Consider the following 72,089-nt stretch of genomic DNA (forward strand, 5'->3'; position numbering starts at 1 on the left):
ATCCTGTGAATGCCTAATGTACCTTCAGCCACAGAATTCTACGTTCTTAGCTATCAGGTAAACCCACGTGGGCTAATTTTTGGGGCCTGGAATGGCCGACACTTCTTTATCCTGTGAATGCCTAATTTTTGAGACTGGATTTGAAAATCAATGGGTCTGTAAAGGTTCCGCCAAATTGTGGAATGGATACGGACCCATTTTACAAATGTGTGAATGGACCCTATATGTATTACATATGTATTTACCGGCTGCTGTCAGTTCTAGGCTGATTTATGAAAAAAAAATATATATATTTTTTGCTGTAAAAAAAAAAAAAATTTAGGGCAACTTTTCCAATTGCAATACTTCTGTTATGACATTGTCCATGTACTGGGATTATTTGTGCACAGCTAGTATGTCTTTTGTGGCTGCAAATATGACCTAAAGGTTTTTAAAGTTCGCCTCCCATTAAAGTCAATGGGGCCCGCCGCGAACTCGCGGTTTGCAGACTTTTGAGAAAATTTGCGGCTGAGATTCGTGAACCATCCGGGCCGATGTTCATCCATCTCTATTCAGCACTTGATTACTTACTTTGGGCTATTTAAGAGCCTACATCATTAGTGCTAACAGGTTATGATTAGGCGATGAAAAACATGTCAACCAAGCTCCTTTGATATGTGTCATGAAGTCTCCTTGATCTTCTTTGTTGGATGTTTTTATAATATTAAAGATCTCCTAGCAATTGGAAGTGCGGTTGCTTTTTTCTTATTTCATATATTGACAGGAATCTCTGATTGTCTCCATGTTTTTTTCTAGGAAGTGTGACAGGCTTTCAAAGGATGAGGCAATGTGCACCTCTGAAAGTATTTGTAGTAACTCTTGCCCCTAATTGGTTTGCTGAGACCCCACCATCTTGGGAAAGCGTGATTACTGTGAAGGTGTCTTTCCTCTCTCCTTTTGCTCTTTTGTGCTTGGCATCTCAACTTGCCAGCTGCTAAACAAGTCTGCTAGGGGTTTAAGAACCAAAACAAGAGAGCTAGAGGTGCTTTTGATTTCTGAGGATTTTTAATGAGCACCTCGAGGTCTCAGAACTTCTTTAGATAACAGCTATCTTACTTGGTTGCCTGTGAGTGTCCCCTTGCAGTTTTCTCTTTTTTTCATGTACATAGTTTTTAGGGGATGTGGTTAAATAGGCCTCTGTATTTTATCATTACATTAGGAAAGCATAGTCAAAATTGGAATCCTCTGTCCTTTTTCTATATTAATTAATTTTGTTCCTTTCCATCTCAGTTATCTTTATGATTTCATTATCTAACTGTCTAGGATGGTATCCCTTTTCTATAAAACTATTGTTCAAAGAAGTCTACTCTGGATTGACAATTTCTACAAATCCTTGAAAATGATCCCTTAGGGACATTCTTAATTCACAGTGAGTGATGAATACTATTACCGGAATATAGTTGTTCCTGTCAGTAATCTTAAAATAGGTTTTAGTACATATCTTAACATCCTGCACAAAAATATTAAGATAAGAAATTTAAGAGTTGTAATACTTATACTGAAAGAAGGATCGATCAAGTAATTAAACATTGGAGGAAGGTGTAATCTCACTTGAGAAATCTCCCATAATGGGATAAAGTTTAGTTTCCAGTTAGATAATTTAACCCCTTTGCATCTAAATGTTGATATTTCTTACAAACATCGTCCTTAATATTATAATGCTATCTTATTGTGGAAATGTAACACTAGAAAGAAATCTAGCATATGATGTGCAACATTGTATTTGCCTTATAGTGTTGGCTATTGTTCGAAATTCTGTATACAGCCCTATAGAACAGTACACAGTCCACATGGGCGTTGCTGCCTAATTGCAGGCAGGAAACAGGAACTTTATTACAGAGAACAGACACAGAGCATACTATAGATGCAGCTACAAACTTATAAACACTGCCATCTACTAGTTGAAAAATATCTCTCTCCTGAATATTGATGTACAGTAGTTGTTGCACAAAATACAATTCTGTATCCCAACACCCTCATTCTATAACTACTCCTTATTAGGGTTGAGCGGACACCTAGATGTCCGTGTTCGACGGGTTCGGCCGAACTTTAAAAAAAAGTCCGGGTCCGTGTCCCGGACTTTTACCGAACTTTTCCCGGACACCGAACCCCATTGAAGTCAATGGGGACCCGAACTTTAAGGCACTAAAATGGCTCTAAAACACCAAAGGAAAGGGCTAGAGTGCTGCAAATGGCAGCAAAACGTAATTAAGAGCATGGCAAGTGCTCTGCAAACAAATGTGGATAGGGAAATAACTTAAAACAACAAAAAAAAACAGAAAAATAAAACAATGTTCTTCTTCATCTCTGAAGGACGAGGCCCATATGGAGTAGGAGGGAGGTTGAGGTGGTGGTGGATGTGGCGGTGACATAGGCGTGCGCACAGGGTGTGCTGGGTGTGCCTGGGCACACCCTAATCACCTAGGGCACATAGCATTGCCAGTGAGGAGATGGGAAAGATCTCCCTGGGACCTGCTCTGCTCTATTTCTCCTTGCCTACAGGTACATGGCCCCGATACATTACTCTCCCTGCTGGCAAACACATGCATGTGTATTTCAACTTTGGGGTGCACACCTTAATGCAATAGGCTGCGCACACCTATGGGCGGTGTAGGTGGAAGCGGCGGTGGAGGAGGACCAGGGCCGGATTAACAGCATCATGGGCTTGGTGCTGAGGATTTTGAAGGGCCTTAGGGCCGTGCCTTGCCATGCACCCAGAGGAGGAAGGGTGCAGCCATGCATGCCTAATTCAACATGGGATGCTGTCTCTGAAGCCCATAAACACATCCATGCATCGCCAACTGTCCCTCCTTGTCCGGCCTTCACGCTGTGTGGGGAGGTTCTGAGGGTGCTGCCTGGGGAAGCGAGCATAGAAGCCAGACTTCTGTGTTTACAAGTGACAGAAGAGCGGTAACAGTGAATATGGCCAACCCGGGGCCTATATAAAAGGTAGGGGCCTGGAGCTGCAGCTCCAATAGCCCCTACATTAATCTGGCCCTGAGGAGGAGGACGAGGTAGCCAACACTGCTTCTTTTCACAAATTTTAAATGAGGGTACACCCCAAAAGAGTGAGAAAGAGCAAAAATGGAACAATGGGTGGGTAAGGTCGGTATCCATTGCTATTCTGCATAAGGTACGGAAAAGTCCCGTGGGATCCATGCCTGGTTCATTTTAATGAACGTGAGCTTGTCCACATTGTCTCTGGACAGGCGGCTGCGCTTGTCTGTTATAACGCCCCCAGCCGTGCTAAATACCCGTTCAGATAATACACTGGCTGCAGGGCACGCCAGCACCTCCAAGGCGTAAAGGGCAAGCTCAGGCCATGTGCCCAATTTGGAGACCCAGAAGTTGAAGGGGGCAGACCCGTCATTCACTACATGTAGGCGTGTGCACACATACTGCTCCACCATGTTGGTAAAATGCTGCCTCCTGCTAAGACGTTCCATCTGAGCTGCTGGTGCTGCTGTTTGTTGTGGCGTGCTGACAAAGCTTTTCCACATTTCGGCCATGCTAACCCTGCCTTCTGAGGTGCTGGCGGTGCCCTGGTTGCGTTGGCGACCTCCTCCTCCTCCTCCTCTGCCTTGTGCTTCCACTGTGGCCCCGCTGTCAGATGGGAATGCCAGCAGCATGGCGTCTACCAGCGTGCGCTTGTACTCGCGCATCTTGCGATCGCGCTCCAGTGAGTGAATTAAGGACGGTACGTTGTCCTTGTAACGGGGATCCAGCAGCGTGGCCACCCAGTAATCAGCACAAGTTAGAATGTGGGCAACTCGGCGGTCGTTGTGGAGACACTGCAGCATGTAATCGCTCATGTGTGCCAGGCTGCCCAGAGGCAACGAAAGGCTGTCCTCTGTGGGAGGTGTATGGTCCGTGTCCTCTGTATCCCCCCAGCCACGCACCAGTGATGGCCATGAGCTGGCCTGGGTGCCACCCTGCTGTGAACATGGTTCCATCTCCTCCTCCAGCTCCTCCTCCTCCTCATCCTCCTCATCCTCCAGAACTGTGCCCCTGCTGGACAATTGCGTCCCTGGCGTTTGCGTGTGCAGGAACCCACCCTCGGAGCCCCTTGCGAATGACTGCCCTGAAAGCCTTGGAAATGTTACCTCTTCATCCTCCTCCTCCTCCTCATCCTGTGCCACATCCTCTTCCATCATCGCCCGAATTGTTTTTTCAAGGAGGCATAGAAGTGGGATAGTTAAGCTGAGAACGGCGTCATTGCCACTGGCCATGTTGGTGGAGTACTCAAAACAGCGCAACAAGGCACACAGGTCTCGCATGGAGGCCCAGTTATTGGTGGTGAAGTGGTGCTGTTCCGCAGAGCGACTCACGCGTGCGTGCTGCAGCTGAAACTCCACTATGGCCTGCTGCTGCTCGCACAGTCTTTCCAGCATGTGCAAGGTGGAGTTCCACCTTGTGGGCACGTCACATATGAGGCGGTGAGCGGGAAGGCCGAAGTTACGCTGCAGCGCTGCCAGGCGAGCAGCAGCAGGGTGAGAACGCCGAAAGTGCGCACAAACGGCCCGCACTTTCTGCAGCAGCTCTGACATATCGGGGTAGTTTTTAAGGAACCTCTGCACCACCAAATTCAGCACATGCGCCAGGCAAGGGATGTGCGTCAAACCGGCTAGGCCCAGAGCTGCTATGAGATTTCGCCCGTTATCGCACACCACCAGGCCGGGCTTGAGGCTCGCTGGCAGCAACCACTCATTTGTCTGCTGTTCCATGCTCCTCCACAACTCCTGCGCGGTGTGTGGTTTGTCCCCCAAACAGGCAAGTTGTAAAACTGCCTGCTGTCGTTTACCCCTGGCCGTGCTGAAGTTGGTGGTGAAGGTGTTACGCTGTCCGGATGAGGAGGCGGTAGAGGATGAGGAAGCGGAGTAGGAGGAGTTAGGAACAGGAGGCAAACTGAAGCGCCCTGCAATCCTCGGTGGTGGAAGGACATGCGCCAAATTGCTATCCGCCTCAGGCCCATCCGCCACTGCATTTACCCAGTGTGCCGTTAGGGAGATATAACGCCCCTGACCGTGCTTACTGGTCCACGTATCCGTAGTTAGGTGGACCTTGGCACAGATGGCGTTGCGCAGTGCACACCTGATTTTTTCCCCCACTTGGTTGTGCAGGGAAGGGATGGCTTGCCTGGAAAAGTAGTGGCGGCTGGGCACGATGTACTGTGGGACAGCCACCGACATAAGGTTTTTAAAACTGTGCGTCTCCACCAGACGGAATGACAGCATTTCAAAGGCCAATAATTTTGAAATGCTGGCATTCAGGGCCAGGGATCGCGGGTGGGTAGGGGGGTACTTCCTCTTCCTCTCAAGTGTTTGGGAGATGGAAAGCTGAACGCTTCCACGGGACATTGTGGAGATGGTTGTTGGTGACCCAGGTGGTGGTGTTGCTGACAGATCGTCTGTTTGCGGGGTGGCAGGTGCCGGTATCACTACAGATGTGGCTGGAGCGGCCGAGACTGCAGCAGAAGAGGAAGCAGGATGAGCCAGAGACGTTTCTTGGTTTTGAAGGTGTGTACTCCACTGCAGCTCGTGCTTTGCACTTAGATGCCTGATCATGCAGGTTGTGCTCAGGTTGAGAAGGTTCATGCCTCGCTTCAAGCTCTGATTGCACAGGGTGCAAACCACTCGTGTCCTGTCATCAGCACATTTTCTAAAGAACTTCCACGCTAGAGAACTCCTTTGAGCTGACTTTGGTGCGCTCGTTCCCTTGCTGCGTTGGGCAGTAGCGGGCGTAGTGTCTAGGGCACGGCCGCTCCGCTTCTGCACCCTGCTCCCTCTTCTGCTGTGCTGGTGGCTCTGTGCGACCACCGCCTCTTCCTCCAAACTACTCAGTTCACCTGCATGACGTTCATTCCATGTGGGGTCGAGGACCTCATCGTCCTCCACATCATCTTCCACCCAGTCTTCACCCCTGCCCTCCTTGTCGGTCTCCACAATGCTGAACGCCGCAGCAGTTGGCACCTGCGTTTCGTCATCATCGGAGACGTGCTGCGATGATCCTTGCATGTACTCATCTTGAGAAATAAGTGGTTGGGCATCGCTGCACTCAATCTCTTCCACTTCTGGGGCAGGGCTAGGTGGATGGCCCTGGGAAACCCTGCTGACAGAGTCCTCAAAAAGAATAAGAGACTGCTGTATGGCTTGGGGCTCAGACTGCTGGCCTGATTTGCAAGGGGGTGAGGTGAAAGACGGTTGGACATTGGCTGCAGGTGCCAACTCTGACCTTTCTGCAGTAGACTGGGTGGGAGACAATGTGAAGGAACTGGAGGCACTGTCAGCAGCAAACCAATCTACTATCGCCTCAACTTGTTCTGGCCTCATCACTTCTAGGGGCGTTTGATGCCCTACCAAATACTGATGCAGGTTCTGTCGCCTACTCACACTTGAGGAAGGTGTTTCACTTGTGCGTGTAGCTGGCACAGATCGACCATGTCCTCTCCTTGCAACAGGAGCTCTACCAGCAGCACCACGACCCAGGCCACGGCCCTTATTTGACGGTCTCCTCATATTTCTGTAATTTAAGATCTTGCCCTAGAAAGGTTTTTATTGAATAGCGGAATAGAAAATATGATCCAAAAAAAGTGTATGTATATCACACGTACACAACCACACTAGGCCCCAATTACTATTGTTTGTACCCCTAAAAGGCTAGATGAGGAGTAGGGGGAGTATGGAACAGGCAGCACCCTCAAACCTTCAGAAGTATGAGATGAACCCCAACAACTTGGAAAGGTGGATCTCTCTCACACGTACCGACACAGACTATCCCGCAATTCAATTGATCCTCAAAGGTTTTTATTGAATAGCGGAATAGGAAATATGATCAAAAAAAGTGTATGTATCTCGCACGTACACAACCACACTAGGCCCCAATTACTATTGTTTGTACCCCTAAAAGGCTAGATGAGGAGTAGGGGGGGTATGGAACAGGCAGCACCCTCAAACCTTCAGAAGTATGAGATGAACCCCAACAACTTGGAAAGGTGGATCTCTCTCACACGTACCGACACAGACTATCCCGCAATTCAATTGATCCTCAAAGGTTTTTATTGAATAGCGGAATAGGAAATATGATCAAAAAAAGTGTATGTATCTCGCACGTACACAACCACACTAGGCCCCAATTACTATTGTTTGTACCCCTAAAAGGCTAGATGAGGAGTAGGGGGGGTATGGAACAGGCAGCACCCTCAAACCTTCAGAAGTATGAGATGAACCCCAACAACTTGGAAAGGTGGATCTCTCTCACACGTACCGACACAGACTATCCCGCAATTCAATTGATCCTCAAAGGTTTTTATTGAATAGCGGAATAGGAAATATGATCAAAAAAAGTGTATGTATCTCGCACGTACACAACCACACTAGGCCCCAATTACTATTGTTTGTACCCCTAAAAGGCTAGATGAGGAGTAGGGGGGGTATGGAACAGGCAGCACCCTCAAACCTTCAGAAGTATGAGATGAACCCCAACAACTTGGAAAGGTGGATCTCTCTCACACGTACCGACACAGACTATCCCGCAATTCAATTGATCCTCAAAGGTTTTTATTGAATAGCGGAATAGGAAATATGATCAAAAAAAGTGTATGTATCTCGCACGTACACAACCGCACTAGGCCCCAATTACTATTGTTTGTACCCCTAAAAGGCTAGATGAGGAGTAGGGGGGGTATGGAACAGGCAGCACCCTCAAACCTTCAGAAGTATGAGATGAACCCCAACAACTTGGAAAGGTGGATCTCTCTCACACGTACCGACACAGACTATCCCGCAATTCAATTGATCCTCAAAGGTTTTTATTGAATAGCGGAATAGGAAATATGATCAAAAAAAGTGTATGTATCTCGCACGTACACAACCACACTAGGCCCCAATTACTATTGTTTGTACCCCTAAAAGGCTAGATGAGGAGTAGGGGGGGTATGGAACAGGCAGCACCCTCAAACCTTCAGAAGTATGAGATGAACCCCAACAACTTGGAAAGGTGGATCTCTCTCACACGTACCGACACAGACTATCCCGCAATTTAATTGATCCTCAAAGGTTTTTATTGAATAGCGGAATAGGAAATATGATCAAAAAAAGTGTATGTATCTCGCACGTACACAACCACACTAGGCCCCAATTACTATTGTTTGTACCCCTAAAAGGCTAGATGAGGAGTAGGGGGGGTATGGAACAGGCAGCACCCTCAAACCTTCAGAAGTATGAGATGAACCCCAACAACTTGGAAAGGTGGATCTCTCTCACACGTACCGACACAGACTATCCCGCAATTCAATTGATCCTCAAAGGTTTTTATTGAATAGCGGAATAGGAAATATGATCAAAAAAAGTGTATGTATCTCGCACGTACACAACCACACTAGGCCCCAATTACTATTGTTTGTACCCCTAAAAGGCTAGATGAGGAGTAGGGGGGGTATGGAACAGGCAGCACCCTCAAACCTTCAGAAGTATGAGATGAACCCCAACAACTTGGAAAGGTGGATCTCTCTCACACGTACCGACACAGACTATCCCGCAATTCAATTGATCCTCAAAGGTTTTTATTGAATAGCGGAATAGGAAATATGATCAAAAAAAGTGTATGTATCTCGCACGTACACAACCACACTAGGCCCCAATTACTATTGTTTGTACCCCTAAAAGGCTAGATGAGGAGTAGGGGGGGTATGGAACAGGCAGCACCCTCAAACCTTCAGAAGTATGAGATGAACCCCAACAACTTGGAAAGGTGGATCTCTCTCACACGTACCGACACAGACTATCCCGCAATTCAATTGATCCTCAAAGGTTTTTATTGAATAGCGGAATAGGAAATATGATCAAAAAAAGTGTATGTATCTCGCACGTACACAACCACACTAGGCCCCAATTACTATTGTTTGTACCCCTAAAAGGCTAGATGAGGAGTAGGGGGGGTATGGAACAGGCAGCACCCTCAAACCTTCAGAAGTATGAGATGAACCCCAACAACTTGGAAAGGTGGATCTCTCTCACACGTACCGACACAGACTATCCCGCAATTCAATTGATCCTCAAAGGTTTTTATTGAATAGCGGAATAGGAAATATGATCAAAAAAAGTGTATGTATCTCGCACGTACACAACCACACTAGGCCCCAATTACTATTGTTTGTACCCCTAAAAGGCTAGGAGTAGGGGGAGTATGGAACAGGCAGCACCCTCAAACCTTCAGAAGTATGAGATGAACCCCAACAACTTGGAAAGGTGGATCTCTCTCACACGTACCAACACAGACTATCCCCCAATTTAACTGATCCCCAGAGGTTTTTGATTAAATAGCGGAATAGAAAATATGATCCCAAAAAAGTGTATGTATATCACACGTACACAACCACACTAGGCCCCAATTACTATTGTTTGTACCCCTAAAAGGCTAGGAGTAGGGGGAGTATGGAACAGGCAGCACCCTCAAACCTTCAGAAGTATGAGATGAACCCCAACAACTTGGAAAGGTGGATCTCTCTCACACGTACCAACACAGACTATCCCCCAATTTAACTGATCCCCAGAGGTTTTTGATTAAATAGCGGAATAGAAAATATGATCCCAAAAAAGTGTATGTATATCACACGTACACAACCACACTAGGCCCCAATTACTATTGTTTGTACCCCTAAAAGGCTAGGAGTAGGGGGAGTATGGAACAGGCAGCACCCTCAAACCTTCAGAAGTATGAGATGAACCCCAACAACTTGGAAAGGTGGATCTCTCTCACACGTACCAACACAGACTATCCCCCAATTTAACTGATCCCCAAAGGTTTTTGATTAAATAGCGGAATAGAAAATATGATCCCAAAAAAGTGTATGTATATCACACGTACACAACCACACTAGGCCCCAATTACTATTGTTTGTACCCCTAAAAGGCTAGGAGTAGGGGGAGTATGGAACAGGCAGCACCCTCAAACCTTCAGAAGTATGAGATGAACCCCAACAACTTGGAAAGGTGGATCTCTCTCACACGTACCAACACAGACTATCCCCCAATTTAACTGATCCCCAAAGGTTTTTGATTAAATAGCGGAATAGAAAATATGATCCCAAAAAAGTGTATGTATATCACACGTACACAACCACACTAGGCCCCAATTACTATTGTTTGTACCCCTAAAAGGCTAGGAGTAGGGGGAGTATGGAACAGGCAGCACCCTCAAACCTTCAGAAGTATGAGATGAACCCCAACAACTTGGAAAGGTGGATCTCTCTCACACGTACCAACACAGACTATCCCCCAATTTAACTGATCCCCAAAGGTTTTTGATTAAATAGCGGAATAGAAAATATGATCCCAAAAAAGTGTATGTATATCACACGTACACAACCACACTAGGCCCCAATTACTATTGTTTGTACCCCTAAAAGGCTAGGAGTAGGGGGAGTATGGAACAGGCAGCACCCTCAAACCTTCAGAAGTATGAGATGAACCCCAACAACTTGGAAAGGTGGATCTCTCTCACACGTACCAACACAGACTATCCCCCAATTTAACTGATCCCCAAAGGTTTTTGATTAAATAGCGGAATAGAAAATATGATCCCAAAAAAGTGTATGTATATCACACGTACACAACCACACTAGGCCCCAATTACTATTGTTTGTACCCCTAAAAGGCTAGGAGTAGGGGGAGTATGGAACAGGCAGCACCCTCAAACCTTCAGAAGTATGAGATGAACCCCAACAACTTGGAAAGGTGGATCTCTCTCACACGTACCAACACAGACTATCCCCCAATTTAACTGATCCCCAGAGGTTTTTGATTAAATAGCGGAATAGAAAATATGATCCCAAAAAAGTGTATGTATATCACACGTACACAACCACACTAGGCCCCAATTACTATTGTTTGTACCCCTAAAAGGCTAGGAGTAGGGGGAGTATGGAACAGGCAGCACCCTCAAACCTTCAGAAGTATGAGATGAACCCCAACAACTTGGAAAGGTGGATCTCTCTCACACGTACCAACACAGACTATCCCCCAATTTAACTGATCCCCAAAGGTTTTTGATTAAATAGCGGAATAGAAAATATGATCCCAAAAAAGTGTATGTATATCACACGTACACAACCACACTAGGCCCCAATTACTATTGTTTGTACCCCTAAAAGGCTAGGAGTAGGGGGAGTATGGAACAGGCAGCACCCTCAAACCTTCAGAAGTATGAGATGAACCCCAACAACTTGGAAAGGTGGATCTCTCTCACACGTACCAACACAGACTATCCCCCAATTTAACTGATCCCCAAAGGTTTTTGATTAAATAGCGGAATAGAAAATATGATCCCAAAAAAGTGTATGTATATCACACGTACACAACCACACTAGGCCCCAATTACTATTGTTTGTACCCCTAAAAGGCTAGGAGTAGGGGGAGTATGGAACAGGCAGCACCCTCAAACCTTCAGAAGTATGAGATGAACCCCAACAACTTGGAAAGGTGGATCTCTCTCACACGTACCAACACAGACTATCCCCCAATTTAACTGATCCCCAAAGGTTTTTGATTAAATAGCGGAATAGAAAATATGATCCCAAAAAAGTGTATGTATATCACACGTACACAACCACACTAGGCCCCAATTACTATTGTTTGTACCCCTAAAAGGCTAGGAGTAGGGGGAGTATGGAACAGGCAGCACCCTCAAACCTTCAGAAGTATGAGATGAACCCCAACAACTTGGAAAGGTGGATCTCTCTCACACGTACCAACACAGACTATCCCCCAATTTAACTGATCCCCAAAGGTTTTTGATTAAATAGCGGAATAGAAAATATGATCCCAAAAAAGTGTATGTATATCACACGTACACAACCACACTAGGCCCCAATTACTATTGTTTGTACCCCTAAAAGGCTAGGAGTAGGGGGAGTATGGAACAGGCAGCACCCTCAAACCTTCAGAAGTATGAGATGAACCCCAACAACTTGGAAAGGTGGATCTCTCTCACACGTACCAACACAGACTATCCCCCAATTTAACTGATCCCCAAAGGTTTTTGATTAAATAGCGGAATAGAAAATATGATCCCAAAAAAGTGTATGTATATCACACGTTCACAACCACACTAGGCCCCAATTACTATTGTTTGTACCCCTAAAAGGCTAGGAGTAGGGGGAGTATGGAACAGGCAGCACCCTCAAACCTTCAGAAGTATGAGATGAACCCCAACAACTTGGAAAGGTGGATCTCTCTCACACGTACCAACACAGACTATCCCCCAATTTAACTGATCCCCAAAGGTTTTTGATTAAATAGCGGAATAGAAAATATGATCCCAAAAAAGTGTATGTATATCACACGTACACAACCACACTAGGCCCCAATTACTATTGTTTGTACCCCTAAAAGGCTAGGAGTAGGGGGAGTATGGAACAGGCAGCACCCTCAAACCTTCAGAAGTATGAGATGAACCCCAACAACTTGGAAAGGTGGATCTCTCTCACACGTACCAACACAGACTATCCCCCAATTTAACTGATCCCCAAAGGTTTTTGATTAAATAGCGGAATAGAAAATATGATCCCAAAAAAGTGTATGTATATCACACGTACACAACCACACTAGGCCCCAATTACTATTGTTTGTACCCCTAAAAGGCTAGGAGTAGGGGGAGTATGGAACAGGCAGCACCCTCAAACCTTCAGAAGTATGAGATGAACCCCAACAACTTGGAAAGGTGGATCTCTCTCACACGTACCAACACAGACTATCCCCCAATTTAACTAATCCCCAGAGGTTTTTGATTAAATAGCGGAATAGAAAATATGATCCCAAAAAAGTGTATGTATATCACACGTACACAACCACACTAGGCCCCAATTACTATTGTTTGTACCCCTAAAAGGCTAGGAGTAGGGGGAGTATGGAACAGGCAGCACCCTCAAACCTTCAGAAGTATGAGATGAACCCCAACAACTTGGAAAGGTGGATCTCTCTCACACGTACCAACACAGACTATCCCCCAATTTAACTGATCCCCAAAGGTTTTTGATTAAATAGCGGAATAGAAAATATGATCCCAAAAAAGTGTATGTATATCACACGTACACAACCACACTAGGCCCCAATTACTATTGTTTGTACCCCTAAAAGGCTAGGAGTAGGGGGAGTATGGAACAGGCAGCACCCTCAAACCTTCAGAAGTATGAGATGAACCCCAACAACTTGGAAAGGTGGATCTCTCTCACACGTACCAACACAGACTATCCCCCAATTTAACTGATCCCCAAAGGTTTTTGATTAAATAGCGGAATAGAAAATATGATCCCAAAAAAGTGTATGTATATCACACGTACACAACCACACTAGGCCCCAATTACTATTGTTTGTACCCCTAAAAGGCTAGGAGTAGGGGGAGTATGGAACAGGCAGCACCCTCAAACCTTCAGAAGTATGAGATGAACCCCAACAACTTGGAAAGGTGGATCTCTCTCACACGTACCAACACAGACTATCCCCCAATTTAACTGATCCCCAAAGGTTTTTGATTAAATAGCGGAATAGAAAATATGATCCCAAAAAAGTGTATGTATATCACACGTACACAACCACACTAGGCCCCAATTACTATTGTTTGTACCCCTAAAAGGCTAGGAGTAGGGGGAGTATGGAACAGGCAGCACCCTCAAACCTTCAGAAGTATGAGATGAACCCCAACAACTTGGAAAGGTGGATCTCTCTCACACGTACCAACACAGACTATCCCCCAATTTAACTGATCCCCAGAGGTTTTTGATTAAATAGCGGAATAGAAAATATGATCCCAAAAAAGTGTATGTATATCACACGTACACAACCACACTAGGCCCCAATTACTATTGTTTGTACCCCTAAAAGGCTAGGAGTAGGGGGAGTATGGAACAGGCAGCACCCTCAAACCTTCAGAAGTATGAGATGAACCCCAACAACTTGGAAAGGTGGATCTCTCTCACACGTACCAACACAGACTATCCCCCAATTTAACTGATCCCCAAAGGTTTTTGATTAAATAGCGGAATAGAAAATATGATCCCAAAAAAGTGTATGTATATCACACGTACACAACCACACTAGGCCCCAATTACTATTGTTTGTACCCCTAAAAGGCTAGGAGTAGGGGGAGTATGGAACAGGCAGCACCCTCAAACCTTCAGAAGTATGAGATGAACCCCAACAACTTGGAAAGGTGGATCTCTCTCACACGTACCAACACAGACTATCCCCCAATTTAACTGATCCCCAAAGGTTTTTGATTAAATAGCGGAATAGAAAATATGATCCCAAAAAAGTGTATGTATATCACACGTACACAACCACACTAGGCCCCAATTACTATTGTTTGTACCCCTAAAAGGCTAGGAGTAGGGGGAGTATGGAACAGGCAGCACCCTCAAACCTTCAGAAGTATGAGATGAACCCCAACAACTTGGAAAGGTGGATCTCTCTCACACGTACCAACACAGACTATCCCCCAATTTAACTGATCCCCAGAGGTTTTTGATTAAATAGCGGAATAGAAAATATGATCCCAAAAAAGTGTATGTATATCACACGTACACAACCACACTAGGCCCCAATTACTATTGTTTGTACCCCTAAAAGGCTAGGAGTAGGGGGAGTATGGAACAGGCAGCACCCTCAAACCTTCAGAAGTATGAGATGAACCCCAACAACTTGGAAAGGTGGATCTCTCTCACACGTACCAACACAGACTATCCCCCAATTTAACTGATCCCCAAAGGTTTTTGATTAAATAGCGGAATAGAAAATATGATCCCAAAAAAGTGTATGTATATCACACGTACACAACCACACTAGGCCCCAATTACTATTGTTTGTACCCCTAAAAGGCTAGGAGTAGGGGGAGTATGGAACAGGCAGCACCCTCAAACCTTCAGAAGTATGAGATGAACCCCAACAACTTGGAAAGGTGGATCTCTCTCACACGTACCAACACAGACTATCCCCCAATTTAACTGATCCCCAAAGGTTTTTGATTAAATAGCGGAATAGAAAATATGATCCCAAAAAAGTGTATGTATATCACACGTACACAACCACACTAGGCCCCAATTACTATTGTTTGTACCCCTAAAAGGCTAGATGAGGAGTAGGGGGAGTATGGAACAGGCAGCACCCTCAAACCTTCAGTATGAGATTGTGTTCACTGTACCCCACAAAGATTGAGTTCACTGCACCCCACAATGATTGTGTTCACTGCACCCCACAAAGATTGTGTTCACTGCACCTCACAAAGATTGTGTTCACTGTACCCCCCAAAGATTGTGTTCACTGCACCCCACAAAGATTCTGTTCACTGTACCCCACAAAGATTGTGTTCACTGCACCCCAAAAAGATTGTGTTCACTGCACCCCAAAAAGGATGTTGTTCACTGCACCCCAAAAAGGATGTTGTTCACTCCACCCCAAAAAGATTGTGTTCACTGCACCCCACAAAGATTGTGTTCACTGCACCCCAAAAAGATTGTGTTCACTGCACCCCAAAAATGATTTTGTTCACTGCACCCCAAAAAGGATTTTGTTCACTGCACCCCAAAAAGGATGTTGTTCACTCCACCCCAAAAAGATTGTGTTCACTGCACCCCAAAAAGATTGTGTTCACTGCACCCCACAAAGGATTTTGTTCACTGCACCCCAAAAAGATTGTGTTCACTGCACCCCAAAAAGGATGTTGTTCACTGCACCCCAAAAAGGATTTTGTTCACTGCACCCCAAAAAGATTGTGTTCACTGCACCCCACAAAGGATTTTGTTCACTGCACCCCACAAAGATTGTGTTCACTGCACACCAAAAAGGATTGTGTTCACTGCACCCCAAAAAGATTTTGTTCACTGCACCCCAAAAAGATTGTGTTCACTGCAGCCCAAAAAGATTGTGTTCACTGCAGCCCAAAAAGATTGTGTTCACTGCAGCCCAAAAAGATTGTGTTCACTGCAGCCCAAAAAGATTGTGTTCACTGCAGCTCACACACAGAAAAATGGATGTGGATCACTGACACCTGCCTATCTCCAATCCCACACCACACAGCAATATCGATTGTAGTTTGTAGAACACAGTTTCCCTAAAATTCAGCAGACTCTGTCCCTAACAGGATTGAGAAGAGATCGTAGATCAGGATTGAGTGCAGACCCCACCCCCCACACAGCAATATCGATTGTAGTTTGTAGAAGACACTGACCCTATATAATTCAGCAGACTCTATCCCTAAAATGCCTACAACTCGCCCTGCCTAAACACTCCGACCTGTCCCTCAATTCTATCCGGACACAAATGGTTTTTTCCTGCCTATCTTTCCCTAATCAGCAGCCAGCACGTTGATGTGTGCTCTGTCCCTGAATCTAAGCAGCATAATGACGCCGCTGCGGCTGCCTCGAACTTATAAAGACTTGGTCACATGCTTCAGACGGCCAATCACAGCTACAGAGACATTTGCAGGCATGGCTGGGATGGCTTAAGGCACACCAGTTAAACGATTGTTGATTGGCTGTTGAAAGCCCGCCATGAAAAGAGCGCCAAAGCATGCAAAACCCGGAAATAAAACGACCGAACACGGATTTTTACCCGAACATACAGTAAAGTGTCCGTGTCCGTGTTCGGGTACAAAAAATCCAATTATTCGGTACGAACACGAATAATACAGTCCGTGTTCGCTCAACACTACTCCTTATATTAGAGTCATTTTGGATCTCAGTTCTATAAATCTGTTTCTTGTAAGTGGTTTTGTCAAATGCTATGATCCACTTTTGTTTCTCATGAGTTGGAAGTCTTTGCGTCTCATCTCATTAATCTGCCTCTGGTTTTAATGCTATGCAAGCAACATAGGACAGACCTTTGGCTGGGATGCCTTTATTGTTTCTGGTGCATTTCCTGAATTAAGTCTCTTGTGGCCTGATTTCTTATTTTACAGCATCTGAATTGTCTTAATTTCTATTTCTGTGTCAATTTGTTGCTTATCTTCATGTACCACTGATGTGGAATATCCCTCAGTTTGAAACATTTGTGTAAGCTCATGACATTTTGAACACATTAACAATTACACTTATACGGATGGTTACCTTGTTTGTGTCTTGGTGTAGAAATCTGTATCCCTATTACTTTGATACAATAAAACTTTTTGGGGAAGAAAAAATAAATCTGTATCCCTTTTGAGATTCACTGTACCCCACAAGTACACCTTTCTTTGTACAAGCATCCTGGTAGTCGATTTTGGAAATAGCATGCCGTCATAATTGCCTCCCTCCAGTATGTGGTTGGCATATCTGCATCATACAGCATGGTTCTTCCTCTCTCACATAGTATCACGTACCTGGTAAGTGAGCCTGATGTGTAGAGGAATGCCTCTCGTACAAATCCGGTTTGAGAGTGAGATGGTAACCGCAAGAGCACGGCAAGGTATGAGCACCTATTATCAGTCCAGTAGTCTGCACTGGTAGTAGCTGATACTTAACTGGAAGGGTGCCAGTAGATGGAGTAGCTGACAGCTGGCAGATAAGACAACAGGACTACTGGAGGCAGGCAGGCCGGTGCAGGGCTTGTCAGATGACAGACTGTGAATGCACAGAAGGAAGCAGGAGCCCAAAGATAATGAGCTGGACTGAAGGAGCTGTAGAAGGCTGAAAAGGCTGGATGCAGGGTCAAACGAACTAGGTCAATAAGGGGTGGGCAGATCAGGCATAGACGGCAGACAGCAGGAGCAGGATAGTTAAGCCACAAGCAGAGTCAGCAAAGGAGACTGGATCAAACAACAGCAGAAGGCAGAATCCAGGGACAAACCAAGGTCAGGGCAGGTAGAAAACAAGGGAGCAAGCCGGGTCAAGATCAGAGGGCAAACACAGATATCATGAACACACTCACAGAATGCTGTAGACCAAACAGCAATTAGCCAGTGCAGAAGCTCTGTTTAAATTATTTTTTTTTTTTTTAAACAAAAACTACCAATGTCCCCTAATTTACTGTAGATCCCTCATCAATCACGATGCCCACGGGGTCATCCAATGACATCGCTGCCCACCCCTTAGTTATTTATCGCTTCTTCAGGAGCTCCTCAGACCATTCCCAAACTGTCCAAAAATTGAATAGCAAGAAGGAAGGCAAGTCTCAGAGGTGAAAATGAGCCAATGCCAGCTCATAAGCCAATCATCTTATGATTTACCAATCCCTGGTGGGTTCCACCATTAGGAGGATATATGGGAAAAGAAGAAAACTGTCACCTATACCACAGGGTGACAGATGTAAGAACGTATGGGTAACCCTGCAATATTATACCGGTAATGGTAGAATAGTGGCCAAAACGTAGGGGCTTGTAGGCTGATATATAAGGCCAATATGTCCTTCAAGATAAAGGTCTAGTTAGCTGCAGGTATCACAAAGCATCCAGTGGTTCTCCAGGACAGACGTAGATTGTGTACTTGTGAAAGCAGTCCCACTGCTTTACCATACTGCCACTTGTATGGAAAGAGTTATTTCTTCTTGCTCTCTCTCCAGCAGCAGACTTGGTGAACTACATTATCTTTAGGACACTCACTTGCATCCCCTTTACTGATACCTGTCCACTGACTCTTCTAGCTGAAGGGATGCCCCCCCCCCCTCAGAACAGGCCCCTTGACACAGATCTGTAGTCACTGTATGCAGAATCAGATCCTTTCCGGTGTCTCCCTTCCAGTCAGCTCTTCAGGACCTCCGGGTTCAGTTCCTCTTTAACTCCCAGGCCCTCAGACCACCTGAGGCCGCATGGCAACTTCTATGGAGGAGGAGGCAGCCGTCCCCTCCCTCCGGGAGCTGAAAGACCCCCAGCACATGTGCCCTTGGCATTTATACAGTATCCTAGCATGCACCTGGTCACTTTCCTCAGCCAATCACCAGGACTGTACTAAATGTCTGCGCAATAATTTGTCAGGTTTCCTCCCACTGACCAATATGCCTCCCTATTGGACCAGTGTGAAACACTTCAGACAAACTGAGCTGCATCTGAGCACCATGAGCAGACCCTACTAGCAGATACTGCTGTCTGGTAGGTAGAGAACAATATAGATTTACCTGGCAATCTTTCTGGTAAACAGAAATCACTTTTTACACTTTTTTGATGAATGGGTAGGCCCATACTCACATGGGGGGCCAGGATCTGGGGGCCTCCTTGTTAAAGGGGGTTTCCAGGTTCCGATAAGCCCCCTGCCTGAAGACCCCCACAACCAACAGCCAGGGTTGTGGGAAAGAGGCCCTTGTCCCCATCAACATGGGGACAAGGTGCTTTGGGGTAGGGAGGGGTAGAGCCCCTCCTGCTCCAAAACAGCCCCTCATGCTAGGGGCATGTAGCTTGGTATAATTTGGGGGGGGGCTTGCTAATCCCCTCCCTTTCCTGACCTGATCAACCACAGCCACATAGATGTAAACCTAGGGTCAATGAATGAGGAGGGAGGTTTGGGACTTTAAATGAAGCACACAGCTATAAGATGATGAAAAATATGTAAGTTTGTACATATACACATATTGAGTAGTTTCAAAATACAGTATATATACACTTTAAGACATATCGCCACACCACCGTGGTGTGGGTGGTGTTATAAGTTGACCTAGGCTTCTCTATTAAAATGCATTAATGGATAATGATTGTATAAAAAAGTAAAAAATCAGATGGTGGTAATTGCATAGCATCACAAAAGGCTCTACGCGTTTCGTGGGTTCTTGCTTTCAATGGCTGTTTCTTCCAAGTGGGACTGATTGCTGGAGACTTTGGGGTTTTTGCACATTTCCAGGAGCTGCAAAGCCCCCCTGGGGCCTTCCTTTTCCCCCCTCCGCTCTACTTTTGCATGGGGGGAATTGGTGGGCTCTCGATGTGCATCGACGCCACGCCTTCGCCCTGTGCGCATAGCATCACTTGTGGAGCCAGCGCTGTTTGCCTTCTGCGTGCTGTGTTGTTTAGTGTGTGTGGGGGGGCTCATTGGTGCCGAGCAAATATGGCTGCTTGGGCACTGACGCCGCCCCCCTTGCCGAGCACACCAATAGCGTGGCATTTGGGAGTGGTTTAGTGGCATGACCTCACTACAAATATCACTTCCAGGTTAAGCACTTACTTCCTGTTTCTCGCTGTCTGTTATAATACACACCTGTTTGGATCATGCTCTCTCACCTAGGATTCAAGTATCACTTGATTATATTGTTCACTCTGGCTGTTTTGTTTTCACTGGTCTCTCTTGGTGTTTTTCTCATATCATTCCCTCCTTTGGTTAGAGCTACATGTTTCTATTTTGTCATTATCTACTTCTTTTTCTTACCTGGGTCCACTCTTACTGACACCTTGCTTTTGGGCTTCGGTCCTCACTATATCATCAGATGTGCACTATTTACATTGATATATATTTTATTACTCTCCACAGAATGTCCTTTAAGGCACACTTAGCACCATTTTGGATTTTTAATAGGGACCCCACTCCCATGGTAGTCCATCCACCATTGTCTGTGTTGTTTTCATGCCGCTGGCCACTGCCACAGCTCCCCGGAGATGAGTCCCCCTCCATGTCTTTGGCTTCCGGCACCTCATTTGGAACCTTTAGCTGACCTGTGAGTAATCAGGGGAGGTTCCTCTCCCCCTTTTCACTTCTTCATCCCTTTTTTGTATTTAATACTAGACTACAAATATACTTTATTGCTGATACAAACATATTCACCCTGCATCGGCTCCTGATGAGTGGAAAGAACCCACGAAACACGTAGAGCCTTTTTTGATGCTATGCAATTACCACTATCTGATTTTTTACTTTTTCATACAATCATTATCCATCAATGCATTTTAATAGAGAAGCCTAGGTCAACTGATAACACCACCCACACCACGGTGGTGTGGCGATATGTCTTTTTTTTTTAAACAGAAACGTTTTATTGATATTAAGCAAACAATAACGTTAACAGTGCCAACAAGGTATGGATACAGAAGGAGTAAAAACAAAGTATGTAACATTCAAAGAGAGCATGTGCATATCTGTGACAGGTATTGTAATGAAGCAACAAAGATACAAGCCTTCATCCAAGAATACAGTAATAACAAACAGGGCTGCAATGAGCCACAGCCCCCCAAGACCCAGAGTTGTATAAAGTACTCAAAACCCATACTTGAGTAAAAGTACAAGTGCTCGATCAAAAAGTGACTTGAGTAGAAGTGGAAGTGCTCGATCAAAAAGTGACTTGAGTAGAAGTGGAAGTGTTTGTGTCTTGGTGTAGAAATCTGTATCCCTATTACTTTGATACAATAAAACTTTTTGGGGAAGAAAAAATAATTCTGTATCCCTTTTGAGATTCACTGTACCCCACAAGTACACCTTTCTTTGTACAAGCATCCGATTTTTTTATGTTGTTCTTTTGGAATGTGCACATAGGCTTTGCTTCCAAAAATTTGTTGATGGTTCATTCCATAGTTCATATGAAGCTTTCTCTTTTCCTGGTAGTCGATTTTGGAAATAGCATGCCGTCATAATTGCCTCCCTCCAGTATGTGGTTGGCATATCTGCATCATACAGCATGGTTCTTCTCTCGTACAAATCCGGTTTGAGAGTGAGATGGTAACCGCAAGAGCACGGCAAGGTATGAGCGCATATTATCAGTCCAGTAGTCTGCACTGGTAGTAGCTGATACTTAACTGGAAGGGTGCCAGTAGATGGAGTAGCTGACAGCTGGCAGATAAGACAACAGGACTACTTGAGGCAGGCAGGCCGGTGCAGGGCTTGTCAGATGACAAGATACAAGCCTTCATCCAAGAATACAGTAATAACAAACAGGGCCGCAATGAGCCACAGCCCCCCAAGACCCAGAGTTGTATAAAGTACTCGAAACCCATACTTGAGTAAAAGTACAAGTGCTCGATCAAAAAGTGACTTGAGTAGAAGTGGAAGTGCTCGATCAAAAAGTGACTTGAGTAGAAGTGGAAGTGCTCGATCAAAAAGTGACTTGAGTAGAAGTACTAAAGTATTCAACATTTTTTGTACTTAAGTATTGCAAGTAGTTTTTTAAAAATTTTGCTACTCAAGTACTGAAAGTAAAAGTACCAGTAGTTTTGAAAAAAAAATTGCTACTCAAGTACTGAAAGTAAAAGTACAAGTACTGTGTTATGTAGTTATTAAAGAAAGAAGCCAAAAGTTTGAACATCATATTGTTTTTTATTATTTCAAATGCAGCTTTTATTTATACATACAGTAGCATTTATTTTCGTATGCGCTGATAATACACACGTTTTGAGCTTCATGAAACCTGCCATCTACTGTTCTGGCAGTGGAAATTTTTATAATTGTAACCAGTAACTATGCAGCACAAAAAAAAAATATCGGAGTAGAAGTATTGACATCCTTGAAAAAATGTAGTGAAGTAAAAGCGGAAGTAGGAGAAAAAAATTCTACTCTATGAAAGTACAGATACCGCCTTTCGGTACTTAAGTACAGTAGTGAAGTAGTTCTACTTAGTTACTATACATCTCTGCCAAGACCCCAGGTCCCCCTGGGAGGGGGAGGCGTCAGGGGGAGTCCCAGAAAACCAAGTCGGGGGGGGGGAGCCGAGAGACAATAGCGCCCCCCCAGCACCCCCCGACCCGCCGCCATACTGCAGTAGCCCTACCACCAGGGCCCCCGGAAACAGCAGTCAACATAACTTGATTAGATCTGCAGGGGTCTAGCAGCAATCCAAACATCCCATATCTTCCCAAATTTTTGAGGGCATTGACGCCCCATATATGTCAGCTTGTAAAGGGGCAGAGCCACATCTACCAACGCCCTCCACTGTGCAACTGTGGGGGGGGGTCAGCACCTCGCCATTTTTGCAGCAGCGCCTTCCGGGCATAAAAACAGAGAAAAAATAACAGAAGCTTAGAATATTTCACCTGTGTCACCAGCTCCCCCATACCCAAAAGGAGTATCCTAGGATCCAAGGGCACCGGCAGCTGCAGTATCGCACTGAGCTCCCGGACGAGTAGGGATATGTCTTAGTGTGTGTGTATATATATATATATATATATATATATATGTACTATGTGCTATGTGCTATTAATGAGCAATACTATTTATTCATTGTATTTTGAAATGACTCAATATGTGTATATGTACAAATAAACATGTTTTACATTGATTTTTCATCATCTTATAGCTGTGTGCTTCATTTAAAGTCCCAAACCTCCCTCCTCATTTATCTGTACCAGGGATGGAGGCATGTGACCCTACCCAGTCATTGCCTCATCTAAAGTCCCACATATCCCCCTTTTTTTTAAACGTAGGGTCAATGATAGTAGAGATCCATAAATCTTATTTCATTGTTCAGTTCTATATTTGCTTGGTCTTAAAATGTACTTTTCCACATTTTACATATCTTAAAATCATCAATTTAAACAATGGCAAATATGTTAAAGCTTTTGTCTGCTAATAGCAAAGATTACTATGATGTTTTCACTCTAATTTATTGTACATTCATTTTTTTTATAGCAAGTATGGACAGAGGTGTGTGTTTTATAAAAAGATAATTGACATCTGTTTAGGCAGATTGTTGTCTAAAGGAATCTCTGTTAGAGCTATTACTTTCGCTTCTAGTACAACCTTTTTGCTGGTTTCAGAATTACATCATACTGTGCTATGTGAGTAGCAAATATCCGCAGTTATTGCACTCATTAATACACATCCTAAATAGCCATTTGTTTTCAGTCAGTGTATATTGTGCTGTAGATTTTAAAGTTGCTTATATAAAAAAAGTGTTTTCACAATAATATTGATCTGATTTTATTCTTTGATACTGTGCTATTATGTCTGCATGAGAATGAATTAAAAATACCCTTTATGCGCTAGCATTGAAACACATTTATTGAAAGTCACAGTCTTCACCTAACAGACAAAAACACTCACAGAACTTCTACAGAAAAAAAAGTCCACAAAATGCTGTAATACATTTGCTAGGTAACTGGTAATTTACACAGTAGCTATTTTTCTTATGCATGACATTAAAGAGGAACTGAACTTTGGAAATTATGCCTGATGGTTTTATTTATTGTGTTTCTGTGTTGAGGCGGCCATCTTGGTAAAGGCAGGGCTTTCCTTCCTCATGTCAAAATTTTTAGCAAGCCAAACAATGATCGTCAACGTAGTAACATCACCAAATCTAACCCCAGGGATGAGTAGGGATGAGGTTCAGGTTCACTGCTACAATGGTTTTTACAGTCCTCAGTTTTTGAGGTTCACTGACCTATCAGACTAATGCAGTGAGTGACACTGATCCCCCCCACCACCACCACCGCTGCCACTAATCCCATTCCCCCCTGTCACCACAACCAACACCGCTGCCACTGATCCCTTCCCCCACCGTCACCACCCCTGATACTCATCCCATCTCCCTCCCCCACCACTGTTGCCACTGATCCCCCCCCCACCACTGTCACTCACCCCATCCTATCCCACCAAACCGCTGTCACTCATCCCATCCCAACCCCCCACAACTGCTATCTCATCCCATTTTACCTCCCCACCACCACCACCATCGCTGCCACTTATCCCATCCCATCCCCCCACCACCTCCACTACCACTGATCCCACCCCCCACCACTACTGCCACTCATCCCATCCCCCCACCACCACCGTTGCCACTAATCCCATCCATCCTATCCCCTCACCACCACCAATGCCACTGATTACATCCCCCCCCCCCACCACCACTGCCACTGATCCCACCACCACCGCTGCTGCCACTGATCCCATCCCTTACCATTGCCACTGCCATTTATCCCAGGGGCATAACTACATGGGTTGCAATTGCAATGGGCCAATGCGTTGCCCCTGTACACCAGGATAGAAGGGGTGGAGGGGCAGGGTATATGCTTCTCCTCCGCTCCCTCCCACAGGCATTCAGCGCCTGCAGGAGGAAAATGGAGGGCATTTGTTTCTCTATATGCCACCTCCACCACCCCTCCTACCCAGGTCCTGCTGCCCACAGGCCTCAGACTCAGTGGAAGGGTCCCCAGCGAGGGTCAGGGGGGCCCTTCATGGTTTCTTCCAGTGGGGCCCTGAAGTTTCTAGCTACACCTCTGATCGTTAGGTGTGTTTTTTTTTTTATTATGTTTCATTATTACTTGTATATGTTCTAGTGTTGTATGGTTTTGTCAATGTGTTCTTAATAAATCTTAGCATATTTTCACTTTGTTTGAGTCCAGTCTCCTCTGTGTAGCTACACACTTCTGGTCCTATTTCCGTTTGCAGAATACCAGTGTAGGAGAAACCCTAAAATGTATGGGTTGCAGTAACATTCTGACTGTTGCAGCCAGACTGAAAAGTAGATGTATTTATTATACAAGAATGTAGTTAGATCTACATGCAGGGAGAGCAGCACAATACATAGCGTTGGTTTCAAAAAGTATTGCTCTAACTGGCTGGGAGATTTAATACAATTTATATGGCCTAAGATAGGTGGGACCTAGCTATTTGACTTACTTTGAAGTTCTATATGGGTCTCTGGTGGAACTTATTGAGATGTGGAAAAGTTGTTCACATAGGCTTGTCACTTCCAATGGCTCTCTCGGGCACCATGTCTTCAAAGGCCTGAGATAGCCATCTTCCCAGCTGGAAATGTAAATAGCATTTTAACACAAACAATACAGCTGTTACACAATACAACTTCTGACAAAATATCCTCTTCTTCCACCCAAATTCACACACATACCTTGCCTGGCACATGTCCTAAACCTGGTGATGCAGCAGTTCACCATTAAGTAACCTGGCTTTCAGGAGGTCCTTTGTAAGGCCATTTGGGTTTGTGATCACTTTGGGCTGTCACACCTGGTGTCATGTGCCTGGATGCAGAGTCTGAGATAACAAGGGTGGCCTCTTGCACAGCTCCTGTCTGAGCACCCCTGGATATTCAGATAGAGACTGCAAGGGCGAAGAAAAGGCACATGTGCCAAGGTTTAAGCACTGTGAGAAGGAACTTGGAAACACTGGTAGCTGAAATGAACATGTGGGCCATGATGTATGTACAGTCTTTCTTTTACGCTTATAGAAATGTGCATGCCTATGCCTATGCACACGCACATTCGTCAAACAGCGAGTTTTAGCCTTTACCAGCAGCAATGTGAGATAAATGAGTACCTGTATGATCATGGTATGAGTGCAGTGTACTGCACTTTTTTTTAGAAAGAATTTAAAACAAAAGGTACATTTTTAGGGTACTGCTTAGGCCCAATTATCATTTCCAGATTTTTCTTATGACATAGCAAATCGCCACCCTTTGAGTTTAAATCCACTTTAAAACAACATATATGTGTTGCCAACCAAACTTTATGTTTTTTACTGACAAATGCCTGAACATTTTCGAACACTTTAACATTTTTACGAGCATGCTTCTAAAACAAAATTAGAATTTGTTCTAATTAAAAGGAGCATCAGAAGGTGATAAAAGAATATAAAAAAAATAAAATGTATAGCCTTTACCACTGCAACTAATTATAAGTGTCCAGTAAAATTAGTTTAAAAAGGTACTAAAACATGCACACTGCCTTTGAGAAGATGTTTTCCTAAAAAAAACTCCAAACATTTCCTATGTTTCCTTACAATTCTTCATAAAAATTTCTGAACAGCAAGCTCAGTAATAATAAAAATGTGTGTTCACTGAAAGTACACTAAGCTTTCTCTTTAAATCTGAAGAGCCTCTGAGAAACCATGCTGAAGGGCACATTCCTGACCCATAGCCAAAAGGGCTTGTTCAATTCAGGTTATAGTAGAACAGGCTAAAAGGGGAAATTTACAAGAAAAAAGACACTTGAAATTGCGTGGCAACATGTTTTACTGTGCACACTATGTCCTAGCAAACAAGAGGGGAATCAGTTAATAACCCAGCGCATTCTTTTATCAGAGTATCAGCTGTCACATAAACGAGCACCACATAAAACTCATGGTGTAGGTACAGGGAAGAAAAGGGGGGGGGGGGGTCTCAAACCTTCAGTATTGTGTCTGTGGTGCAACAACTAGGTGCTAGCACTAACTTCATTGGTGTTTCTAGTGCCGGGCACCCATACCCACATCTCTTGTGCAGTGCTCTGGGTCCTAAAGTCATGACCACCTGACATTTTTTTTTTTGCAGCACTGCACAGTTAAAGTGATATTAAAGTCTCATTTATTTTTTTGTTTAAAAATAACAAACATGTCATACCCCCTCTGCGCAGTGATTTTGCATAGAGCAGCTCAGATCCTTCTCTTATAGGGTCCCCCGTCAGAACTCCTTGACCCTCCCTTGGCACCCGAGCCACTGCTCTGGGTGTCCATTCAGACACAGAGCCGTGGCTCAGCCCCGCCCCCTCTATCCTCATTGGCTCAGTGGCCTTGATTGACAGCTAAGGGAGCCAATGGCGCACCACTGCTGTCTCAGCCACTGAGGAAGGAGTGACAGCCAAGGCTCTCTGGCAACATCGCTGGATCTAGATGGGGCTCAGGTAAGTATTAGGGGGGCTGGGGGGTTTCTGCTCACAGAAAGTTTTTTTTTTTTTTCTTAATGCAACCTTCTGACTTTAGAACCAAGAGCTGGGGGGCTCTTCTTAGCTATACTTGGGAAAGATTTAGACAGGTGGAAGGGAGATCTATACAGGGGGAGTTATATATGTACTAGAGGGACAGGGTAAGTAAAAATTCTACTCAGTCCACTGACCTCTGTATTATGCTCTCTTGACATTATGTACCTTTGATTTCCTGCACTTTGTGTTTTACACAGTGCTGACAATACACTCGCCTGTCCCCTGTGCTCTGTGCAATGTGCAATGTGCAATCCTTACTCTTTCACTCTGTGCGTTATGCACTCCTGACGCCTGCACTATGTGCAGTATGCACTCCTGAGTCCTGTGCTCTGTGCTCGGTGTGATATCCACTGCTGAGCTCTGCCCTGTGCACTCTGCATTATACACACCTGAGCCCTGCACTATGCACACACTATGTTGTACAGGTAATACTCCTTACTGTATATGACATAACTCCTGACCATGGTACTCCAAGTACATGATATACTTCTGACCCCTGCACAATTATTAGCCAAGTGAATATTTTGACCAGATCATAATTTTTATGCATATTTTCCAACTCCAAGCTGTAAAAACTTGAATGATCTTTGAATTGAAGCATATCAGGTGATGTGTATTTGTGTAATGAAGGAGGGTGTGGCCTAAGGAGATCAACACCCTATTTGAAGGTGTGCATGATTATTAGGCAGCTTCTTTTCCTCAGGCAAAATGGGCAAAAAATAGATTTATCTGACTCTGAAAAGTCAAAAATTGTAAAAAGTCTTTTAGGGGGATGCAACACACTTGAAATTGCTAAGATATTGGGGTGTGATCATAGAAACATCAAACGTTTTGTTGCAAATAGTCAACAGGGTCACAAGAAACATGTTGAGAAAGAAAGATGCAAATTGACTGCCAAAGATTTGAGAAGAATCAAACGTAAAGCTATCAAGAATCCATTATCCTCCAGTGCTGTCAAATTCCAAAACTACAACCTACCTGGTGTGCCCAGAAGTAGATGGTGCTCAGTACTCAGAGACATGACCAAGGTAATGAAGGCTGAAACCCGACCACCACTGAACAAGACAGATAGGTTGAAACATCAAGACTGGGCCAAGAAATATCTGAAGACAGATTTTTCAAAGGTTTTATAGACTGAAGAAATGAGAGTGACTCTTGACAGACCAGATAGATGGACCTGTGGCTGGATGAGTACCGGGCACAGAGCACCACTTTTACTCAGATGCCGGCAGGGTGGAGGTGAGGTACTGGTACCGCTTCTCTTCTAATTTTAGTGAATGGCCGCGTGTCTTTTTAAATTCCCTTTCGCTGAAAATGTATGTTCCCTATGCTAGGGTCGCCAGTATGGTATTCCTACATTGATATCATATCCCCTCTCAAGTGTCTCCTTCCCAGAGAGAAAAAGTTTAATGATTGAAATCTTTCCTCATAGATAAAGTCCAGCAATCCTTTTATTAGCTTTGTTGCCCTTCTTTAGACTCTCTCCAATTCCAGAACATCCTTCCTGAGGATCAGTGTCCAAAACGGGACGGCATACTTGAGATGCGGCCGGATCAGAGTCTTTTAGAGTGGGAGAATTATCGTTTTATCTTTGGAGACAATCCCCTTTTTTATACATGCCAGTATTCTATTGGCTTTGCTTTTAGCAGCTTGGCATTGCATGCCATTGTTGAGCTTTTCATCTACTAGGACCCCCAGGTCCTTTTCCAACTTGGATTCCCCCAGAGGTCCTCTCTCTTGCGAGTAACTTGCGTTCGTATTTCTGGCACCCAAATGCATTACCTTACATTTTTCAACATCAAACCTCATTTGCCGTGTAGTTGCCCACACCATTATTTTGTCCAGGTCTTCTTATAAGGTTTCCATTTCCTGTTTAGAAGTTATTGCTCTGCTTAGCTTAGTATACAAATAGGCAAAATTCAGCCTGGGACTTAAAAAGAGGTGTAACACACATAGCCACTGACTACAAAGGTAGACATAGTATTACATTTATTGAAGGTAAGTACAGTAAACATGCAAGTACATCAAATGAGTATACAGATACGGGAAAGGTAAAACCGATTGGTGATGGGCACAATATGCAATATATGCTAAAATTGGCAGATGTCGGTACATAATTATAATAGAGCATTTTAAAAACTTGACGCATTTCGTGAGCTTGTCTGCTCACTTCTTCAAGAGTGGATGCACATGGGCAAATCTACAAAATAAAACATTAATTGTAAAATATGGTAATAGGTAGTAAATGTTACTATAAATCATGGGGAATACCATAAAGTAGCCCCATGCGTACAAATCGGTGTAGCTGGGTTGGCCATGTTGGGACTCCCACCCAGTGGTGGTCCGGTATGTCTAGCCCGGGAGCTGGAGGGGTGGAACCAGGTAAGCCCACACGGGGATAAAGAGGAGGGTGAATGCAGCACAAAAATGTGTCCATACCGTAAGTGTCATCCCAATTAGTAGCTGTAACGAAGTATATATATATAATATGTGTCTGCGTAAAGTATTCTAAAGTGACAATGTATTAGTGAGAGGTGTAAACCAAAACTGAAATGGTGTGCAACAGAATAGAAGTGGTGCTGTGAGAAAGGAATCCATGACTCCAAACAGAGGTGAAGCATGGAAAAATATGTGAATAGTACCCACCATAGGCTTGGTAAAGTATACATTTCTATTTTTCCTATAGGCAATTTGCTTGCCCTATACATCTGACTGAACCATTGTTATCCTTTATAGCATCAAGATTTGAATTTAGATCATTCTAACTGCAGTATGACTGGTCTAATTTTTTTATCTTGGGAATTTTAGGCTGATTTAGCCCATAGTATATGGGGCAGTTATGATGTATTCTTAAAAATAGATTAACTTAATAGAAGTTTATTTTACCAAAAATTATCTGGACTTTTAGCAAGTCTTGGTGCATGGTGTAACAATTTTTGTCCATGCATTTTTTTTAAACATTGAGTTGTGAACATCTGTTGGCTGAGAGAGATCACGTGTCAAATCTGTTAGATTTTGTTTGCATCTTTTGTGAGCTCATGGAGAGCTATTAATCACATTCCAGAAGTTATGGGTTTTGGTTACCTTGATATTCTATAATAATATCCTTTGATTGCATTTCTCACATTACCTGTGTGATACATGTTATTGAATATTGGTCCACATTTTGTATTTATCACCAGTTACTGTATATTTTTGACCTTTTTCTGCACTGATTTTATTTAATAAATATATATATTTTTGCACAAAATTGTATTCCTCTTATCTTCAGTTTAGTGCCACTAAAACGATCTCGAATTTGTGTTGATTTATGGAAATAAGTTGAGAATCTCCTTTCACACACGGTGTCCATTCAGATCTGCCTGTGAGTTTTTTTGGCGGATCTGCATCTCTTTGGGGCATCGGATGTCAGCGGAGACATGTCCGTTGACATCCGATCCGTCAAAACCGGAAGGATGGAAACCCTAGAGAAGAATGGGGACCTGACAGCTGTGTCTCCGCACACAGCGCGGCGACACAGCTGTCATCCTCCTTCTCAGCGGGCTATCGGCGGATCGATCCCCCGCTGAGAAAAATGGAGTCGGACTGACGGACTCTGTGTGTGAAAGGGGCCTTACTTATAGATCCTTGCTTATTTGCATAAATAGACACTGTTTATCAGAGCAGTATAAACATTCTGACGTATTTTAACATTGGTTAGAAAAACAAAGAAGACAGCAGTCTTTTAAGGTACCCAGATGAAACTACAATATTTGTGTTGTAAATCATACAATTTTTAAAACTCTTAAGCCTTAAAAGTCCATCCCTTTCTTTCTTTATACCTATGTAATCGTATACCAGATGCAGTACCTTTTTATGACAGCCCACTCCCTACTGTTACTGGTATTCATACATATACATTTTTACAGGAAGGCATTAATAAGACTATAATGATATGGCCAATGATATGTGTATTACTCATTAGTGCTTGATATTTACACTTTTTATGCATCTCTCCCCTCAGTCAATAGATACTGCTGATGGCAGTGATAAATTGTAACAATTTCGCAGGAGAGAAAATGCGGTAGCTGCAGACAGACATTATAATCTGTGATGAGAATTGAATCACTTTGGTAGTGTCCAAAAGAGTGGAGGCTGCTACAGAATCATATTACACGCAACCTTATTATTTTAAGCTCATATTTTACTTTCAGTACATTTTACCAAAAAGGAGGACATTAAAAGGATATTCAAGTCCCATTTTTACTCCCCGTTCAACTCTGTTTTGATATGGTCACAATAAAAAAAAAAAAAAAAAAAAGCTCAGCTGCCCATATATGGGCTGATTTTTAGTAAAATTTGACAAGTATTTTCAAAGATTATTTGTTTCTTTAACCACTTAAGCCCCGGAAGATTTTACCCCCTTCCTGACGAGGGCCTATTTTGCGATTCGGCACTGTGTGACTTTAACGGACAATTGCGCGGTCGTGCGACGCTGTACCTAAACGAATCTGACGTCCTTTTTTTCCCACCAACAGAGCTTTCTTTTGGTGGTATTTGATCACCTGTGCGATTTTTTTAACATGCTCTATAAACAAAAAAAGAGCGTCAATTTTGCAAAAATAACAATATTTTTCACATTTTTTTATATGAAATTCCCAAAAACAAAATGTAAAAATCTAAATTTTTTTAACATTTTAGGCCAATTTGTTTTATGCTACATATGTTTGGTAAAAAAAAAATCGCAAAAAGTGTATTTTGATTGGTTTGCGCAAAAGTTATTGCGTTTACTAACTAAGGGAAAGATTTTTGTCATTTTTGTTGTTTTTTTTTTTAACGCGTAATGGCGGCGATCTGCGATTTTTTTTGCGGGACTGCGACATTGCGGCGGACAGATCGGACCCTTGACTGACATTTTTGAAACTTTTGGGGTTACCAGTGACATTACTACAGTAATCAGTGCTATACATATGCACTGTTACTATAAAATGACACTGGCAGTGAAGGGGTTAACTTTTTTGAGAGGGAGGGGTTGTGTGTGTCCCTAGGGGCGTGATTCTAACTGTGATTGGCTGTGGCTTGAGGTGTAGAATCAGTCATCAACGGTCCTACATAGTAGAACCGTATGATCACTGTTCTTACACAGGGGAGAATGACAGGTGGCTTGTTTACATTAGCCGCCTGCCTTTCTCCCGCTCTAACAGACGATTGCGAGTGCACACGCGCGGGGGGGTCCGTGACCGAACTGGAGTGGGAGCGCGCCTCCGGCGGCGCGCGCTCGCTCCCCAGAGCCTCACAGGCTAGTGACGTACCCATACGTCACTTAGCCTGTGAGGGGCTGACCGCCGCAGTATATGTACTTGCGGCGATCGGCAAGTGGTTAACCACTTCAATACCGGACACTTTCACCCCCTTGCTGCCCAGGCCACTTTTTAGCTTACAGTGCTGTCACACTTTGAATTTGAATTGCGTAGTCATGCAACACTGCACCCAAATTACATTTTTATCATTTTTTTTTTGTTTACACAAATAGAGCTTTCCTTTGGTGGTGTTTAATTACCACTGTTTTTTTTATTTTTTGCTAAATAAACTAAAAGCATATTTAGGAAAAATCTGCTTTTTTTTCTGTTATAAAATTTTGCAAATAAATAATCTTTTTTCGTAAATTTAGGCCAAAATGTATACCGCTACATTTCTTTGGTTAAAATAACTCAAATAAGCGTATGTTATTTAGTCTTTTCTAAGTCAACAAACTATGGTATATACAGTATCTCATAAAAGTGAGTACACCCCTCACATTTTTGTAAATATTTTATTATACCTTTTCATGTGTCAACACTGAAGAAATGACACTTTGCTACAATGTAAAGTAGTGAGTGTAAATTTGCTGTCCCCTCAAAATAACTCAACACACAGCCATTAATGTCTAAACCGCTGGCAACAAAAGTGAGTACACCCCTCAGTGACAATGTCTAAATTGGGCCCAAAGTGTCAATATTTTGTTTGGCCACCAATTTTTTCCAGCACTGCATTAACTCTCTTGGGCATGGAGTTCATCAGAGCTTCACAGTTGCAACTGGAGTCCTCTTTCACTCCTCCATGACGACATCACGGAGCTTGTGAATGTTAGAGACCTTGTGCTCCTCCACTTTCCATTTGAGGATGCCCCACAGATGCCCAATAGGGTTTAGGTCTGGAGATATGCTTGGCCAGTCCATCACCTTTACCCTCAGCTTCTTTAGCAAGGCAGTGGTCATCTTGGAGGTGTGTTTGGGGTCATTATGTCCGAAGGGAGGGGATCATGCTCTGCTTCAGCATGTCACAGTACATGTTGGCATTCATGGTACTCTCAATGAACTGTAGCTCCCCAGTGCTGAAAGCACTCATGCGTCCCCAGACCATGACACTCCCACCACCATGCTTGACTGTAAGCAAGACACATTTGTCTTTGTACACCTCACCTGTTTGCCGCGACACACGCTTGACACCATCTGAACCAAATATGTTTATTTTGGTCTCATCAGACCACAGGACATGGTTACAGTAATCCATATCCTTAGTCTGCTTGTCTTCAGCAAACTGTTTGCAGGCTTTCTTGTCCATCATCTTTAAAAGAGGCTTTGTTCTGGGACGACAGCCATGCAGACCAACTTGATGCAGTGTGCGGCGTATGGTCTGAGCAGTGACAGGCTGACCCCCCATCCCTTTAACCTCTGTAACAATGCTGGCAGCGCTTATACATCTATTTCCCAAAGACAACCTCTGGATATGACGATGACCACGTGCACTCAGCTTCTTTAGGCGACCATGGCGAGGCCTGTTTTGAGTTGAACCTGTCCTGGTAAACCGCTTTATGGTCTTGGCTACCTTGCTGCAGCTTAGATTAAGGGTCTTGACAATCTTCTTATAGCCTAGGCCATCTTTATGTATAGCAACAATTCTTTTTTTCAGATCCTCAGAGAGTTCTTTGCCATGAGGTGCCATGTTAAGCTTCCAGTGACCAGTATGACAGAGTGAGAGCAATAACACCAAATTTAACTCACCTGCTCCCCATTCACACCTGAGACCTTGTACCACTTGCTAATTGGTCCCAATTTGGACACTTTCACTTACGGGTGTACTCACTTTTCTTGCCAGCGGTTTAGACAATAATGGCTGTGTGTTGAGTTATTTTGAGGGGACAGCAAATTTACACTGTTATACAAGCTGTACACTCACTACTTTACATTGTAGCAAAGTGTCATTTCTTCAGTTTTGTCACATGAAAAGATATTTTATTATATTTATAAAAATGTTAGGGGTGTACTCACTTTTGGGAGATACTGTATATCTGAAAATTGACCAATCCTGATGTACTGATGGCCTATCCTATTTCTTGAGGGCTTAAAATGCCAGGAAACAAATTTTGTAAAGTGGATAGTCCAAGGTATTTAGTAAGATGCATGTCAAGTTTTTTAAGTGTAAATTTAAAAAAATATATTTATATACTTTAAACATTTTATTTAAATTTGTTTCTTTTTTTACAATTTTCCTTTTTTTTTTTTTTTTACATGCTGCAACCAGAGTAATAAAGTGTTATCATAGTAATTCTGTACTACTCTGTGGAGGTGATCAGGATTTTTATTTTATTTTTTCACAATATGAGTTTTCTAAATCACTGTTATAAACAACCATTTTTTCTGAATAAAATCCATCTTTCAGTGTGTACTATTGTCATTAGACCAATCACAGAGAACTTCACAATGAATGGTATGAATGGAAGCCATCCATTGTGTACATTTCTCATGTGATCTGCTGTAATTGGTCACATCAGTCATATGGTACCGGCAGCGGCCTGGTACACTGATCTGTCATTCGCTGTGTCTGGTGGATATAGCGGGTGAGAGATTGTGTCACAGGGCATACCGTGGTGCACGAGCCAGGCATGATTCTGGGAGCACGTCATATGGACGTCCACACAGAATGAAAGAGCTCTCGTCCGGAGATTATATTACAATAGGCAGTAGTTATTGATGCAGTTAATGATGGCATGCAAACAAGCAATATTAAATTGCAAACAGTTTATGTGATACAGTTAGCAATTACAAAAAAGTGTGCTTTGATATGCAGTACACATCTTTTTAGTTTGTAATTACCTTATATGCTGTATGATTGTTTCTATTGTTAAAATATTGAATATTGTTATATATTTATTATTATTTTAATTTTTGTTGATTTTTCCATCAAAACCTTTTAAAAGATTAACCTGTGCATGACCAGCCCTAAAGTATAACTAAAACATTTTTGAATAAAGTGGAGAGGGATTAAAACACCTGTCAGGTTTTTATTGTTGTCTGTATCCATATTAACCGCCTTAGCGGTATCCCCGAGCGTGACTCGGGGTAGGAATTTTCTTCTATTAGCGGTATCCCCGAGTCACGCTCGGGGTGAATGGCAGAGCGTGCAGACAGCGCAGCGGAGCTTCTCTTACCTTATCCTGGCGATCCAGCGATGAGCTCTCATTGCTGTGACCGCCAGTGAGATCTCCGCCGCTCGTCTGTCGGTAGGAGGACTTCCTAGTTCCGTTCCCTGCAGCAGCAATGCTGCATGGGAGCGGAACTGGGAGTAAAAAAAGTAACACCAAAACACAAACATATAAAAGGGAGGTGATACAGTGTAATCTGAGAGGATTACACTGTATCACTTTGCTAAAAGTGGTAAAAGACACAGTGCCCTCTCAGTGCCCCCTTGCCATTGTCCTTTGCGTGAATAAAAATAATTGGAAAATGGCATCAAAAAAGCGCTGTCCCGCATATGCGCTTTTGGATGAGCTGAGCGACTGCGACAGCGGCAGCGACACGGAGCTGCTCGCAGAACAGAGCGACAGTGAGTCGTGCGGAGATCTGTCATCTGACTCTGGCACCGACACGGATCCCGAAAGTGACGCCGATGATCCCGCACCTGACCTAGGTGATGTGCGCACTTGGTGCCCTTTGGACAGCGACGCGGACCAGGCAGCGCCCCCGAGATTCCCTTTCACTGGTTCTCCGGGGATGAAGGTTGACGTGGAGAGAGACAACCCCCTGGCGTACCTCAAGTTATTCCTAACGGAGGAGGTAATTCTAAAGATAGTCGCTGAAACCAATCGTTACCAGGAGCAGCAGTGCGCTACGCTGCGCGCCAAATTTTCCCGTTCCAGAAAATGGGAACCAGTCAGTAGCGAGGACATCTGGAAGTTTCTAGGACTCATCATCCTTCAGGGGGTGGTGGGAAAACCACTCCAAAAATGGTATTGGACCACGAATAAAATGCTGGCCACTCCATTTTTTGGCACAGTGATGTCCGAGTACCGATTTTCTCTGATTATGAAAAATTTGCATTTTGCAAACAACGAGGAGTTTGATGAGGCCACGCATCCTGCGCCCAAACTCAAGAAAATCTGGGAGGTGTACCAAACGATCGTTAAAAACTTCCAGCAGACCTATGTGCCAGACAGGGATGTTTGTGTGGACGAAAGTCTCATGGCCTACAAGGGACGCCTGAGCTGGATCCAATATATTGCATCGAAAAGAGCGCGGTTCGGGATCAAATCTTACATGCTCTGTGAGTCGTCCACAGGATACATATGGAATGCTATAATTTATACCGGGAAAGGTACAAAGTTCGATCCCAAGTACAGCGGCTATGGGATGGCCACATCCTCTGTCCTTTCACTGCTGGACCCCCTTTTGAACCAGGGATATTGTGTTACAACAGATAACTTTTATACCTCTCCGGAACTATTTGAAGTTTTGATCCGAAACAAAACAGATGTGTATGGCACTGTTAGGCCAAACCGGCGGGACATGCCATCCATGTTTAGCAAGAAAAAGCTAAAAAAAGGAGAGATGGTTGCCTTTCAAAAGGGTAAAATGATGGCAATGCGGTGGCGAGACAAAAAGGACGTGTGTCTCATGAGCACCGTGCACAACACCACCACTGCCATGGTCCGCACAAAACAGGGAGCAGATATGCTGAGGCCACAAGTCGTGATCGACTACAATCACACGATGGGAGGTGTTGATCGAGCCGATCAGGCAATGACCTTTTACCCGGCGATGCGGAAGCAACAAAAAAAGTATTATAAAAAGATTTTTAGGCATCTCCTAGAACAGTGCCTCTGGAACGCCTATATTCTTTACAAAGCCAACACTGCCATACCCCTCGTTCATTCGGACTTTGTCTGGAAGGTGGCTGAGCAGATTTTCATCAACCACCCGACACCATCATCAGTATCTGCAAACAGACCCGGACGACGTGCTGTTGATGTTGGCAATCCAGAGCGCCTGACAGGCCGTCATTTTGTGGACTTTGTACCGCCCACCCCAAAAAAGTTGGCGCCTACCAGGATGTGCGTCGTCTGTTGTTCTAAAAAGGATGGCAATGGAAGAAAAGTCCGAAAGGAAACACGGTACTTTTGCCCAGATTGCAATGTCGGACTTTGTCTAGTGCCCTGCTTTAAACTTTTTCACACTCAGGATGTGTATTGAATTTCTTTGACAAATTTCATTATTTTTCCTTGCCTTCTTGAATAAAATTCTATTATTGATTGGATTATAATTCATGTGTTTGTGTTTCAAATTCATTACATCTGGGATGTGTACTAGAGTCTTGTTTTGGTAAGTTTTAAGTCAGTAATTACTAAGAATTGTAGGCCTTTAATACATAACGCCAAATTTCCATGGAAAGAATTGTACCGCTTTTGGAACAGAATTCCTGACAGAATCATACCGCTAGGGAGGTTAAGGACGTTCACCCGCTCTGTTTGTACTGCTTACAATCATCACTGAAAGTGAAATTTTGGGTTCTCCCCAGAACAGGAATATGGGGGAAATCTTCCAAGGAGGGCCTTTCCCTTACTTTGAAGGGATTTCCTCTCACTTCCTGTTTTGGCTGTGGGACAGGAAGTGAAAGGAAATCTAACAATATTTAATTTTTTTTCTGCTAATATTTGCTAATATAAAATGCTAATATTTAGTCTAATGGCCATCATCATTGAACTCTCTTCTTCTGAGCGAAGGTTGGTCTACACCTGCTCCAGCCTGTGACTGGCTAGTGAATGGAGAAGCAGCACACTGATAAATACATCTCTCTGTCACTTTTTTCTCCTCCTGTCAGCATGCTTTTGGACAGCACTTAAACTATTGGCTCTCACACTCTCATCCGCTGTACAAGGACTGCAAAATACAGATACATGGTTAAATTCAGTTACTTGTACTGCTTGCAATTAAAAAAAAAGTGTATTAATGCCTACAGATTTGCATTAAGCTTTGTCTTTTATATTTGCCTGGAATTCTGCTTTAACCCTTAAAATAAGACCTAGTTTCTTTGCCTAATGTGCTATCTATTCCTGTTTGTTTTTCTGAAAATCATTACTTTACTGAGGTGTCTGGGGTGGTTGTGAATCACATAGGTGTATGAGATCCCAATGAGATAGATTATTCATCCTCAGTTTAAAGAAGATAAAATTATATATTGAACAAAGAAGAATTTCATGCCTGTAGACATTCATCTATAGAGCCAATGATGTAAAGGTCATATTCTGGATATAAAATGCATAGCGTATTTGAGAAGGTTTTAGGAAATGAAGGAAACCAAGCAGTGAGAGAGCTGAGGCTCAATAAAGTGAAAATGGAGTGATTGCAATGAAGAATAGCAGAAACCTACAAAATGCCAATGTACTTTGGATTTTAGAAAAGATAAATGAATTGTCACTAGAGCTGTATAGAATCAAATTTTATTATGCCTATGTGCATACTGTGTAGAAGAGTTTTATCATTTTCACAGTATCCATTTCCACTCAACGTCTGTGTCAACATTTATATAGACATTAATAAATAGTGTCACAAAACACATAATATTACCCCCATTGTAGGCAGCTTAACGCCATGCTACTTTTCACTGATATTGCCAACACTTATTTGATGGGATTCAGTTAGCCAAAAGATATACATGTTCCAGATTGTGCCCACTAGGCACCTTTTTTTACTGGTTTTGTTTATCAAGACATATCCATCCAGAGTTTGCTCAATTTTCAGATATCCCTATAATACAAGCATGCAGAGATATCATATTTGCACCAAAGATATAGATAACAAAAGCATATGCTTTAGCGAGATAGATACGTTGCCAGGGCAGTTGTCTAGTCTTATATATATCAAAATCATCAAAAAAAGAGGAAAATAATAGAGAGAGAGAAAGTTAGCTGGTTTAAACATTCAGCTGGAAATTAACCAAAAAAAAATTTAGCATAGAAGGCATTTAAAGAATCTATAATGCTTAACACAAGAAGAAAAACAGAAATTAGAAGAGAAGTAGGAAGTAAGAAGCTGAAGAAGGGAAGAAAAAAAGAGAGTTCCTAGTATGGTAAAGAATAAGTTTGATAAGACTTAGTAAGGGAAAGAAAGAAGGGGGAAAGGGTGGGGGTAATAGGAAAATGGGACTAGTGGGGTAGGGGAGTTAAATGTATAGCTCAGGGTATGCTGCTCAGTTTGCTTTTATAGGGAATCCACGAGGATGCCAAATGAATCAAGAGACAGACTGTCCATATTGAAAAACATATCCATATTGAATGCAAGCTGACCATATGTGTCTGCATTGATCTGTCTTATCAACAAGCTCTTTTTTTTTCAAGCATCTATTTTAATGTGATATGTCTGGGGCTACCCAGCACTTTGGAAGTCATATGCACATGCAAAAATTATAATGTGCATATGACTTTAGTTATGGTAAGGATCTGTTAAACCTTAGCAGGTTATATTTTTACTGATTATTATGCTAAGCCAGGCATCATTTATACTGTACATTGCATTCATTGATTTTATCCATTCCTGTTCACAAAAACATATACACTATATAAACATAAAAACAAATAGATTTTACTAGAAGCTATGCAATCCGTCTGGGACAACTCAGTATTTTGAAAGTGATATGCACTTGCAATAACAATGCAAAGAATATATAGTGTGTATTAATTTATTAATTGCTGTTAATGATCTGTTAAATTTTAATGCACCTTAATTGCAGTCAGAATGGGGGGGGGGGGGGCTGGTGGAGAATTTAGTAACCAATCAGCTTCTAGGTTTTTATTGTCAAAGCTTAGTTGAACAAGCTGAAGTTGGAAGCTGATTGGTTACCATGCACAGCTGCACAAGATTCTGATTGCACCAGGTTTAATAAATCTTCCCCAATGTCTCAGTGAGTATATCGTATTGATTGCTATGCTAAGTACGGTGACCACCCACACCAGTGATCTTATAACTGCTTTAGCCAAACTTTTGAGTGGTTTTATCCACTGACCCCTTGTTAACGACTCTGTTCTTTAGTGACATAGGAGCCAGAGGGTGGAACTACAGCACAGTGGGGAACCAGGGAGTCAACACTTCTGAAAGTCACATAGTCCGGTTAAAAAAGGCAACCTTTTTTAAATCAATGGAAAAAAAAAATCAATAGATAATTACTGTATATTGAAAACCTCCAATGCAGAACCCTGTGTGATCCAGAAGAAGGTATAAAATGTCTAAAAATTTTCCAGGTATAAAATACCCTGATAAGGTAACCTTTAATGCAGTTTTCTGATATGTTATGGCTATATTGTAACTTGTTTTTTATTTTATATTATAGATTCAACATTGAACATTGCTGATACAATGATCAGTAAAATATGGTTTTAATATGAATTGGTTTTATAATATAAAGATTAATAGTAAAACATTTTAGATTTGGCTGTACAGTATTATGCAGTATTTGATGCGGTACCTAAAAAGTCTCATTTAATGCTGTATCTGCATCAAGCAGAATTTCTTTATTCTTTGATCTAGCAATGTTAGTCACTTTAGGTGGTAACAAAATGTATTTTAATATTATAAATATTGATAGAGCATTTGAACTTGCCTTTATAAATTTTGCATTATTTGCATAGCAGAAATCACAGTCAGAAGATCCACTCTTTGTGCCAGTGTGGATGTGCTCTATTGCAGAGCTCTGTAAATCCATTTTAGAAGCATACTGAGAGGAGGAGAGAGCAGAATGATTATTTTTTTTGGTGATGTTAAACTTAAAGCAGAACTAAACCCATCAATCTATTATTTAAAAAAAAAACAGTTATATTCCGGCATGCTTGGAGTGCTAACTGTCCCATCTGCTTGTGATCTCAACCAAACTGTCAAACCATCAAATGCCATAACTGACCTTAGCTGTGCAGCACCTCGGCAGTTGCAGATCAAACAGAGGCTAAGATGGCAGTTTCCTTGGCTGAAAAGGATAGGAGGGCTTGTTTCCTCTTAAACCTTAATAAACTTTAAATAAAAGATTAGTAAGCAGGTAGAGATTTAGGGCAGAAGAGTTGCCGTATATCTCTTCTGGAATAAAACCTCTTTCCCTTCCTGCTAATATTTTTTTTTTAAATCATACACTTTTCCTCAAACCACTGGTACCAATGAATCACCAAAGAGTCTATAATTTTTACAAACAGAGACTTTGACATAACTAACCTTGGTATTTTGATGACTTGCAGGAGCAATCCATAGTGTACTGGTGTTTTATTTACAAGAGTACATTTATTTTACATCATCGTTTCCTGGTTATATCAGGGATAAGCCTATGTAATGCATTTGAAACTGTGTAATAACCATCCTCAAATTGTACACCAGAACAACTTTTTTTAGTATACACAGAGCTTTTTGGTCTGAATAGCCAGTCCGGATGACCAGTCTCACTCTGCTACCTTCTACTGTAAGAGCAGTTACAATGATCATCATACCCCAACTTTGCAAGTCTTCATGCTGGCATTCCTGACTACTGTACACTGGTCTGGTGTCCACTTATTCACACCCTTCTTTTTTTAACCAACTCAACTGGATGTTTCTGCATTGTTGGTATTGAGAATGTTGGAAATGGTAGATTTAAGGTGTACAACCACATTGCTAGCTTGTGACACAACTCCCCTTTTAAAAGTTCTCACCTCTAGCAACCCCTACCCAAAGTCTCACACTTAACTGTTGTATCAGTTGTGGATATTTTTTAACTGATTCATGACAAATGTCTCCAAACATGTGTAATAATATCTGTCACCCATAGGTGGTTTGGTGAGCTTTGACCTTGTGTGCAAAGATGGCTGCTGCATATCCAATTGACCATGTGGTTTTGGGGTAAGTGCAACCATGCGTTGCTGACGTCACTCACAAAACGAACTGTGAGTGATCAAGAGGAATGATTACATTCTATGGGTGGTCTCTGGTATACAGGCCTTTAAAAGAGAGTCACTAGGATGGGGGAGGGAGATTTGCTGTTTGGAGCTGTGGAAAGATGCAGCCAGGACCTCATTGTCTGGTTCTAGTTTATCCAGATATCCAGTGTAAGCTGTTGACATTCAATTACCAGAGCTAAGTATTATTTGACCTTTCTTTGGGATATTGGAAGTATTATTGTACTTTTTGGTATATTGGGATTAGGAGTTTATGTTTAAAACAGTGTTCCAGCCTCACCCCCTCCCCCTCCGAAAATTAAAAGTCAGCAGTTACACATACTGTAGCTGCTGACTTTTAATATTAGGACTCTTACCTGTCCTGGAGTCCAGCGATGTCAGCACCGTAGCCGATGTTTCCATCGGCTGTCGGGTGCTGCCGCCGCCATTTCCGGTGAGGGAACCCGGCAGTGAAGCCTTGCGGCTTTACGGGCAGGTCCCTAATACGCATGCGTGAAGCACGCTGCGCATTTGGATTGGCTTGGCGGCAGGGGAAGGAGGAGGGGGCCAAACTTCTGAGGGACGTATATATCAGACTCTATGTCAATATTTGCAAACTTTACGATTTTACTATGTCATTAAAAAAAAGTTATACGTTTTAAAATTGGTTTTCTCTTGGTATTTACCTTACAGCACATTTAAAGTCCGTATCTCACTCCCCACTTCCATAGTTTGTTGTGGGCAGTATTCAATCTTTTTTGAATATTGGTTTCACATTTGCTTTTCTCCAATCAGCTGGTACAGTTCCTGTCAGTATACTGTCCGCAAAGATTAGGTATAACGGTCTAGCTATAACCCAACTGAGTTCTTTGAGGACTCTCGGTTGTAACCCACCTGGTCCTGGCGATTTATTTGTGTTAAGCTTATCAAATCTTTCCTTGATTCAAGCTTCTGTTAGCCACAGTGGTACATCCTGTGATGTGTTGCTAACAATACTGTTGTGGTCAGTTTACCCCTCCTTTTAAAAAACTGAGGCGAAGAAAGCATTTAGTACAGTTGCCTTCTCTGTGTCATCTGTAACCATCCTCCCTTCCATTGTTTTTTTATGTGGACAATGTGCTCTGACCTTGCTTTTTACATATATATATATATATATATATATATGTATATATATCTAAAGAATTCCTTTTCCTTTTTAAGCCTCCCTGATTTCGTATTTACATCTCTTGTTACATTCCTTATATTGATGGAAAGCTGACAATGCCCCCTCTGCTTTATATTTCTCTCTATAAAGAATTTTTACTTTACAGTGTAGCCACCCAAGTTTGACCTTCACTCTTCTATATTTATTGCCCAATGGAATACATTGTGCAATACCTTTTTGTTTAATATGTTTCTAAAGCATTCCCATTTTTCCTCCGTGTTCAATGTTTCTAGGGTAATATCCCAATTGATGCCCTGTGGTATTGAGCACAGTTCAGTAAAGTTTGCTCTTTTGAAATTTTGAGTTTTTGTGCTTCCCCTCGTGCCTCCTTTTCCTATGATTTACGCTAAATGTAATCATCCCGTGATCGCTAGATCCCAAGTTGTCCTGTATTGCCACATCTAAAATCAGACTTGGATCATTTGTAATTAATGAGTAATAAGCAAAAATAAATAAATAAATAAGCATGGCATTCTTTCTAGCAGGAGAATCCACCAATTGAGACCAATTGAGTTGTCCTGTAAGACATTCATGAAATGACGGGCCTTTAATGAGTGAGCTGTCTCCTCTGCTCAGTCAATATCGGAATAATTGAAGTCACCCATTATGATGACAATTTCCTGCCTTGTCGCCATTCCTAACTGTGATAGGAGGATCATCTCCTCCTCCTCCTTCAGGTTTGTGGGCCTATATAATACCCACACTATTAATTTCCCACTTACTTCTTCCCTGTAGAGTTCTAACCACGTGGATTCCACCTCCCCCCTCGTCCCATTGACAATGTCACTCCTCTCTACCACCCTTACATCATTTTTGATATAGAGACAACCTTCTTCTACCCTCCCTGTGAAATACCCTTGTATATTTGTGTAATAGCAGTTCCAGTTTCTCATTTTTGTTGGCTAGGCTCCTTGCATTTGTGTACACAACTCTCAGTGTTCTATGAGTGGCTATTGATTTTTCTTCAAGTTTTCCCACGCTTTGTTTGTGATTTGACTTCTCATTCACCCTGGGATTTGACGTTACGCGTATATTGTCACTACTGTCTCCCATATTACCCTCTGTCCTTTGCTCACTGCTGACTGTCACTACCTTTGAACCCTCCCCCCCAAGACCTAATTTAAAAGCCCCTCCAACTTTGTGACCATCTTTCTTTCCAATAGAGCTGTAGCATGCCCATTAAGGTAACAGACTGAGAAGTCAGCCCAGTTTTCCAGCAACCCGAACCCCTATTTCCTGCACCAGGTCCTCAGCCCCTTGTTCAGTTCCCTAAGCTCCTTCTGCCTCTCTTTTGTGGCTTGAGGAACAGGTAGTAATTCAGAGAAAACCACCTTGGAGGTCCTTCTCCTCAATCTATTCCCTAAAATCATTTTTTAGGACTCTCCACCTTCTTCTTACTTTGTCATTGGTGCTTACCACTGGGTCCTCCCCAGCCCCACCCAATAATCTGTCCACCCTATCTGCGATGTGCCAAACCCGTCAAGTGAGCTTGACTTATATGCTAGAGGTCCTGCCGCCATTCTGAGCTCAGTTTGGCGGCATACTTTTTAAGTTTATGTGCCTCATGTTTTTTTATGCACTTTATATGGACTGCTTGCACTGTCAGTAGTAGAGTCTAAACACCATTCCCTGCTGTTTGTGGTTTGTTGGTGTTTTTAATTTTTTTTTTTACATATTTAAAAAAAAACAACACTATGAGCACTTTTTTCTGGTGTCGGTGATCATCCTGTCTGGCTTGATGAGATTGAGCAGTTTCCCTGATGACTTCACCTGTGAGGTTGGAAGATCTACCACACCCATAGTAGTGATCGACTGATATCGTTTTTTTATTGCCGATACCGATATTTTGGTCATCACATATCGGTATCAGTCGATATTGGCCAATATTTTTGTACAAAAAAATATGTATTCTGCTGCATATTCTTGGTAAAGAAAATCTCAATAAGTGTATATTGATTGGTTTGCGCAAAATGTATCGCGTCTACAAACTAGGGGATAGCTTTATGGAATTTTTTTTTTTTTTTCTAGTAATGGCGGCAATAAGTGATTTTTAGTGGGACTGCGACATTGCGGTAGACGAATCAGACACCTAACTGACACTTTGGTGGAACCAGTGACATCACTACAGTAATCCGTGTTAAAAATATGCACTGTTACTGTAATAATGACACTGGCAGGGAAGGGGTTAACACCAGGAGCGATCAAAGGGTTAAGTGTGTCCCTAGGGGGTTCTTTCTAACTGTGTAGGGGATGGACTCACTAGATGAACACAGAGATCCGTGTTTCGAAATAGAAGGAACACAAGATCCCTGTTTTCATCTCTAAAAGAACGGCGGTCTGCCTTGTTTACATTGGCAGACTGCCATTCTGTCTCTCTGGGGAGCGATCTGCATAGTAAATTATCTATCCCTATACAAAATTGACAGCTTCAATACACACTGACAAAACAACTGTTGGGAGCCCACCCTTTTAGGGTTAATGCACACTGGCTTAAAAAACGTTGCTTCTACAGGAGTTTTGTGCTTTGCCTGTAGAAGCAGCTCAATGTTATCCTATGTGTCCATGCACATTGGGATGATTAGAGGCATATTTTGAGCCCTGCGTTTAGAGGCAGGAAAAAACCCTATTGGTTTTAATCCAAGGGATTTGGCATTTTTTTTAAAGTCCAGTGTGCGTGGAGCCTCATAGCTAGGGGGCTGGCTTGTCCTTTGTTTCAAATTGCTTGCTCACAGGGACCCATCTGACCAGGGACAAAGGTTATGCTGTGCATTATGGGTTTAGATACATATTTTCTGTCATAAATTTGGAGTTTTAGCAAACCTCAACCACATTACTAGTTACAGACTTAATCTTAAAAAAAAATTAAGACTTTTCAGCAATTTCAACCTTTGCTAGTTATTGATTTCTAGCTATAAAGTAAAGTTGGTTTAGGATAAATACGTTTCTCTGTTGTTCAGCAAATTTATGAGCTCTGATTGATTACAAGAGAATTAGTCTATAAATTTCCAAGAACTTAATGGCAAAGGAAGTAGACACTGAACAGCTCCCATGATAGAATGCTTGATATAAATTAACTGTAACAAGCAGCATGCCATAAGAAACATCAATTTAAAAGGCTAAAATAAATCCAAGCATAGTAGCATCATAATAAGGTCATAGTTTACATAAAAAAAGTATGTGCTATAGCCTAAAAACATTTTTTGTAACCTGAATAGTCATTCATGTTCAGTTACAGTTATGTTAATATCCATTTGAACATTCCGTTTAATTCAAATAAATACATTACAGGTATATCAAAACAAACAATGTGCATATACCTACAGTTTGTTTTCTATCTATAGTTGTTACAGCCTGGCAGGGCAGCCATCAGAAATTTTGGGGCCCCTTACACAGCTTTAGGCCTGGGACCCTCCAGGGCTGTCCACCAACATTCCGCAGGGCCCGCCCTGTGGCCGCCCCACCGAATCCGCCCACTGGCCATCCCACAGAGTCCTTCAGTGCACCCACTTCTATTTTAACACTCTTACAACCTAAGACATGAAAATGAATCCAATCCAGCAAAGAGACATCCCCATATATTCAGCAAAGAGACATCCCAATCCAGCAAAGAGACATCCCCATATATTCAGCAAAGAGACATCTCAATCCAGCAAAGAGACAGCCTCATATATTCAGCAAAGAGACATCTCAATCCAGCAAAGAGACAGCCTCATATATTCAGCAAAGAGACATCCCAATCAAGCAAAGAGACGGCCTCATATATTCAGCAAAGAGACATCCCAATCCAGTAAAGGGACAGCCTTATATATTCGGCAAAGAGACATCCCAATCCAGTAAAGAGACGGCCTCATTAAATCAGCAAAGAGACATCCCAATCCAGTAAAGAGACAACCTCATATATTCAGCAAAGAGACATCTCAATCAATTAAAGAGACAGCCTCATATATTCAGCAAAGAGACATCTCAATCCAGTAAAGAGACAACCTCATATATTCAGCAAAGAGACATCCCAATCCAGCAAAGGGACATCCCTTCAGCTGCATCAGCTTACTCTGCAGCCGCCCTGTTTTAGCAATTGCTAGTTACTACAACAGCGACAACTCAGTCTCATTGGTTGGGGCCTGGGCGGCTGGGCCCTTCGGGACACCCGGGCCCCCTACATCTGTATGGGCTGTCCCCCCCTGATGGCTGCCCTGCAGCCTGGGTAGGGGTGAGCTGAACTGCCCTGGGTTCGGTTTGAGCACTGTTTTTGTTGGCTTCACAGAACAGTGAAACAGCCTACAGACACCAAAGGACCCATAAGGGTCTGTTATGTCTTTTGGGGGACCATTGGAGGGGTCTGTGTGCAATGAAATATCATTTGCCAGCAATTAACAATCACAGTTTCCTTTGTAAATGTCACTTTTGCTGTAGCACATCTTAGAGCAAGAATAAAAAACAAATGAGCAAATTCAAAATTCATAAAAGACCTTTGAACCTGGTATGGATTTTAAGGAGTTACCCCATGCAAAAAGAAAACAAAAAAACAAGAAGTCCCCCATGAAACCCATACTACAGACCAGTAATCCTGAGCATTCAGTCTGGCTGGCCAGGAAAGAGGGAGGCTAGCATGTGCCCCCTCCCTCCTGAATCATACGAGGCAACATGCCCTCAACATGGGGGAGGGGGGCCTTGTCAGTGGCAACCCCCCCCCCCTCCTGGCAAATCACCTTGTCCCCATGTTGATGAGGACAACCCTGACCTGGTGGTTGATGGGGTCTGTAGGTGGAGGGTTTATCAGAATCTGGAACCTTGAATAATAAGGGGACACCCAGATACTACCCCTATGTGAATGAGGTAAGGGATATGTATTACCCATACCTATTCTCAAAGAAATGGCAACATGTCAATGTCAAAATGTAAAAAAAAAAAAAAAAAAAAAAAGCAGAACGATTTTTGGCAAAAAAAAAGGAAAAAATGTTCCATGATGTTCACCATCAATCACATTATCTATTGATATAGCTCCACGTCTATCATTATGCCCACAGACACGTCAAACTAAAAAAAAAAACACCACCCATAAGAAATGCCTAGGTCAATAACTTGCCTCCTCCTCAATAGCAGGGAACTTGCCTCCTGCTCAATAGCAGGGAAAGCAGATGACAGCTGTTATATACAAGGGGCATCATTGACCATGTATGGATGTGACCATATTTTGTCGATGACAAAATATGGATCCCGGTGATGTCATTGACCATTTATGTATTGCTAAGTGTAAGTTATTGTAAGTTATTTACAAAATTTACAAATGACAAACTAAGCACACTTTTTTCAAAATTGTTTTACCTTTTTACTGTACAAAAAAAGTTTAAATACTGATGGTTAGAAAAAAGTCAGTAGGAGAATAGCTAAGGGCTGAAGATGTAGAAGGGCTTAAATAGGGCTAACTATGGTAAAGTAATGGTAATAAAGGATTAATTAGGAATACATTTTATTTAAGAACGAAAAAAAAATTTTTTTTACTTGTTAGGTTGCTTTAACTATCATTTAACTATCACTATCGGACCTTTGCGATACCGGAATCAGTATCACTGATGATTGGACATCTTGGTGGCTTTTCAGGATTCTTATGGATCTTAGGTAAATAATATATGTTGGGCACCCTAGGTGCTGTTGGAATTAAAAAACACTACTCCTTGTTTACAATCTTACCCTTTTACACACTCCCTATCATTTTTTTTCAATTAAAGTAGGATCCCTACTTAAAGGAACATAAGTACAAGTATCCGGCAAAATGTGTTGCACTTCTTGTACATATTTAATTTTGTCCTAAGGGACATGAAACAAGCCTTAATAAGCTGTTAACATGCTTAAGGATATACAGTGGAGGAAAGGTTATATCCTAGTCACTGCAGTTGTTGCCTCTCTTTATACAATCATTTTACAATAATACAATAATACAATAATAATAATAATATAATAATAATACAATAATTTTGCACAACCTAGGTTTACAGGCGGTGGAACATTTCTTTTAAACAGGATATAGAACTGTTAGATTTCCAGAGGAGCTGTATTCTTCACTCCTAGACATCTCCATGACCACACAATTATTTCTGGTTTATTGGGACAGGGGCGTGACCATGGGGGCCAAAGGATGTCCTGTCACGAAGATTGATCCAAACATCATAGACCAGCCTATCAAACCAATCTTTTTTCAGAATATGAATGGTTACCACATGGCATGGTGCCGATTAAAAAAAAAAAAAAAAAAAACTGTAGCAGAATACATATTGGCCTAAATGAATAAAGACATTTAATTTTTTACATATTTTTACTGGATATGTTTTATAGCAGAAATTACATTTTTTTTTTTTTCAAAATTGTCGGCTTTTTTTGTTTATAGCGCAAAAAAACACAGGGGTGATCAAGTACCACCAAAAGAAAGCTCTGTTTGTGGGAAAAAAGGACATACAGTTTATTCGACTACAGTGTCGCCTGACCGTGCAATTGTCAGTTAACCACTTACTACCCGCCCAAATGACGGCGGAGCGGTGTAGCTATTATCCTGGTGCGCCGTCATATGACGGCGCACCAGAACAGCCTCTCTCGTGCGCCCCCGGGGGTGAGCGGAGCGGCGATCGTGACCGCACCGTGTTGCTAGGACACGGCGCAATCCCGATCTCGGTAAAGAGTCAATGACATGACTCTTTACCCATGTGATCGGCTGTGTTCAATCATAGCCGGTCACATGTAAATGAGGAAGTGCCGTTATTCGGCTCTCTTCGGCTCACACTGTCAGTGTGTGAGGCTAGGAGTGCCGATCAGCGGCTCCTCCTCATAGGGGACACAGAGAAATGTAATCAGGGCACTGATCACCAGTGCCCTGATTACACAAGAGTGAAATAAAATGCCATAATTGCCCACCATCAGTGCCCACAGTGCCCACCATCAGTGCCCACAATCAGTGCCCATAGTGCTGCCAGTCAGTGCCCATCAATGCCTGCTCATCTAGGCACTGATGGGCACTGACTGGCAGCACTATGGGCACTGAGTGTGGGCACTGATGGTGCTGCCCATCAGTGCTCATCAGTGCCGCCCGTCAGTGTCCATCAGTGCCACCCATCAGTGCCGTCCATCAGTGCTGCCTCTCAGCGCCCATCAGTGCCACCCCTCAGTGCCCATTAGTGCCACCTATCAGTGCTCATCAGTGCCGCCTATCAGTGCCGCCTATCAGTGCCACTTATTAGTGCTCATCAGTGCGGCATATTAGTACCTCCTCATCAGTGCCACCTCATCAGTGCCCATAAGTGCCACCTCATCAGTGCCCATCAGTGCAGCCTATCAGCGCACATCAGTGAAGGAGAAAAATGTATTTATTTTCAAAATTCACTGTAAGAAATAAAAAACCCAGAGGTGATTAAATTCCACCAAAAGAAAGCTCTATTTGTGTAAAAAAATAAAATAAAAATTTCATATGGGCACAGTGTAGCATGACCGCACAATTGTCATTCAAAGTGTGAGAGCGCTGAAAGCTGAAAATTGGCCTGGGCAGGAAGGGGGTGAAAGTGCACTGTAGGAAAGTGGTTAAAGTAACGCAGTGCTATATAGCAACAAAAATGGACTGGTCATGAAAGGGGCTACATTTTCCGGAGGTTAAGTGGTTAAACAATATATTCAGCTATTGTATTTTAATCTTTTCATGAATATTTGTAATAAAATGTGTGCTGTTTTATAAATTATTTTACTGTTTGGTGCCTATAAGTTTGGCTTGCGTCAGTTTTTCAGGGGTGTGACACCTAGGGCAAAGGTTGCAAAACCTGGCTATATAATAATTCTTGGTGTGTTGGCAGTGAAGAGGAGGAGGGTTGGCGGTACTGGTGGTAAGGAGCAGGAGGAAATTTTGGGGTAGCTTCAATGGGGATAAAAGGGGAAAATCATATGTGGATCTATACCACCATCCAAGGGGGAGCACAAAGTGTCCCATCCTGAGGCTGCAAACATTTATTTGCTGAATTTTCTGATGGTGCTTGGATCCACTACACTGTAGACATAGCTAAAGGCAGAAACATAATGAAAAAAGCCTGGCCACCCAACCAGAAGTCTTTGGCTTAGTACTTTGTACCCTTTGTGTGCAGCACAATACTGCACAGAAGCTGACTGCTTGTTGTCCTTTCTACTTTTACCATTATAAGAAATTTACTAGGCTGGCCTAGGACTGGATGGATGGATGTCTCAAAGATATAAACATGCATACTGAACGAACAACAAGATACCAGTATAAGCCCTCTCTGTGAACTACCTATATCCATTTTTAGATTCATTAGTGTTTTTTTTTGTTTATCAGGTTCAGCCATAGGGCTGATTCTGGTATTCATAAATACATTGGCAGCGTCCTGTTTATCAGAGTTATTTGGGAAAACAGGATCTGCGATAACTGTATGTTTTCTATGGCATTTTATGACTTTATTGTCTGCGCTATGATGTCCAGACATTTTCCTGTGTGGAAAAAAAAAATAGTTGTCCTTTTAACTTTGGGTTTGGTGAATGGTATTGTGTTTTGATAATCTGGTATCTTTTTTTGACTTGTTACTATTTTTGAAAAGTTTTCGGAATAAACAGTTTTGTTAAAGAGGTTGTAAACTCAATTGTTTTTTTTCTTTCTTTTTCACCCTGAAAGAGAAACACATAATGAGCTAGTATGCATCACATACTAGCTCATTATTCAATACTTACCTTAGAACGAGCACCCGCCATGCCGCCCGCTCACATCTATGACGGGCGACATGTTCAGTCACCCGTCTTCCGGGATTGCGGCATCCGGCCATCTGATTGGCCGGAGCCGCGGTGATGTCACTCCCGCGCAGGCGCGCGGGAGCCGACGGTCACGGCACAGGACTCTGAAGGAACGGCACCAGCGGCCGTTCCTTCAGAACGCATGCGCCAGTGACGTCACTGGCTGCGTGTAAGGTAAATATCTCCTAAACGGTGCATGTTTAGGAGATATTTACAATACCTATGATAAGGCTTACCTATAGGTACAACTTGCAGAGGAGGGTTTACTTCCTCTTTAACTTACTATATAGAAGCCACGTGAGTCATTTGGAGTAACCTCTATTTGGACCAATACATCTATGTTTTGGCCTGTCTCATTATCTTAGCAATGGTTATCCAGCCCTAAGCTAAAAACTAGCTATAGAATCTCAGACCAGAAGGGACAGGTTTAACTAAAATAACAGGAGCTGCATATAAACTCTTTTTCAATATACAGGTTCACCTACTAATATACTGGAAGGTAACTACAATATTTATACAGTAGAAGAGACCTAACTATCTGGCACTGTGCATGTGAGATAACAATAGAACAGATATAATCTGTCTGTCACAAGGATTCAGAAACACACTCAAAAACCTATGGGCAGCTGCAGTTAAACTGTCAGAGCATAGGAATACTTGCATGATTGTCTCTTCTGGCCAGGGGCCTACAGCCAGGTGCCTACAGCTGGGTGCTAAATATAAAACTGCAGGAAGGAGGAAGACTAAGGGCACCGAGAGGTTAAAAGCGCAATCAAACCTTTTCCTGGTTTGCAATCACAGTCCCGCCCCTTCCCCTATTTTTAAATTTCCCTGTTGCCATTCCTTTCCATGACTTGATAAAGCGCATAGCGCAAAACATGTAGTCATGGCAACCATATAGCTTGTGTTCCACCCTGGTTCCTGGTATTTCCCCGCAAGTGGCGCCTGTCCGGTTGATGTCACCGCTACGGAACTACAGCAGAGTCCTTTCATCCTCGTGTCGGCTGGTTTCCGGCTTCGTGCACACACTGCTCAGCAGTCCTGAGAGACTGACCTCCTCGCACTTGTGTTGCTTGATGCCAGGTGCCCTTGTCCACTCCAGACCAGGGGGATGCAAGCATTTTATGTACTTTGTTTTTCGGTTATCAATAAACGATTAACCCTTTCTATACTGGATGTTCACCTGACTTCCTTATCCATTGCATCCCGGGAAGATTCATGCGCTGCCTTCCTCATATACTTTTGTCAGCAACATTTGCAAGGCTGCAGTTTCACAGGGACACAACAGGCAGGGTTATAATCAGGAAATTGAAAATGAGAGTGAATTTCACGGAAGAAGCAAGAAATATTATACTGCCTCCATGCACAACATGATAGCAGCTTCACTAGGTTGCAACTTCACAGGGAAACAGGCAGGTTTATAAACAAGATATCAAAAAAGTGTACTGTTTTTACAGAAAAAAGGGAACTATTGCATTGACTCCATGCATAGTATATAAGCACTTTTTGTAGACCAAAGCTTCAAAGGGAGACACTAGGCAGCTTTTAATCAAGAAATCAAAAGACTGTTATTGTATAGAAAAAAATAGAAGTAGTGTAATGTAAGCCATTTTACTAGGCCACAGTTTCCCAGGGTAACACTAAGTATATTTACAATAAATACATTGAAATTAGATGCACACTATGTAAGCAGCTTTTACAAGGCCACAGTTTCACATGGAGATAACAGGCAGATTTCAGTCAAGAAATCAAAAATAGAGTGTATTTGTTCACAGACGAAAGGCAAAAATATTGTACTATTTCAAACCACGCTATGTAAATGGACTTTACTAGGCTGCCATTTCACAGTGTGATACCAGGCTGGATTATATTCACAAAATCAAAATCAGAGTGCATTATTTCATAGAAAAAAAGTTTTTCGTAAGCTTTAAAAAATCAACACTATAATTTATTATTTCACTGCAAAACATTTTTAAAATATTGTACTGACTCAATATAAACTATGTAAACAGCTTTTATCAGATCACTGTTTTACAGGATGACAGCGGGCAGGTTATAATCAATAAATCCTAATTACAGTGTATTACTTCACAGAAAAGAAGCAGATATGTTGTACTGACTCTATGCACACCATGTAATCTCGGCACCTTGGCCACAAATTCACAGGGTGACAATATGCAAGATTATAATTAAGAAATCCAAATTACTGTGGAGTATATTATTTTACAGAAAAAAAAAAATAAGAAAAATTGGAATGACTCAATAAGCACATTTGCTGCAGGTTCACAGTGAGAGAGCAGGCAGCTTTTAATCAAGAAAGTCAGAAATATTGAACTAACATGCAGTATTTAAGCATTTTCAGCCAGGTTTTAATCAAGAAATCAACCCTACAGTGTAATAGTTCACATAATATAAAGCCAGAGATTATATAAACTTGATGTACAAGTCTATACACTATGCATATGCACAAGTTGTAGGTGGCATATAATATACAATTGCATATAATAAGATGTAATTAGTAATTGAAGAGCTTCTCAGATTATGGTTTATATTTGGGACACCCTGGAGATAGTATCCAAGCCCTGTCTAATATGACTTCATACAAATATATTGTGATCTTCCTTCTTCATGCCTTTTGGGATTCCATGGGATTTTTACACACTTTCCTTTTCTAATTGCTGCATGACATAATTCCTCTCTTATTCTTTAATATTTATATATATACTTCATTATTCACCCAAGAGATCTATATGCTCTAACTCAATTCTTTTTGTCTCCACTTTGGATAATCTCTCCTCATCCCGGCTCCTCCCACTTGTCCACATACAATTATCTTTTTCTAGGATACTATCCACGTCCTGAAAACGCTTTACTCATATACTTCATCTACCTCTAGCCACGAACAATATATATTCACAAGAGGTATGATAAGGATTTTTTCGTCCTACCCTTTTGTTTATCTATACTCCGTTCTATTCACATAAGATGGTTATGATATAGACTTATACATATATTTCCTTATTTTACCATTGTTTCAGTGACTACTGAGATACTACAGTGGCCCAAACCACTCATGGGAATTTAGGACCAGTGATGGATCATCGTGGCGCCCACGATGCAGCCGGCTTCCGCCTATCTTCTTAAATCATTTCTTTTCTCTCTCAATGAATTATGTTCTTTATGATACCAGACATCTTCCTTTCGGTTGACACCGATTTTAATTGACAGCCCAGTTGCCCCTACAAAGAAAACTGCTTTGGGTAGGTATCTACACTTTAAGATTAGAATAATTGACATATCCCACATCATATGCAATGTGTTTTCTTATATTTTGTATACTCTTCCATTCTTGGAATATTAAAATACAATTTATACCCATACATAGGTAAAAATTGTGTACCGAACTTTGGTTGACCCCTGATGAAGGGTTTCAAAACCCGAAACGCGTAGGGTCCTGTCCGGTTCTTCCTACCAATGAGACCCAAGAGTCTTCTGTACGGATACTGGTCTGTCGTTACTTGCAGTTTTTTAAAGTTTGTTATGTCTAGCTTGCTCTAGCCATATATGATTGTGTAACCTATTTTTTGTTAAGTAAAAAATTTGATTTTACACGTATAATTTTGCATTTTTGTTCAGTGTGTGAGTGGCATGTAAAATCCCATACCATTGGGGGTACTTTCCATGTAAGCATTTTCACTAGGTCACATTTTCTCAGTGAGAAACAGCCAGGTTTTAATCAAGAAATCAACCCTACAGTGTAATAGTTCACATAATATAAAGCCAGAGATTATATAAACTTGATGTACAAGTCTATACACTATGCATATGCACAAGTTGTAGGTGGCTTTAGAAGGTCGCATTTTGTAAGAGAAAGACCAGGGAGTTTTATCTTGTAACAAAAAATAAAGTGTACCATACAAACTACATTTTGTATAGGGGGAAAATTTCCGCGCTATTGGAGGAAATTAAGTAAATAAATGACTGCAGCCTACCTCAAAAATATAGATAACTATATTTGGTAAATGTGAGGAAAGGGGAGGTAATATGGCGCTGTCAGGCTAATAAATAGGAAAAAATAAATAAATATGTCTTAAAGTGCACTGGTGATAGGTGAATAAAAATCAAAATATATAAAACTTCATATGGTGAATCCTTAAAAAGTGTAAATAAGTTTGAAGAATTTGGTAAAAAAATGTGTATCTATATAATGATAAATAGATAGGAAAATTAAGATATAAGTGATAAATTATTAAAAATCAATGTGTAATCTTAAAAATATATGTATGACTATATAAAAGAATTATAAAGTGGTGTTATAAATATCCTCCATATATACTTAAAGTGCTAATTAATCAGATATATATTGTGCTAGTGGGCCAAACAATAAATAACTTTGTATAAATCTGTGCACATACAAATCATAAATAGTGTCCCAACAGTTTAAATAGCATAAATAAATAAATAAATATAAAGCGAATATATAGGAAAATTGTCCATATAAATAGCCAAATATTAAATGGTGCTACAAATATAAATGAGTCCCAAGAAGGGTGATGAAGCAGGGATTTGACAGGATAAAATGGATTACAGGACTTCCAGACTGATGGGGGTGCTCAATACAGGAATCAGTGCTCCCCTCCTATTATTCCCGCACTCACCAGATGGTGGTACCCCCACAGGGGTAATCAGCGTTTGGGGTGACTCTCAGAGGTCCCTCCGAAGGTTGGCTAGTAATCCACTTAATCCCGACTTCGTATCTTACTCCAGGGGAAATTGATGAAAAATCCCTCCTCTTAGAGTACTCCAAAAATGTTTGAGAGATCCGGATGAGGAAAGAAAGAAGGGCTCCAATAGTGAAGTATTGCAAAAAATGGGTGCTTTATTCGTATAAAATTACAATACTCACATTTAATAGAAAAAACAGTGCATGTATGTCCTAGGGACCGCAACACCCTCGTGTGGCGGTAGTTCCGGGACGCGGTGCGTTCCACCGGCCGGATGTGCGTCTCAGTCAACAGGAAGCGGAACTGACGTAACCACGCTCTACGCGTTTCGTCATCAATGACGTCATCAGGAGCAGCGTATGGTCACGTCAGGTCCGCCTAGTGTTATACTTCCTGGTTGCCAGGCAACGTTAATTGCAAATTCATGACCGCCAATAGGAAAAAAAACCTCTTCGGCGCGTCATGAGTTGCCGGGCAAGGACATATTTAAACATTTAGAGAAAAAGGGTTAAAACAGACATAAATTCTATTGGTTAAAAAGTAAAGCATCATCTGTTACTAAGTGGAATTGAAGTGTCTAACAATGGTAAAATAGGATACGATGTATAAGTGCCAACGGAACTATTATATATTTAGAAAGGCTTAATGGAATGTAAGCGATAAATACTAGAAATTTATAAAAATATATATAAATTAAATATAAATATAAAAACAACTTCATTATTGATTAATAATTGGAGATATCTTAACACTAAGTAAATGGATACTAAAAATAAATGTAATTGGACCAAAGTCCATTAAAGGTGCGTCCGTGCAGTTTTAAGGTAATAAGACAAAAATCTATAAAATCAATTAACGGGAGGAATATTTTATAGAAATAGCTTATAAATTACCATAACTAATATTATTTAAATATGTTTTTAGAGGAGGCGTGTTTATATCGCATCTATACAGTGGGAACTACATATTAATCATCTTTATATATAAATTTGGACCAACTACAGAGATCATTTATAGTACTACAGCCTATTATATAAGTGTGATGTTTTACATATTAGCTTAGATTTCTTCCTAATTTTAAATAGATATATTGTACTTTAAATGGCATGTAGGATGATAAATATAATTAATAGGAAAAATAATATCGAGTTAATAAATTATGTGATTCCTAAATTTGAGGGAGGATAAAAAATGCATATCTAACATATGTATATGATTAAGGGAGCTATGAGGTACAAAGAATTAAAAAGGTCTTACTATAGGCTTATGTATCTGATATAAAGCAGTTTAAGTCTATATCCAGATTGAGTCCCCCCGGCTGGAGGGACTCAAGCTGGTATATCCAGCGTGTTTCATTCTGTGAGATCTTACGAGTTTTGTTCTCCCCCCTCCAATGTTCTTTAATGGAGTCGATAGCATAAAAGATAAGACCCTTTGGATTTTTTCCATGTACATCACGGAAGTGCCTTGACAAGCTATGTTTCGGGAAACCTCTTTTTATGTTTCCTATATGTTCCCTGATTCTCACTAATAGAGGCCTTGTGGTTCTGCCCACATACTGAAGTTTACACGGACATTCAATCACGTAAGTGACATGCGTGGTATGACACGTGATTAGGTCCCTTATTTGGAAAGTTCTTCTGTTTACCGTAGACTTAAAATGTGTGGTTTTTTTCTTTTGTGCAGGGTTATTTTTGCAGGCTAGGCATTTCCGACATCGAACAAACCCCTTCAATTCAGGGAATATTCTAACTTGTTTAGGTGGATCTACCACATTATGTACAAGTTTATTTCTTAAAGTAGGTGCTTTTCGGTAAATAAACCTCGGTTTTTTTGGTAAAATCTTCGTTAAAACTTTGTCAGATTTTAAAATAGGCCAGTATTTCCTAAAAATCTTCTCCACTGACCTGTATTGTTTATTAAAACCGGTAATAAAAGCACAATTAAAATCCTCATCTTTATTCTTGTCCTTTTTTCTTAGTAAATTCTCCCTTGGTAAATCTCTGATTTTATTTTTAGTTGTTTCTAATACTGTTTTATTATATCCTTTCTCCTCAAATCTTTTGGTGAGCTTTTCTGCTTGTATCTCATAATCTTCTAATTCTGTGCAGTTCCTTCTGATCCTCATATACTGCCCTTTTGGTATATTCTGGATCCATTTTGGGTGATGACAGCTAGCCGTGGGAATGTACCCGTTCTTATCCGTTGGCTTGAAAAAAGTCTTTGTATGTACATCATCCTTAACTTTAAAAATCTCCAGGTCTAAAAAATCAATTTTTTTCTGTATTAAAATTTGCAGTAAAATTAATTCCATAAGGATTGCCATTTAGTTGGTGTATAAACAATTCCAGAGTTTCCAATGGTCCATCCCATACCATAATCAGGTCATCAATGTAACGACGGTAGAATACCAACTCTGGTGGATTCTTATTATATATCATTCTTTCCTCTAACATATTCATGAAGATGTTAGCAACACTGGGGGCATACCTAGCCCCCATGGCAACACCTTTTGTCTGTACGTAGAAGGTCTTGTCGTACCAGAAATAATTTTTTGCCATGGCTAGTTGTAGGCCTTCTAAGATATAATTTATTTGGACATGTTTAAGGTCAGTCTCTTCATGTAACGCCTTTCTGACACTATCCAGACCGTCCTTTTGGTCTATACTTGTATATAATGAGTTTGCATCGATTGTTGCAAGAATACATGACTCCCTGATTTTTACTTGTTGTAACTCTGTTAATAGCTGTGTGCTATCTTTCAGGTAAGATTTACCTTTGCATACCAGGGGCTGCAGAAATTTATCTAGGTATTCTCCTAGTCTAGAGAAGAGAGATCCAATCCCACTAATAATAGGTCTTCCTGGGGGTTTCTCCACCCTTTTATGTATTTTTGGAAGGTGGTAAATCACTGGGGTTTTTGTTGATTTTGGTAGCAAGTACCTGGCTTCCTTTTCAGTGAGTATTCCTAGATCTTGGCCTTTTTTGATATACATCTCTAGTTTCTTGCGATATTCTTTCCTGGGGTTTTTCTTCAGCTTTTTATATGTGTCTGGAACACTTAAAAGATTTTTCATTTCTTCTTCATAGTCACGTTTATTTAAAATAACCAGACCTCCACCCTTGTCGGCTGGGCGTATTACAACTTCTTTCTTCTTTTCAATGCTCTCAATAGTTTCCCATATCTTGTTTTCTTTATTATTACGTATTTTCAAATTTTTCAAATCATATTCTACCATCTTTTTAAAAGCCTGAATACATTCATTGTTTGGTGTTTTCGGATTAAAAATAGATTTGTTCCTTAGTTCCGTATGTCTAAAATGGGTATCCTTTGTAGATTTGGAATGTCCTTTTATGTTAAAAAACTTCTTTACATTCAGTTTCCTTAAAAATTTTTGAAGGTCTATGTATGCCTCAAACTTATCAAGGTTTTTGTTGGGGGCATATTTCAGTCCTAAATCCAAAACCGCTAATTCTTCTGGTGTAAAATCAATTCCACTTAGATTAAAAATTCCCGTATTTAAAACTCTCTCCTTCTTTTTCTTCCTCCCGCCCCGTTTACCTCTCCTCCGTTTCCTTCGTCCCATCGGTTGTTCCATGTGTATGGCCTCCCAGTAGTCTGTTGATATCTGTAGGGGTTCCTCCAGTTCCTCTGATAGGAGGTATTCTGGTCGTAATCTATTGGTCTTTGGAAATGCATTGGTCTTGGGGGTCCTCCCCATCCTCCTCCTCTCGGAGGGTTGAACCATCTTCCCTGTCTGGGGGGTCTCCCTCGGTTCATTCCCTGAAAAAAACTATTATCCCTATGGTCTTGGAATCTATCGTTCCTTCTGAATTCCCGTGGGGGATAGACTCTCCTATTATCCATTAATGGAGAGAACCGATTAGAGATGCTAATTGGATATCTGGGGGATTCATATCTCGAAGGTGGTGGTCTTCTAGGTCTGAACTACAGACTACAAACTACATTTTGTGCACATTTTATTAATTTGCAGATGCAGAACCTGCGTTCTTTCTACTAGCTGCATGTGCAGAACCCCACTCTCTCCCTTTAGACCTGCTGAACATTAGGAGGATTGAGGATTTGGTGGTTTGGTGCACTGAACAATGTGGCGATTTGGGGCACTATATCACAAAAGTATGCAGTAATGTGCTTTAAACAAAAGGCAACTTTGCCTGTGTCCGGAATAGGTTCACACTGATAACCCGGAAATAAAAATCCTAGAAAAAAGATATTACAATAAAATTAAAAAAAAAAAAAAACAAATAAACTGCAAATGGGGGCTTGGTAGCTAAACAGCAACTGAACTTGTTGCAGCCACACACAAAAAAGGCAGCCCTAGAAGGACTGTTAGAACTGTACACTGTTGAATAGAAAGGGGCTACACAATAATACAGTATGTATCCCACCACACTGCACAATACAGCACAGTGAACATGAGGGAACATGCTATGCAGCTCACCACACTGCAGGTCACTGTAATGGGTAACTATACCAAACTGGGTACTAGCCCTTTTAGCTAAACTATATAGTATATCAGCAATTATCTCTCCCTGCTTAGACAGTGTGATTAGGGTTGAGCGAACACGGACTGTATTATTCGTGTTCGTACCGAATAATTGGATTTTTGTTACCCGAACATGGACCCGAAAACTTTACTGTATGTTCGGGTAAAAATCCGTGTTCGGTCATTTTATTTCCGGGTTTTGTATGTATTGGCGCGATTTTCATGGCGGGCTTTCAACAGCCAATCAACAAGCGTTTAACTGGTGTGCCTTAAGCCATCCCAGCCATGCCTACAAATGTATTAGTAGCTGTGATTGGCCATCTGAAGCATGTGACCAAGCCTTTATAAGTTCGAGACGGAGCGCCGCTGCGTCATTATGCTGTAGTTCAGGGACAGAGCACACATCATACGTGCTGGCTGCTGATTAGGGACAGACAGCAAAAATCATTTGTGTCCGAATAGAATTGAGGGACAGGTCGGAGTGTTTTAGGCAGGGCAAGATATAGGCATTTTAGGGCGAGGCTGCTGATTTTTAGGGTCAGTGTTCTACAATCGATTTTGCTGTGTGGGGGGGGGGGGCTTGCAGTGCCGGCAGTGACCAATCTTATCGATCCTTTTAGGGAGAGTCTGGAGATAGGCAGGTGTCAGTGGTCCACATCGATTTTGCTGTGTGTGGGGTGCAGTGAACACAATCTTTTTGCCCACTGAGGAGGAGGGAGAAAAGTCTTTTTTATCAGTCACTGTGTGCAGCGTTTTTCCTTCAGTGCTGCTGTGCTGACTGTGATAATACACTGCTGTGTTCACATGTGCTATTATTGAGTGATTTCAAAAGTTATACACTTTTTTTCTATTCCACTATTCAATATACACCCTTGGGTTAAAAAAATTAAATTGTGGCATAGTCTGTACTAATCTAGTTAAAAATGACAAACTTAAAAGGGGAATTTTTTTTTTCCCTCCATAGCCTGCAGCAGAGCTGGTCCACATCGATTTTGCTGTGTGTGGGGTGCAGTGAACACAATCTTTTTTGCCCACTGAGGAGGAGGGAGAAAAGTCTTTTTTATCAGTCACTGTGTGCAGCGTTTTTCCTTCAGTGCTGCTGTGCTGACTGTGATAATACACTGCTGTGTTCACACATGTGCTATTATTGAGTGATTTCAAAAGTTATACACTTTTTTCTATTCCACTATTTAATATACACCCTTGGGTTAAAAAAATTAAATTGTGGCATAGTCTGTACTAATCTAGTTAAAAATTACAAACTTAAAAGGGGAATTTTTTTTTCCCTCCATAGCCTGCAGCAGAGCTGACTGATATAAGACACTGCTGTTCACATGTGCTATTGATAAATCACCAATTTTATATCATATTTTCTATTCCGCTATTCAATCAAAACCTTTGGGTATAAACAATTAAATTGCGGGATAGTCTGTGTCGGTACGTGTGAGATACACCTTTCCAATTTTTGGGGTGCATCTCATACTTCAGAGGATTTGAGGGTGCTGCCTGTTCCGAACTCCTCCTACTCCTCATCCTGCCTTTGGGGGTACAAAAAATAGTAATTTGGGCCTAGTCTGGGTCTCTACGTGTGAGATACATACACCTTTTGATATCATATTTTCTATTCCGCTATTCAATCAAAACCTTTGGGTATAAACAATTAAATTGCGGGATAGTCTGTTTCGGTACGTGTGAGATACACCTTTCCAATTTTTGGGGTGCATCTCATACTGCCGAGGATTTGAGGGTGCTGCCTGTTCCGAACTCCTCCTACTCCTCATCCTGCCTTTGGGGGTACAAAAAATAGTAATTTGGGCCTAGTCTGGGTCTCTACGTGTGAGATACATACACCTTTTGATATCATATTTTCTATTCCGCTATTCAATCTACACCTTTGGGTATAAACAATTAAATTGCGGGATAGTCTGTTTCGGTACGTGTGAGATACACTTTTCCAATTTTTGGGGTGCATCTCATACTGCCGAGGATTTGAGGGTGCTGCCTGTTCCGAACTCCTCCTACTCCTCATCCTGCCTTTGGGGGTACAAAAAATAGTAATTGGGGCCTAGTCTGGTTCTGTACGTGTGAGATACATACACCTTTTTTTTGATAATATTTTCTATTCCGCTATTTAATCTACACCTTTGGGTAAAAACAATTAAATTGCGGGATAGTCTGTGTCAGTACGTGTGAGATACATACACCTTTTGATATCATATTTTCTATTCCGCTATTCAATCAAAACCTTTGGGTATAAACAATTAAATTGCGGGATAGTCTGTGTCGGTACGTGTGAGATACATACACCTTTTGATATCATATTTTCTATTCCGCTATTCAATCTACACCTTTGGGTAAAAACAATTAAATTGCGGGATAGTCTGTGTCGGTACGTGTGAGATACACCTTTCCAATTTTTGGGGTGCATCTCATACTTCCGAGGATTTGAGGGTGCTGCCTGTTCCGAACTCCTCCTACTCCTCATCCTGCCTTTGGGGGTACAAGAAATAGTAATTTGGGCCTAGTCTGGGTCTCTACGTGTGAGATACATACACCTTTTGATATCATATTTTCTATTCCGCTATTCAATCAAAACCTTTGGGTATAAACAATTAAATTGCAGGATAGTCTGTTTCGGTACGTGTGAGATACACCTTTCCAATTTTTGGGGTGCATCTCATACTGCCGAGGATTTGAGGGTGCTGCCTGTTCCGAACTCCTACTACTCCTCATCCTGCCTTTGGGGGTACAAAAAACAGTAATTGGGGCCTAGTCTGGTTCTGTACGTGTGAGATACATACACCTTTTTTTGATAATATTTTCTATTCCACTATTCAATCTACACCTTTGTGTATAAACAATTAAATTGCGGGATAGTCTGTGTCGGTACGTGTGAAATACACCTTTCCAATTTTTGGGGCGCATCTCATACTGCCGAGGATTTAAGGGTGCTGCCTGTTCCGAACTCCTCCTACTCCTCATCCTGCCTTTGGGGGTACAAAAATAGTAATTTGGGCCTAGTCTGGGTCTCTACGTGTGAGATACATACACCTTTTGATATCATATTTTCTATTCCGCTATTCAATCAAAAACTTTGGGTATAAACAATTAAATTGCGGGATAGTCTGTGTCGGTACGTGTGAGATACACCTTTGCAATTTTTGGGGTGCATCACATACTGCCGAGGATTTGAGGGTGCTGCCTGTTCCGAACTCCTCCTACTCCTCATCCTGCCTTTGGGGGTACAAAAAATAGTAATTGGGGCCTAGTCTGGGTCTCTACGTGTGAGATACATACACCTTTTTTTTGATAATATTTTCTATTCCGCTATTCAATCTACACCTTTGGGTATAAACAATTAAATTGCGGGATAGTCTGTGTCGGTACGTGTGAGATACACCTTTCCAATTTTTGGGGCGCATCTCATACTGCCGAGGATTTGAGGGTGCTGCCTGTTCCGAACTCCTCCTACTCCTCATCCTGCCTTTGGGGGTACAAAAAATAGTAATCGGGGCCTAGTCTGGTTCTGTACGTGTGAGATACATACACCTTTTTTTTGATAATATTTTCTATTCCGCTATTTAATCTACACCTTTGGGTAAAAACAATTAAATTGCAGGATAGTCTGTGTCAGTACGTGTGAGATACATACACCTTTTGATATCATATTTTCTATTCCGCTATTCAATCTACACCTTTGGGTAAAAACAATTAAATTGCGGGATAGTCTGTATCGGTACATGTGAGATACACCTTTTTAAATTTGTTTGGCGCATCTCCTTCTACCGCCGAGGATTGCAGGGCGCTTCAGTTTGCCTCCTGTTCCCAACTCCTCCTACTCCTCTTCCTCATCCTGCCTTTAGGGTACAAAAAATTGTAATCGGGGCCTAGTTTGTGTTTGTACGTGTGAGATACACCGTTTTGTAAAATTTGTCCTATTCCGCTATTCAATATACACCCTGTTTTAGTGTAAAAAATTAAATTGCGGGATAGTCTGTATCGGTACATGTGAGATACACCTTTTTAAATTTGTTTGGCGCATCTCCTTCCACCGCCGAGGATTGCAGGGCGCTTCAGTTTGCCTCCTGTTCCCAACTCCTCCTACTCCTCTTCCTCATCCTGCCTTTAGGGTACAAAACATTTTAATCGGGGCCTAGTCTGTGTTTGTACGTGTGAGATACACCGTTTTTTATCCTTTTTCCTATTCCGCTATTCAATATACACCCTTTTGGGGTAAAAAACATTAAATTGCGGCATAGTTTGCATATTTGACTGTGAGATACACCCGTGCGATACTGTTGTTGTTTTGTTCCGCTATTCAATAAACACCTTTCTAGGGCAAGATCATAAATTACAGAAATATGAGGAGACCGTCAAATAGGGGCCGTGGCCTGGGTCGTGGTGCTGCTGGTAGAGCTCCTGTTGCAAGGAGAGGACGTGGTCGATCTGTGCCAGCTACACGCACAAGTGAAACACCTTCCTCAAGTGTGAGTAGGCGACAGAACCTGCAGCAGTATTTGGTAGGGCATCATACGCCTCTAGAAGTGATGAGGCCAGAAGAAGTAGAGGCGATAGTAGATTGGTTTGCTGCTGACAGTGCCTCCAGTTCCTTCACATTGTCTCCCACCCAGTCTACTGCAGAAAGGTCAGAGTTGGCACCTGCAGCCGATGTCCAACCGTCTTTTACCTCACCCCCTTGCAAATCAGGCAAGCAGTCTGAGCCCCAAGTCATACAGCAGACTCTTCTTTTTTTTGAGGACTCTGTCAGCAGGGTTTCCCAGGGCCATCCACCTAGCCCTGCCCCAGAAGTGGAAGAGATTGAGTGCAGCGATGCCCAACCACTTATTTCTCAAGATGAGTACATGCAAGGACCATGGCAGCACGTCTCCAATGATGACGAAACGCAGGTGCCAACTGCTGTGGCGTTCAGAATTGTGGAGACCGACAAGGAGGGCAGGGGTGAAGACTGGGTGGAAGATGATGTGGAGGACGATGAGGTCCTCGACCCCACATGGAATGAAGGTCATGCAGGTGACCTGAGTAGTTTGGAGGAAGAGGCGGTGGTCGCACAGAGCCACCAGCACAGCAGAAGAGGGAGCAGGGTGCAGAAGCGGAGCGGCCGTGCCCTAGACACTATGCCTGCTACTGCCCAACGCAGCAAGGGAACGAGTGCAGAAAAGCCAGCTCAAAGGAGTTCTCTAGCGTGGAAGTTCTTCAGAAAATGTGCTGATGACAGGACACGAATGGTTTGCACCCTGTGCAATCAGAGCCTGAAGCGAAGCATAAACCTTCTTAACCTGAGCACAACCTGCATGATCAGGCATCTAAGTGCAAAGCACGAGCTGCAGTGGAGTAGACACCTTCAAAACCAAGAAACTTCTCTGGCTCATCCTGCTTCCTCTTCTGCTGCAGTCTCGGCCGCTCCATCCACATCTGTAGTGATACCGGCACCTGCCACCCCGCAAACAGAGGATCTGTCAGCAACACCACCACCTGGGTCACCAACCATCTCCACAATATCCCGTGGAAGCATTCAGCTTTCCATCTCCCAAACACTTGAGAGGAAGAGGAAGTACCCCCCTACCCACCCGCTAACCCTGGCCCTGAATGCCAGCATTTCAAAATTCTTGGCCTTTGAAATGCTGTCATTCCGTCTGGTGGAGACGCACAGTTTTAAAAACCTTATGTCGGTGGCTGTCCCACAGTACGTCGTGCCCAGCCGCCACTACTTTTCCAGGCAAGCTATCCCTTCCCTGCACAACCAAGTGGGGGAAAAAATCAGGTGTGCACTGCACAACGCCATCTGTGCCAAGGTCCACCTAACTACCGATACGTGGACCAGTAAGCACGGTCAGGGGCGTTATATCTCACTAACGGCACACTGGGTAAATGCAGTGGCGGATGGGCCTGAGGCGGATAGCAATTTGGCGCATGTCCTTCCACCACCGAGGATTGCAGGGCGATTCAGTTTGCCTCCTGTTCCTAACTCCTCCTACTCCGCTTCCTCATCCTCTACCGCCTCCTCATCCGGTCAGCGTAGCACCTTCACCACCAACTTCAGCACGGCCAGGGGTAAACGACAGCAGGCAGTTTTAAAACTTGCCTGTTTGGGGGAAAAACCACACACCGTGCAGGAGTTGTGGAGGAGCATGGAACAGCAGACAAATGAGTGGTTGCTGCCAGCGAGCCTCAAGCCCGGCCTGGTGGTGTGCGATAACGGCTGAAATCTCATAGCAGCTCTGGGCCTAGCCGGTTTGACGCACATCCCTTGCCTGGCGCATGTGCTGAATTTGGTGGTGCAGAGGTTCCTTTAAAAATTATCCCGATATGTCAGAGCTGCTGCAGAAAGTGCGGGCCGTCTGTGCGCACTTTCGGTGTTCTCACCCTGCTGCTGCTCGCCTGTCAGCGCTGCAGCGTAACTTCGGCCTTCCCGCTCACCGCCTCATATGTGACGTGCCCACAAGGTGGAACTCCACCTTGCACATGCTGGAAAGACTGTGCGAGCAGCAGCAGGCCATAGTGGAGTTTCAGCTGCAGCACGCATGCGTGAGTCGCTCTGCGGAACAGCACCACTTCACCACCAATAACTGGGCCTCCATGCGAGACCTGTGTGCCTTGTTGCGCTGTTTTGAGTACTCCACCAACATGGCCAGTGCCGATGACGCCGTTGTCAGCTTAACTATTCCACTTCTATGCCTCCTTGAAAAAACAATTCGGGCGATGATGGAAGAGGATGTGGCACAGGATGAGGAGGAGGAGGATGAAGAGGTAACATTTCCAAGGCTTTCAGGGCAGTCATTCGCAAGGGGCTCCGAGGGTGGGTTCCTGCACACACAAACGCCAGGGACACAATTGTCCAGCAGGGGCACAGTTCTGGAGGATGAGGAGGAGGAGATGGAGGAGGAGATGGAACCATGTTCACAGCAGGGTGGCACCCAGGCCAGCTCATGGCCTTCACTGGTGCGTGGCTGGGGGGATACAGAGGACACAGATGATACACCTCCCACAGAGGACAGCCTTTCGTTGCCTCTGGGCAGCCTGGCACACATGAGTGATTACATGCTGCAGTTGCCCACATTCTAACTTGTGCTGATTACTGGGTGGCCACGCTGCTGGATCCCCGTTACAAGGACAACGTACCATCCTTAATTCACTCACTGGAGCGCGATCGCAAGATGCGCGAGTACAAGCACACGCTGGTAGACGCGATGCTGCTGGCATTCCCACCTGACAGCGGGGCCACAGTGGAAGCACAAGGCAGAGGAGGAGGATGAGGAGGAGGAAGAGGTCGCCAACGCAACCAGGGCACCGCCAGCACCTCAGAAGGCAGGGTTAGCATGGCCGAAATGTGGAAAAGCTTTGTCAGCACACCACAACAAACAGCAGCACCAGCAGCTCATATGGAACGTCTTAGCAGGAGGCAGCATTTCACCAACATGGTGGAGCAGTATGTGTGCACACGCCTACATGTAGTGAATGACGGGTCTGCCCCCTTCAACTTCTGGGTCTCCAAATTGGGCACATGGCCTGAGCTTGCCCTTTACACCTTGGAGGTGCTGGCGTGCCCTGCAGCCAGTGTATTATCTGAACGGGTATTTAGCACGGCTGGGGGCGTTATCACAGACAAGCGCAGCCGCCTGTCCAGAGACAATGTAGACAAGCTCACGTTCATTAAAATGAACCAGGCATTGATCCCACGGGACTTTTCCGTACCTTGTGCAGAATAGCGATGGATACCGACCTTACCCAGCCATTGTTCTATTTTTGCTCTTTCTCACTCTTTTGGGGTGTACCCTCATTTAAAATTTCTGAAAAAAAGCAGTGTTGGCTACCTCGTCCTCCTCCACCGCCGCTTCCACCTACACCGCCTATAGGTGTGCGCAGCCTATTGCATTAGGGTGTGCACCCCAAAGTTTAAATACACATGCATGTGTTTGCCTACATGTACATGGCCCCGATACATTACTCTCCATGCTGGCAAAGTGAAATAGAGCAGAGCAGGTCCGAGGGAGATCTTTCCCATCTCCTCACTGTCAAACAGAGCGATAATGCTAATGTGCCCTAGGTGATTAGGGTGTGCCCAGGTACACCCAGCACACCCTGTGCGCACGCCTATGACATCGCCACATCCACCACCACCTCAACCTCCCTCCTACTCCATATGGGCCTCGTCCTTCAGAGATGAAGAACATTGTTTTATTTTTCTGGTTTTTTTTGTTGTTTTAAGTTATTTCCCTATACACATTTGTTTGCAGAGCACTTGCCATGCTCTTAACTACGTTTTGCTGCCATTTGCAGCACTCTAGCCCTTTCCTTTGGTGTTTTAGAGCCATTTTAGTGCCTGAAAGTTTGGGTCCCCATTGACTTCAATGGGGTTCGGTGTCCGGGTAAAGTTCGGCAAAAGTCCGGAACACGGACCCGGACTTTTTTTTTCAAGTTCGGCCGAACCCGCCGAACACGGACATCCAGGTGTCCGCTCAACTCTAAGTGTGATGTTTCCCTATGTGCTCTAATGGTCCTTTTACCAGATAAAAATTTTATTAGATTTGCAAACAAAGGAAAACAGACATACCAAACAGAAATCTAATGGTCCTTTTAAACCGATCAGTTTTTGATCAGTTTTTAAGTTAAAAATGTAAAAGATAAATGCATCCCTTTAAATTCTATAGAACTCTTAAAACTGGTCAGTTTCATTTCAGTTGCATTTTTAAAAAAGTCTTGCTCGATATATTTTTGGGGCATATTTGGTGCATGTTAAAAAGAAACAAAAATACACCACCCCTTTAAAATGAATAGAAAGCAAACGCATAAGAAACACACCACAATTGCATTTTTAGTGCGTTTTTTTAGTGACATGTCCATGTTTCACAGGTGCACACTGAGAGTTAGGGCAACCAGAAAACACACCAAAAATTCTGGGAACCGCATCAAAAAACGCATTGATACATTGTTTCAACTGAGCTGTGTGAAAGCAGCCTAATCTCCAACACGCATTAAGTGATTTTGTGACTGACTGTAAATATATCAGTTTTCAGCAGCATCAATGATCTAACCCTGAAAATACTCTATAGTGAGAAACTACTGCCTGAAGTGACATACTTAGAAATACAGTTCAGTGGAAATGCCAGAAAAAAAGCCCCACTAACTTCTATGATTGCGTTTCAAGAGACATAGCAGCACAGGCATAATGCACTAGCAGACTCATTTTAGTAAGTTTCGCTCTCAAATAGGAAAGGCAAACATCCTGGAGCTCAGTACTATGGAAGGATGACTAAATATTTATCAACAAATCTTTATTAACAAATCAAGCAACCAAAACCAATAATCTTTTACTTTCTCAATTACATAGTATTAGGCCAAAATTACACATCATAATAAAAAAAAAAACGGTATGTAGAATTTTTTCCTTAGGGAAATATTCATAATCACAAACTACACATTTGGAGTAGACCGCAACAGACTTATACTATAAAAACACATGTCACAATAAGAACACAAGTCCCATTCTAGAACCAAAAAAAAGAAAGAGAGTGGGGGGGGGGGGGGGTATGATAAAAAAAGAAAATATATATACTGTGTATTTATCTATATCTATCTATAGATAGATAGCTAGATAGATAGCTAGATAGATAGATAGATAGATAGATAGATAGATAGATAGATAGATAGATAGATAGATAGATAGATAGATAGATAGATAGATAGATAGATAGATAGATAGATAGATAGATAGATAGATAGATAGATACTGTATATATACACACACAAAAAAAGAAAAAATTATGGTGTTCATCAGACTTGAGAAACATCATTTTAAATAAAGATATAAATGCCCTTCATTTTTCGGCTAATGGGTGAAGACCAATGTTTCTAATGGCTGCATGTTATCTTATCACTCAAACGTGGAATATGCTGAAAAACAAGCGCTAAATCTGGGAGGATGACTTTTGAAATAAGTTCACCTTTATGTACCCAATGCCAGTGCTTTCTCAAAAATATTCCAAAAAGTGGTGATTAACTTAATTTTATTATCTTCAGTGGGTTTATTTTGCAGTTGCTTTTCAGTAACTAGATTATTTACATGAGACTCAGTGGCCCTTTTG

The sequence above is a fragment of the Pelophylax lessonae genome, assembly GCF_965119305.1.
Source record: "Pelophylax lessonae genome assembly, chromosome: 4".
Lineage (NCBI taxonomy): Eukaryota > Metazoa > Chordata > Amphibia > Anura > Ranidae > Pelophylax > Pelophylax lessonae.